This window comes from Oreochromis aureus, linkage group 3 (assembly GCF_013358895.1).
Source record: "Oreochromis aureus strain Israel breed Guangdong linkage group 3, ZZ_aureus, whole genome shotgun sequence".
Classification (NCBI taxonomy): Eukaryota; Metazoa; Chordata; class Actinopteri; order Cichliformes; family Cichlidae; genus Oreochromis; species Oreochromis aureus.
In genome coordinates, this window is record NC_052944.1 from 114,135,349 (window position 1) to 114,207,437 (window position 72,089).

At 42.4% G+C, this 72,089-nt stretch overlaps 3 protein-coding genes and 1 long non-coding RNA gene across 5 annotated transcripts; 1 reads left to right on the forward strand and 3 right to left on the reverse strand.

Moving 5' to 3' along the window:
* Nucleotides 1-24,172: 24,172 nt before the first annotated feature.
* Nucleotides 24,173-25,399, reverse strand: LOC120439250. Its single transcript, XR_005612496.1, has 3 exons — nucleotides 25,275-25,399; nucleotides 24,366-24,495; nucleotides 24,173-24,195 (listed from the first exon to the last, which is right to left on the reverse strand). It is a non-coding gene; the product is annotated as an uncharacterized LOC120439250 (long non-coding RNA).
* A 7,820-nt stretch (nucleotides 25,400-33,219) lies between these two features.
* LOC120435071 lies at nucleotides 33,220-35,856 on the forward strand. The gene is made up of 3 exons (XM_039603937.1): nucleotides 33,220-34,390; nucleotides 35,533-35,548; nucleotides 35,676-35,856. The coding sequence occupies exons 1-3, from the start codon at nucleotides 33,220-33,222 to the stop codon at nucleotides 35,854-35,856; spliced, it is 1,368 nt and encodes a 455-aa protein (XP_039459871.1).
* A 5,083-nt stretch (nucleotides 35,857-40,939) lies between these two features.
* On the reverse strand, nucleotides 40,940-45,010 carry LOC120437906 (chymotrypsin-like protease CTRL-1). Its single transcript, XM_039608444.1, has 6 exons — nucleotides 44,836-45,010; nucleotides 44,235-44,255; nucleotides 43,748-43,955; nucleotides 42,502-42,758; nucleotides 42,305-42,417; nucleotides 40,940-41,852 (listed from the first exon to the last, which is right to left on the reverse strand). The coding sequence occupies exons 1-6, from the start codon at nucleotides 44,891-44,893 to the stop codon at nucleotides 41,250-41,252; spliced, it is 1,260 nt and encodes a 419-aa protein (XP_039464378.1). The 5' UTR covers nucleotides 44,894-45,010; the 3' UTR covers nucleotides 40,940-41,249.
* A 12,736-nt stretch (nucleotides 45,011-57,746) lies between these two features.
* Nucleotides 57,747-59,503, reverse strand: LOC120437907 (Fc receptor-like B). Of its 2 annotated transcripts, XM_039608447.1 has the most exons (3): nucleotides 58,761-59,503; nucleotides 58,426-58,619; nucleotides 57,747-57,775 (listed from the first exon to the last, which is right to left on the reverse strand). In XM_039608447.1, exons 1-3 carry the CDS (start codon nucleotides 58,825-58,827, stop codon nucleotides 57,761-57,763), a joined length of 276 nt encoding a protein of 91 aa, XP_039464381.1. In that variant the 5' UTR covers nucleotides 58,828-59,503; the 3' UTR covers nucleotides 57,747-57,760. The 2 variants fall into 2 exon arrangements, with proteins under 2 accessions (XP_039464381.1, XP_039464379.1); XM_039608445.1 differs by lacking the exon at nucleotides 57,747-57,775 and having other exon boundaries at nucleotides 58,263-58,619.
* Between the last annotated feature and the right edge of the window lie 12,586 nt (nucleotides 59,504-72,089).

Sequence of the window (72,089 nt, forward strand, 5' to 3'; positions counted from 1 at the left end):
TGACACACCCTCACCCCAAGCCCCTGCATGTGTGGGTTATTGTGGTGGAGCGGGAAGAGGGAGGCAGCTGGAGATGGGGAGGGAAGGAAGGGAGGGCAGTGACCCCTCCTGGGGTCAGCTCCCCGCTGACCCCAGTAGGCACCCCATACTCTGCAACCCGCCAGGAAAGGGGCCCAGGCCCATCCAGACCGGGGCCCAGTGCAGCAGCGCCGCCTGGCCCCACAGAGCCCGGGACAGTCCACCTGACCCCACCACAGAGAAAACTGCACCCACCCCATCATCCACTCATCTTCCAGACTACACAAGACAATAGACGCCCAGGCTGAGATCTTCCTCCACCTCTCCTGTATCTCCCCCTCCTGCAGAGAGAGTTCCTGAAGAGAGGAAGGCTCCTGCAGGATGTGACAACCTCCCCACCAGTTGAAGAGCCCCCAGGTGGTTCGATGCACAGGTGGCACCCTGCACCAGGACTGGGCCCCCATACACCCACCCGCCCACAACCCCGGCAACACACCAACCAGGACCCAAGCCCCTGAGGCTTGGCCAGGGCCCCAGCCCAGAGACGGAGTGCCCCCAGGACCTCACGCCCATCCCGGACCCACCCAGGGGCAGCCAGGCTACCAGGTCAGTAACCCACGTCCGTCAGCACAGACCCTCCCCTAGCCCTGCTGCACGCAGCCACGAGGAAACCGTCACCTAAGAGCCAACAGAGCCCCTAATTGGCCATGACCGCTACCCCGGGTTGAGCCCCCCAAGGAAGATGCTCCCGGGGAACCCCCCGATGCCCTAAGCCTGTCCCTACCCCCACACCTATCACAACAGTGAAGGCGGGACCAAACTATGACCCCCCACCCCCACTAGGTGATGGAGCTGATCAAAGGAGCCCAGAGCAATTGATCTGATGTGGTGGCAGAGGCTGTATCAAGACTAATGTGATCTAATAGATAATTTCTATATTGGTTAGAATTAAGATTATTTTTCTTTTTCCAGTTCATGAGGACTGTTTTCTTGGCTATGCATAGGGCAGTGAAAACCATATGGGCTATATTCTTTTCCGGAGTGACATTATCTAAGCTGCCCAACAAACATACTAAAGGGAAGTTGGAATGTTACATTTCAGACACTTTGATAAGTCTTCACATATCTCGCGCCAAAACTTCTGAACTGGTGGACAGAACCAAAGAGCGTGGATATAATTGTCCGGTGAGTTGGTTTGGCAGTGTGAGCAGTTGTTGGTAGACGTAAAGCCCATCTTGAACATGCGATGACCTGTATAGTGCACTCTATGTAGTATTTTGTATTGAATTAATTGAAGACTGGGATTTCTAATTAGATGAAAAGTTTTTAAGCAAATCTGAGACCAGAAGTTTTGGTCTAAGTTAACTGATAGATCCGCTTCCCATTTTGCAATAGGAAGTGATATTGATTCATCTGTTTTAGAAAGCATTCTGTATATTTTGGATAGTAATTTGGGGGTTTTAAGAGTAAGAAATTGAACCACACTTGGTGGTGTTTGTAGTTCAACTTGACCCGGTTTAAATCTCTTTTTTGCTATGGATTTAATTTGTTGATATTCTAAAAATCTTTTCTTGTTGATCCCATATTGTGTAACTAGTCTGTCAAATGAAATAAATTCTGTTCCTTCTAGTATATGTTCTAAATATTTGATTCCTTTACTACTCCAATCTGAAAAGTTTATCATATTATTGTTTTGTAATATGTCAGGGTTGTTCCAGATACGTGTACGTTTGCATGGGATTAATGAAGACTCTGTCAACTTCAGAAACTCCCACCATGCTGTCAGAGAGGAGCTGATGTTGATGCTTTTGAAGCATTCATGTCGTTGGATGTTTGAGCTGATAAATGGTAGATCTGAAATCTCTAGATTATTGCAAAGTGCTTGTTCTACATCTAGCCAAGGTTCATCTAACAGGGTATGTTTTGCCATCCTGAGATAAACTGAAGCCTGTTGGCTAAGAAGTAGTGCTGAAAGTTAGGTAGTTCGAATCCTCCTTTATCCTTGGTCTTTTGTAGTGTTTTTAAGCTTATACGTGGGGCTTATTTTTCCAAAGGAATTTGGACATATATGAATCTAGAGATCTGAACCAATCTTGCGGCGGTTTAGTTGGGATCATTGAGAATAAATAATTTATTTTGGTAAGACCATCATTTTTATAGCGGCAACCCTTCCCATGAGTGATATGGGTAGACATTTCCACCTAGCCAGATCACCTTCTACTTTCTTTAAAAGTGGGATATGGTTTAATTTAGTTAGATCTGCAAGCTTGGGAGAAACATTAATACCTAAATATTTTATATTTCCCGATTGCAGTGGAGTAGAAGAGGAATTATGGAAGGAGCAATTAATCGGAACGACTGTAGATTTTGACCAGTTAATTGAGTAATCTGATATTCTTGCAAAAGAGTTTATCAGTTCAATCACCCCAGAGATATTGGTTTGTGAATTTTGGAGAAAGAGTAACACATCATCCGCATCTGAATCATTTCCAACACTTCAGCAGATCTTTAGTTTGGGCAGCACAGTACAAAATAACACATATTGTACTATACTGCCCACTTCCTGATCTTATTGGATCTGTGTGTGAGGTTGGTGAAGGAAACACATGTTTACTGAGTGAATCGCTGCCATTAGGAACTAGTTTTTATATCACAACCTAGAAATCACACGACCATTTCTGCAAGTGAAAAGTCGTCATTGGAGGAAAATAATTGTGTAGTTTGTGCGACTGTTGTTTGTAAATGAAGAATCGTCCCAACTACATGTGCTGCTGACCTTTGACCTTTTCTTTAGGTGCACAGAGGAGTCTGTGGAAACATCCAGAACTGAGGCAGTGCTACAGATGTTGATAGGTTTGTAGCTTAAACCTATTCGCTGGAACGTTAAAGGCAATGTGATTACACAGCAAGCAAGACACGAAGTAGGCCAAGTTCCTTGTGTTACTCATGCATGAGGGAGGCCTGCCTGGAGCCAAGTGTCGTTCCACCTACTTGACCTCCATCAGAGACTCTCAGCCAGGTTCCCCATAGCACTCCTTTTATTGAGGTTACTTGAATATGCATAGGGTCATTAACATATGATGTATACATACACACAAAGGGTACCTTGCCTGTGGTTTTGCAAGTGTGTGTGTGTGTGTGTGTGTGTGTGTGTGTGTGTGTGTGTGTGTGTGTGTGTGTGTGTGTGTGTGTGTGTGTGTGTGTGTGTGTGTGTGTGTGTGTGTGTGTGTGTGTCCTGCTGACCAAAGGGTCGTAAGCGCAGGAAGCTTACATCAAAGGAAGTAGATCTTCCAGATAGGATGTATCTGCTATAAAACCTCCCCAACACAAAGTGGTTAGAGGTGCTCAGGATCAAAGGAATAGCTTTGATAATACTGCTTGAACTAAGACTGTACAAATTTAAGAAACACAATGGCAACATTCAACAATTAGACCTAACATTTCCCCCTTTTTGTCATTGTATATACTTAAATTTCAACTTATGCACCCTTTGTTTGGACAGTGACAGTGTAGATTTCATTCATACACAACTCCTCTTCATTCACCTTCTATCGATGCAAAAGTTCACAGTTAATACATGTAAGCAGTTAACCTGCTTCTCATTGATCTCATACACAGTAAACTACATCCTATACGTAAGCAAATCAGTATCAACAGTCCAAAAACAGGAATTAATATTTTCAAAAGAAGATGCCACCAAGGACCAGACATTATCCAAGTTATCCAGCCTTGTGGTGCATCTACTCCTGTCGTGCAATTCATTATGTATTCCTGCAAATAAACAACTGAATGTAACAGTCAAACAAGAAGAATCAACATTCTCAAAAATCATATGTCACTACAATACAACTGTATACAGACATAGACATTCAAACACATCAGTTGACTTTGCTCAGATTTCATGGTAAATCTCCAACTTGGACTAATCCATTGCCCTTCATACACATAGGCAACTGGCCTATTTCCAGTTCATTTAGCTGTTCAATGTCCTGCAGCAAGTCTTGGAGTCGGACTAGCAGGTCTGTCGTACCAGAGCAGTTCACCTTCCAGCTACTGGTGAACCAACCCCGTCCATTCAGGTTCAGAAGCTGAAAAGTTGGCAGTGTTCCAAGTACGTTTACTCCTGGATGTGTTGCCAAGGCAACCAAACAACTGTCTCGCTCTCAGTGATGCTATATGGCCACAGTCCAGAAGAATGTGTAGACAGTGGCATCACAAGCATAACCATTGGTCTTGTTCTTGATGTGAGCAGTTGTGTTCCCAAACTGCCACCAGTAGTTGTTGAAACCCCATGCGGGTACTGGGTGTGGTTTGCTCTGTCCCAATGTGCTCCTGTCATCCCACTCTGGGTCCACAGGCACAAGAAGGCGCACAGCACATTCCCAGCCATTCTGATGAGTACCTGTGGCTCAGTTGGTTTCTTCACGGATTGAGACGAGGGGCCCTGGAGGCTTTCCCCCCTTTGTACCCGGTCTTCCTGCCACTTACTCCGAGCTGGCCTGGATGTGTGTCACCTTTTTGCAGTGGCTTTGGTGTATCCAGGTGGGTCGTTCTGCGATTTTCACAGCTGTTGGTGTTGTCAGCAGAGCCTGGTACGGTCCGTCCCACCGTGGCTTCGACTAGCACTTCCTCTTTATGACCTTTATCAGCACCCAGTCTCCTGGCTTCAGACGTTCTTCTTTTGGAGCTTGGCACGCTCTCTTCATCCCTCGATGTCTGTTCCAACGCAGCTGTAGATTTAAGGCAGAGCACGTCGTACACCTTAGTTGTCTTCCTCAACGTCAACGTCGAAACTTTTCATTTCATTTTTAAGATTTTGCTGTTCAAAATCTCCTCATGACAATCTTTTGGAAGCCCAGTGGTGCAGCCCACTGTCGTTTGTCTGCTGTCCTGCAGATGGTTCCTGCTTCTCACTGGTCCTCTTGAAGCCTTCTCTCCCGGTCGTGGTCTGGATCTGCACTTCAGTCTCTTCTTCCATATCCCTCACGTGACGGTCTCTGCAATTTAAAATTGAAAGCTTCCCCGGAAAACTCTCTTTTGCCCTATGTCCGCTTAGCACAATTAGACATGCACAATGAAGTTGTACATTGTCTCTTAAAAATTCACAGGGATTCTCCCCTGGAGTAGTTCCACTCCAGGCCCTGTCTTAAGAAAAGGTAAAACATTAGCCAGTGGTGTGTCCTGCTGTAACTCATGTGATTAGATCATATGATTAACCCTTTGCTATGGAAAAATAGATGTTAGCGCAGCGCATCTGTATGCACACTTTCTCACAGTGACCTCTGCACTGTAAACAATACAAGGTCAAGAATAACACACCGCTGGTAAATTCACAAAGACACAGAAAGTGGCAATTAAAAGGTTAAGTCAGCATGGCCCAAAAGCCCATGCAACCTGTTGCTGTCACCTTTCTGCTCCTGTAAAAGAAACATACATACATCCACCCTTTTGTCAGGTCAAGGTGGAGGTGCAATCTTGCATACTGGTGTCAAGTCAGTCAAGCTTTTGTCAGTCCAGTCAGTTCCCATTTTTTATTTGCTGACAGTAGAACCTCGTGACGCAATAAGTTTCTACTGCCAGCAATGACGTCATTTCAAAAAAGAAAAAAGAATTTAGACTGGATTACATCGCTGAATCCTTTTCGACAGGGACTTGTTTTCTGATTATCCCAAATAAGTGGCTTTCTCCCGAGCCCATTTTAATCTTTTGGAGAAACTCACTTTTGCAACAGTTTTCTCGACGACGAGTCGTATAACGCTTCTGTTCTAATCGTGCATATCTGCTCAAACAGAGATCATCAAAGCGAAACCTTCAGTGCACCATGAAAGTAACAAAATAAAAGAAAGGAAATAAAATAAAGGAAAGCAAAGGAAAGAAAGGCCTTGTTTAAGTCATGACACGTGTTCTTCATGCCAGGGGGATAAATCGTAACAACCCATTTGGCAGGCTCAACTTAGTAACAAAAGACAAATCAACAGCTAGATCAATCTCAAACATTCATCCAATCAGCTACACACAACATACAGCATAACCCTGTTGTCTCATCACATAATAAGTTTCTTCTCATGTATCCACATGTGTGCCATGGTAAAACTTCTTCACACACCAGAAACTCACAATCAGCTCACTCAGCTCACTCATTTAAGACCCTCATCAGCATTCCGTTTTCCTCTATGATGCAGTCATCTGTCCTACTAATAATATTCAGTCCACTAGTCTATGTATCACTTTCATCTTACTAGTGACTTGGACAAGATGACAAACAGAATCTCATGCTTAAGATGCTGTCTGGTCTTCATGAGTATCATTTATTGTGTATATGCATGTAGGGTTAGTATGGTTGATGCATTATCTGTATGTTTTTGTGTTCCTCCCTCATCACATTTTCATTATTCTCATCACTGCTTAAAACAACACACACATCTCTCTCTCTCTCTCTCTCTCTCTCTTTTTTAAACTATCCTTCTCTCATAAACAGAAAGTAGCATTACAGCTGTTTCAGGCTGAGAAACACCAAACACTCTTCGTGTTATCATTCACCACACAACTTATGTTATTTCTTTGTCCGCTGGGCAGGTGACCTGCAGAATCACGTCTGCCCCAGCTGGATACCTTTTCACACACACCGTGACGTCAGACACACTCACACTCACTTCTGCTTAGAGCACAATTTCACTTCATTCATCAACAAACCACACACCACGTGCTGCCCAATAAAAACTTTGCAGTGTATTTCATCCTATTTCAAGGCAGACTTACTCAGTTTAGTCTCCATTACAAGACAACAATCAGCCACACTCACGCAGACCACGTCTGGCCCGCACACACACAACATAGGTCTATCGCTTGCGTCCGCAGTCATTAACACAAACACAGCAACACTCTTCTGGGACCCTAACCCAGTCGCGCGACTCAAAACCCAGTGAAAGGACGCTCGGGACACAAACCCAGGGCGATTTCAAAACCGGACACTCACCGGACGCTTGGGCCCTTGGGCGATTTTACCAAAACCTCTCTCTCGGGACCCTAACCCAGTTCTAGGACACTAACCCAGTCAACTCTTCCAACTTACTCGGCGTTGCTTAGCGTGTAATATCAGCCTCGAATCCCGCCGATCGTCATTCGTCGAGGAAGAAAGACAGACAGCTAATCCACAGGAACTTCCTGGCTGACGTCGGTCTTTCAGCGTGTCTCCTCTCCCCTCGGCGAATGTCGACTCCAGGGATCCGGCTCAAGAAGGACCAATTAATGATAGGTTTGTAGCTTAAACCTATTCGCTGGAACGTTAAAGGCAATGTGATTACACAGCAAGCAAGACACGAAGTAGGCCAAGTTCCTTGTGTTACTCATGCATGAGGGAGGCCTGCCTGGAGCCAAGTGTCGTTCCACCTACTTGACCTCCATCAGAGACTCTCAGCCAGGTTCCCCATAGCACTCCTTTTATTGAGGTTACTTGAATATGCATAGGGTCATTAACATATGATGTATACATACACACAAAGGGTACCTTGCCTGTGGTTTTGCAAGTGCGTGTGTGTGTGTGTGTGTGTGTGTGTGTGTGTGTGTGTGTGTGTGTGTGTGTGTGTGTGTGTCCTCCTGCTGACCAAAGGGTCGTAAGCGCAGGAAGCTTACATCAAAGGAAGTAGATCTTCCAGATAGGATGTATCTGCTATAAAACCTCCCCCAACACAAAGTGGTTAGAGGTGCTCAGGATCAAAGGAATAGCTTTGATAATACTGCTTGAACTAAGACTGTACAAATTTAAGAAACACAATGGCAACATTCAACAATTAGACCTAACAGATGTCTTCAAATAAAGTGGTGTATTATCCATGTTTTCTATGGATCACATCAATATCCTGATCTAACAAGCCCCCTTTTTGTGGATTTTAGAGCCTCTGACTTTTGCTGCGTCTGCGTCTCATTTCAAGCACAAGAGCAAGAAGTGGATGAAGAAATGGGGCGAGTGGGGTCAGTGTGGTGCATGTCAGCTGTGCTCATGCTTTCACAAAGAACATGTGTATTCATTGGCAGCATTAAGCTGCACTTTAGTCTTCATAATAATAAAGTATTGTGACTTTATTATTGTGAATCCTCACAGTCATGTTGCAGCTCTGCTTTGCTTTAAGAAAATGTTCTACCAGGATGTTACTTTCCTAAACGTGTTCTCCAAATGTTCCCAAAGACTTTGTTCTAAGTAGTTCTACATGATGAAACATTCACACTAAGTTTAAGAAGGACACACAAACACCATCTGTCCTTTCATCATGTGTACAAACGTGTTCAGACCTGATGTCAAATGTACCGTGAATGGATGCAAATGTGGATCGTTCCAATAAAATGAGACAGTTTTGTAAGTGGATCACAGTTTGAAGTTCATTGAAACCTATAAGAACATGTTATTCAATCCAACTTTATCCAACAGGAAGAAGCATCAGGGGAACAGGAAACATTCAAACATGTTTACTGTAAGAACTGCACAAAGGAAGGAAACACAATCCTACACACGACCACTTTAAAATGGACATTTAGCTTTTCAAACATCAGGGAGTGCTGCAATAACAACACTGTGCCCATTCTGATCAGACTGAAAGATTTATAGAGATTTATCCATGTGCTGGAAAAGGATTTGATATCAACATATGTGCAGATTAGTAGGAGCATTTTCTTCATATTGATTTAGAGTTCAGTACTAGGAATATGTAGAATTAACATCTGTGTACATGACGAGTGATGAAAATTCAAAGTCAGGCTTTCAAAGGACGTCAGAATTGGTGTCTCTATCTGTGACTGTCCCAGAGGAACCTACCTGAGGGATTATTAAAGATCTGTCTATCTAGAAAGACTTGCATTGATTCACAGTGTACAATTCTTTCTAATCTATTAACATCTTCCTCCAAATCCTGTTTCTGCTGCATCAGAAGGGCTCAAACCTCCTGCTGTTGTCTGCTGGACCATCAATTCTACTTTATGATGATCTTCAAAGATAAAAACGTGAGTTTATTTGTGAACTCTGTGAAATGATGTTTAGTTTGAACCAATCCTGTGTCAGCTGCAGCCACATCATTGCCACGCATACAAATGGCTGCGTTCCTGTTTAGACCTGCTGGCTGTCAATGGGCTTCATTCCATTTCAGACTGCCGGTGGTCGCTGTGATCTAAACTCAACATGGCTCCTGTGTTAGAAGAGCCTCTGATTTTAAATTTGCACATTTAATAGTTTCTTTGCAACACTGTGGAGCTACCAGCCCAGTATATGTAGCCACAGTAGATGGAGTTATCAAGCTGCACTGACAAACATCAGGACTCATGTGATCCCTACATGTGGACCTTTCACACATGGATCCAAGTGCAGATTCAACTCTGCATTACATTTGACTTCAGCTGTTACACACTTTCATTTTCTAGCTGTGTCACTTCCTGCTTTTTGGATCAGAGAGTTTATCCATGTCCACAAATGTGTGGCTGCATATTTGTATCATCTATATTTTCCAGTCTTCATACAGCCTATATTTCATGTGAACTGCAATCTGCCACCTGCCATCACGTTTTCAGGGTTCATTCAGTGTTGAAATGTAGGACAAACAGCAGCACATGTTCTCTAAATGTTTGCAGTCATGTTAAATGAAGCTGATTCTACATGAGACATTTTCCACATTTATTGTCTTTGAACAGAGAATAATAAAGCCATCAAACATATACAGGCTGTGCAAATACAAACTTCTGTGGTGCATTTGATGACCTGCAGAGGAGAACAAGTCGGGCTTTTCAGCCCTAACACAACCTCTTTGTTCTCAATACTACAAAACCTTCAAAGGCTGATATGCAAGTTTGCATGAATCACCAACACAGTTGTGTTTGTTTCTAGTATAGTTATAAATAAGCTGATCAAATATCTGCTGACTGATTAGATCCAGTATCTATTACAGATGAACTGGATATCACAGCATGTTGTTAATCCGTCATATCAAACTAAACAGTGTTGCTGGTGTAAATATCCTCCAATAAAGTCAGATGAGGGCTGCTGTTGCCAGGTAACGATGATGTCACACTGGATCTTCTGATCTTTAGCATCGTAGCGCTCGGAGTCTGATGTTGGCTCATGTGTTGTCAGACACCAACATGACGTTCTGCTAGTCAAGGCCTCAGCTTAACCCACTGATGCTGATCACACAGACCCACTAATAGAACTGTTTGATCAGGTTTATGCAGCGTCACCATTAATGTCACATTTAATCAGACACATTTACATTACAAGCCCACTACAACCATTATCAACATGTTAAATTACATTAAACATCTGCACTGATTTAAAGTATTTTAACCTGGTTCATTGTTTCAGGAGGAGATTTCCATCAAACACTGGATTCTGATTCAGATCAAACTAACAATCCAAAGCAGCAACTTTCAAATCACTGGATTCTTCTTGGTGGCTTTCAGATGAGCTCATGTTACAATCAGCTGCTGTGTGTGTTGTTGTTGTGTAGCTGAAGCTGTGACTCACATTTCATATGTGACCAAAGGAAACTTGATGCTGTGTGACACACTTTAGATTCTCTGCTGCTGCTTTGAACTCTTCAAACTAAAGAGCCAAACTGATGATTGACTGTGCAGCTCTGACATGGCACCAAATGTCCCTGTTATCAGCTGCTGGATGGACGTTATCAGAGCTTTTTAGTCCCACACGGATCACCAGGAGCTCCTCCTCTGTCTGCAAACAGGCTCAGCAGCTCTGATCGTTCATTGGAGTCAGCACAGAGTGTGGAGACATCTAGTGGTCGTGGAGAGTAGCGCCATCAAAGCTCTGCTGGTGAATGTAGTTACTGTAAGGTCTCTGATGGAGCTCTGTGATTGGTGGATTGTCCAAACTAAATCAAGTTATCAAGTTTCTTATCAAGTTTCCTCTGATAAACCATGAAAGGACCGATCAGCTGATCAGCAGTCAGGACGTCAGTGACACGAGTACTGGATCAAATGTGACCCTGAGCCTTGTTTTGACCTACAAAGTTCACATCCTGCTTCTTCTTTCAGTTCAAACATTACAAAAGTTCACTGGTTTCCACAGCAGAGCCTGACACAGCGCTCCACGCCTTCTCCTCATCACATTTGTGCTTCCTGACGTGCAGCTGCTTCCTAAACTTCCAGACTTCTAACTTCATTCATAGGGAGGAGATCACTCCACTGCACTGCAGACAGACTTCACACTTTCATGAATTCCTTCTAAGGCCTGATGTGGCTTTGCTTCCTGCTACATGACACATTTATTCACACCTTATGAACCAATCAGGAGCCTCCTACCTGTTCCCACAGCCGCCTCATTAATAACAGGAAGTCAGTGTTTCTGTGAGCCGACGAGCTGAACTCAGACTTTTCACTTATACCACGTCTTATTTCTTTATTGTATTTATTTATTTGACCTGCACAGTGATTTTATTTCTATATGTAGATATTTGATATTGTGTAACTGAAGCTGTGTCCACGTTTGATCTCAAAGTGACACATGGACTCTGTCTGTGTCCTCAGTTTCCCAGCATGCCTCGGCTGTGGAGCTGTATGAGGGAGAGCTGTTTGTCCTGCTGCCCTGTGAGTTTCCCACTTTTGAACTGGACGGCCCCACAGTGGTGTGGAGTCGCTCCGACCTCAGTCCTCCAACCCTCCACCAGCTTCAAGGAGACGAACTGAAAGATCCAAACCAGCGTTACAGCGGCCGAACATCCATGAAGACTGACGCTCTGGAAACTGGAGACCTCAGCCTGAACCTGACCAACCTCCACCTGTCTGACAGCGCCACCTACACCTGCTCCGTCAGATCATTTAGACTGAGAGATGTCCCACTGCAGGTCAAAGGTCAACATCAAACCAAAACCCTGCTGCAGACGATCACAATCACTCAAACTGAACTTTTAATATTGTCACAATAAGCATGCTTGCTTCACCATTTTAAATCTAAGCATATTCTTTAATTCATTACATTCAGTCAAAGGTCACCTGACAATTTGTGTTTCTCTACAGAACCATTTCCAAACTGGGCCACAGCTCTGCTGGTTCTCCTGGTTCTCCTGGTTCTGCTGGTTCTCCTGGTTCTGCTGGTTCTCCTGGTTCTCCTGGCTCTCCTGGTTCTCCTGGTTCTGCTGGTTCTCCTGGTTCTGCTGGTTCTCCTGCTTCTCCTGGCGCTCCTGGTTCTCCTGGTTCTGCTGGTTCTCCTGCTTCTCCTGGTTCTCCTGGCTCTCCTGGTTCTTCTGGTTTATCCTGGTTCTCCTGGTTCTCCTGGTTCTCCTGGTTCTGCTGGTTCTCCTGCTTCTCCTGGCGCTCCTGGTTCTCCTGGTTCTCCTGGCTCTCCTGCTTCTCCTGGTTCTCCTGGCTCTCCTGCTTCTCCTGGTTCTCCTGGGTCTCCTAGTTCTCCTGGTTCTCCTGGCTCTGCTGGTTCTCCTGGTTCTCCTGGTTCTCCTGCTTCTCCTGGTTTTCCTGGTTCTCTTGGTTCTCCTGACTCTCCTGGTTCTGCTGGTCCTCCTGGTTCTCCTGGTTCTCCTGGTTCTCCTGGTTTTCCTGGTTCTCTTGGTTCTCCTGGCTCTCCTGGTTCTTGTTCTCGTCGTCTCTGGAGGTCTTTTATTTCATTTCCGGCACTATTTTAAGTCAGGTGAGTGTCTCCTACTACACTACCCATAATGCCGATGGTTAGCAGGTAGGGGTGGGTTTTGATTAGTGATTAAATCGATTCTAGCTTGGATAACGTCATATTGATCCATTAAAATCCTGAATCGATGTTTAAATATAAATGTATTTTAGCTGAAACGCCTGAATCTCAGGTTAAAGCTCGCACAGTTTCAACAACCATCAAACAGCTAAAACAGTAACTGAGAGCAGGAACACGGATTCTGCACAAAGACGCATCAGAATCAGTTTCATCTAAAAATCTCTGTTTCCTGCATTATTGGCTTGTTGTTACCCACCAGTCTACCGTTGTTGACAGCGCTGTCGGCCGCTGGGTTTGTTGTTGTTTTTGACTTAGTCTCATTTCTGCTGTTCAAAACTGAACAAACTTTGTAAAATGATGCAAAATTGCAAAACTCTCAGCTGTGTCTGTAATCAAACCTCTGTAACTTTGCTTCACTTCATCGGGTCATGTTCACATGTGTTTTTGTTCTACTGCAGAATATTTTTAAGGTCGTCTGCTATAAAAAGCCAGGCCAGGAAAATCTGCTTCATGTTTTCTGTTTTATCCTCAGTGACTTTGACACAAAGGCCTCTGCTGTGATGCTCACACCTCTGATGACGTCTCACAGTGTCAGCTTTCTTTTATAGATATAAAAATATGGAAATGAATGATAATATTTCTGACTGTCTGAGGCAAACTTCAGCGATTAAAAGTGAATGGATTGTAGAAATGAGTGAGGATACCCAGCCCTGTTAGCAGGTGTCCTCTGGTGGCTCCTTGACTGTCACACAATCATGTGCTGACAGGAAATGTTGCAGCAGCTTCAGTAAATGTTCCTCCCTGAGTTGTGCTCAGTCATGTGGTGGAGAGCTTCAGATGTTCAGAGCAGGAGAGCTCCAACAAGACCAGGACTGTGTATTTCCCACCATCTGCTGACATCACAATATAACTGCTTACTGTTAGTAGTGCAGTGTCAGTGGATGCATTTGACCAAAACCAGAGTGGAAACGGTCACAGATGTGGTGTTTCTTCAAGCAGGCTGTGAGGTGGGCAGCAAGCGGCTTCTCAACAAGCTTTGACCTGAAAGAGAAACTGACCTATAATGTTGATGTAATGTTGGATCTAAGCTGGCTTTGCTGAGCTTTGCTTCCACAACGGCATGTTTGAAAAAGCTGGAACACTCCAGTCTGAAGAAAAGCGTTAAAAAGGTTTACAAGGCAAAAAGCTTTGTGGGAGAATATCTGAGGGAGCTGAAGACGGCTGATTCTCATCAAATGTCACAGGTGTAAAGTAGAGCAGCAGTGAGCTGCACAACAAGAACGCTCTGGGGGTTTGTCATTGATTTCTTTGATCTACAGAAAATCAGACTTTTGTTGCTGTCTGCTTTAGAGCCACATTTATAGGTGAGGCAGCTCGAGACGCAACAGCTGATTGTGTCAAACAAAACTTTGAATTTCTCCCATTTTCTGATCTGAGTTTTGTTTCTGAAGTTTCAAATAGACTCATTTATCCAACGGCACGTCCTCAAGTGAAGGTCAACAAAGACGCAGTTGTGGTCACTCAAAGCTACATCCTCCGAGACACGTTGCTGATGCTGAGGCCCAAAGAAAGAAGCGTGTGAGACATGGCCGACTGTGGAGGCTCAGTCTGTCTGTTCTTCTTCATCCAACATGTCTGCAGCACTTTACAGGACGCTGCAGACTAGTTACCAAAGAACGAGTCAGGAACACATCAGGAACAAACTGAGACACACAAGTTTTACAGAGACCCAATGAAGATGAAGAGAAAGCTGCTGTAACCTGGAGACCTCAGTCTGACCCTGAAATACCCCACAGATGGAGACACAAACACCTCCACCTGCACCGCCTGCAGCAGGGAGGAAACATCCTGCTGAAGAAACAAGTGCTGCTCACTGTCAGGGCTCAGTGCTGTAGATGCAGGTCAGAGGTCAGAGGTCATGGTGGGACCAGTATCAGTTTACTCCATTTAATCCATTCAGCCTGTGGCTGATAATGTTTCTAATAATGACAAACTGGAAACACAACTTTACGATTGTTTCTTTAACATCATATTTCCTGAAGTATTCAGACACTTATTTGAAGCCCCTTCAGCAGGAATCACAGCAGCAGCTGTTTTTGATGCAACGAGCCTCGTCCACACCTGGAGTTTCTGTCCTTCTACTTTCTAAATACTCACAGGCTCAGGCAGTGGGCTCACAAAGAGGAGGCTCTGAGCCCTTTATCGTTTGCAGTGCTGATGAACACTCTGATGTTTGCAGACAAAGTTATGATCTGTAGTGAGAGTGAGGAGGAGAGTCTGAGAGAAGAGAAAGTACAAACAAGCAGAGATGAGGAGGAGGTCAGGGCTGATTGATTTATGACAGGAGGAGAGCAGTAAGAGTGAAGAGGAGGAGATGGCAGTGAGACCTGCTGTGATGGAGACGGTGGCACACAGACAGGAGGAGCTGCAGGTGGCAGAGCTGAAGATGCTGAGAGTTTGGTTGGAGGTGAGCAGGATGGACAGGATTAGAAAGAAGAAGATCAGAGGGATCGCTCAGGTCCAGCAGAGCTGCAGTCAGACTGTGTGCTGGATGCTCCAGAAACTGACTCAGTGTGTGTGTCAAGTTCACACAGTGCAGAAACAAACAGCCTTCACTTTACAACATGATCACAGGTTTATTGATCCATCAGAGCAGCTGGAAGGAAGAGACGAGCTCCTGAACATTTCCTGCTGCACAAACAAAGTGATTCATTATTAGTTTGATTAGATCTTTAATGTCACAGCTGTCTGAAACATGCTGATGTCACACAGTTTGATCAGACTGTGCATTGGTGCATAGTGTTGGTTTTACCTGCATGATTTTATTGTCATATTTATATGTTTGTTTATTTAAATATCAGGTTTTATCCTGATATTGTGTGTTTTAGTGTTGTTGCACAATATTCTTTTAATCCACTGTGGACTAAGCGCACAATAGTAGCACCTGTGGAGGTGGGGGCGTTCCCCGAGGCGGCCTATCAGCCGCCAGGCTGACCTGTTAAAGGGGATAGTGAGCGCAGAGACGGGAAGGCGATGCACGAAAGGCGAGCAGGAGGAAAAGAAACGCGCGCAGCCAGCATAGTGGGAGGCGATGCAATCCACAGCAGGGCAGGGGTGTCCCTCTGCCTGCATCTGGCGGTGCTACGACGGAGGCCGTGTTCAGGTGTGGAGTGGGGCGGGGCTGTGACGCGCTGTCAGAAGGAGTCAGGTCTGCGACAGGAGCCCCGCCCCCTCGTTCTTTTGGCCGGCGTGGTTTCCATCCCGGAAGAGAAATTCCTCTCCTGTTTCAGATAAGGAACATCTGCCCGCGTGTGGCTGGACTGTGGGATTATGGGAATTTTAGCATATGGAAACATTTGTTTAGCCTTTGTGTTGACAGTGTAGAGTTATTTCTGCCGGCAGGGTTTTTAGCGTGTTGAGACTCTTTTTATTGTATAGGGGATTTAACCTGTAACTCTGGTTGTGTCTGTTTCCATGGAAATAAATGGTGTGTTTAAGGCCACCTTAGTGTCTGTGCCCTGAGCGCTGACCCACTCACTCCCCTTCTACTTGTATGTGAACGCACTTTGAGGTGCAGATTTAGATCCAGCACTTTTAGCGGCTCCACTAACACTGAAGCCTCACACAGAAAGTCATTTCCATGTGCCGTTTATTTACTTTCAGCTCTTTGAAGCTTTGCTGCCAAATGTGGAGGAAAAGTTTTATCTGGAGCTCTGCAGCAGGTAGAAACTGATATTAATCTTTAATCTGTCAAAACTGAGAGCAAACAAAAGAACTGCTGTATGATGCCGTCCACCCACTTAGTTTCATTGGTCACATGACTGCATCATATGACTAAAATGCATCGTTGTTTTCAAAAAGCTCAGTTGTCCTTGACCAAAAACGCCGTCTCAGTGTGGAGGCCAAAACGGAGAGAAAAAGAAGCTTTTAGAAGGAAAATGTATCAGTGTGGACATGGCCTCCCTCCTCTGCTCTGATCGGCTTCAGCTTTCTCTACACCTCTGAAACCTGCTGCTGTCTGTACACCTCATGCTGTGTTTGCTGTTCTCTCACAGTGTCAGGTGGAGGAGGGGGCGGAGTCTGTCCGGCTGCCTGAGGACACTCAGGTGGAGTGGTGGCACCGTCCTGAGAAGCCTGACAAACAGGAGCAGCATCACAGAGTGAAAGAAAGACGAGCGTGTGAAAAGCGGACAGTTCAGCCTGACCCTTAAACGCCCCACAGACAGATACAGCTGTGTGGCCTGGAGCCAGGGAAACATCATGGATGGAGAATCGTGCTGCTCACAGTTACAGCTGTTTGTTCACTTTCACTTGGTTCTCTCTGCTTTCACTTATTATTTTATTGTGTTTCTGTGTGAAGCTGTCGTGTCTCCTCTGCAGGGACGGTTCAGGTCCAGGATCAAACATCAGGAACAGAAGCAGCTCCATTGATCCTCTGATGGCTGATCAATCAGTTTGATCTGTTTGATTATTGATCAGTGATGTCAGAGTGGAGTCAGTGTGATGTTGTTGTTGTGTGTTTGAGACTTTTAGTGTCCATGAAGGTCTCTGCTGCCGTAGATCCTCTGAACTGTGACAGAGGTCTCACTCTGGAGGAAACTCTCAGCACTTTCCAGCAGCTCCTCCATCATGGAGGACGTTCCCTCACTGTAACAGGTGGAGGAGAGGAAGCACAGGTGGATCCTCTGAGGAAGAGGAGCGTTCCTACAAACCACATGATCACATGACCAGAGGGGCGTGGCCTTCAGTGGTAGTAATAAGTCCACATGTGACACTTTGAAGGCTCCAACAAAGCAGACCTGTGATCACTTTAACTCAGTATGATGGATTGTTTGGATTTGTCTTTGTTTCTCTGGCTTTTCTTGTGTGTCTGTGTGTCTTTGTGTGTTGGATAGAGTCATGTGACCTGCCCAGGGACGACACATGAGCAGCTCAAATCTGGCAGGTTTCCATCTTCTGTTTTTATCCTGATGTCCATGAACATGAACTCTGTCCCTGTCAGATAAATCCAGATAAAAACAGCCGGTTACATTAAATCTGATCCAGTGTTGTTCTTCTTCTGTGGTGTTTGTGATGGAGCAGCTGCTCCTGATGTGTGTGAAGATGAAACCTGGGCTCCTGCAGCTTTCTTTGCTACAGAAAGTTACATTTAAGATGTTTAATGTCACATACAATGAAGTTTAGGACTCATTTAAACCAGCATGAACTAACAGCTGTATCAGGAAAGGGAAATAAATGAGCTGTGAACACCAAGAAATAAGTGAAATGATGATGAAGAATGCAGAACTATAATTTAACCAAAACTAGATCCCCCAGAAACATCCTCAGAAATCCAAACCTTGTCTCTGAGACCAGAAGTAACACAGTCCACACTAGACTGTGGATCCACCACAGCCCTGCGGGACTGTTTGGACAATATGGTCTGGAGTGTATTCACAGAAGGATCAGACTTGGAGGGCCACACATCTGCTGTACTCTCATACATCTGCACTGAGAGTGTAACAACAACAAAGACAAAGTGTTCCCAAAGCAGAAGCCACGGCTCAACAGTGAGGTGCAAGCTCTACTGAGAGCAGCGCCTTCAGATCAGGAGACCAACAAACCTACAAAGAGGCGTCTGATCTAAAGGCATCAAAGAATCCAAACGCAGATTCAAACAGCGCATCGAGGAACACTTTAACACAAACCACTCCAGAAACATGTGGCAGGGATCAAGACACTCACTGGCTACAAGGACAATCGCACACAAACACATCACCTCACCTGACACCATGAAGCAGTTCTTCACCCGCTTTGACCAACAAAACAGTGCCACCAACACCTATCCTGCGTTACAGAGAGGGACGACGCCCCCATCGAGCTGGAGCAGCATCAGGTCAGAGCCACACTGACAGAGTCTATGCGAGGAAAGCAGCTGGTGCTGACGGTGCAGCCGGTGGAGTGCTTAAAGCATGTGCAGACCAACTAGCAGAGGTTTCACCACCATCTTCAACCTCTCACTGCTACAGCCTGTAGAAGGCAAACAGGTGGACAGAGGACGCCATAATTACAGCTCTTCACACAACCCTCACACATCTGGACAGTAGGAAACACGTACGTGAGAATGCTGTTTGTGGACTTTACCTTCAACACAGTTCAAGCCCACAAACTGGTTCATAAACTCAGCAACTTAGGACCCAGCAGCTCACTGTGCAGCTGGATACTGGACTTCCTGAGCAACACACCCCAGAACGTCAGGATGGGAGCCACACCTCCTCCACCCTCACTCTGAACGTGTGTCCTCAGTCCCTCTTATACTCACTTTTCACCCATGACTGTTCTCCAGTCCACACCAGTAACACCATTATAAATGTGCTGATGACACCACCATCATAGGACTGATGGACAACAACGATGATTCAGCTACAGAGAGGAGGTTCAGCATCTGAAGCAATGTTGTGACGACAACAACCTGCATCTGAACACAGCCAAGACCAAGGACATGATAATCGACTTCAGCAGAACAAAGCCATCTGAGCACTCCACCCTCTACATCGATGGAGGAGGTAGAAAGGGTGGAGAGCTTCAAGTTCCTCGGAGTCCACATCTCGGCCGACCTCACCTGGTCCACAAACATCTCCCACCAGGTAGGGAAAGCACAACAAAGGCTGCACTTCCTCAGGAACCAATGTCAAGCCCCAAAGCCTGCTAATTAATTTCTACTGCTCCACCATCGAGAGCCTTCTGACCTCCTGCTGCACCCTCTGCTTCAACTGCTGCTCTGTGGAGGACAAGAGGAAACTGCAGCGTGGTGAGGGCAGCAGAGCGCCAATCGGCACATCACTAACCCCCTCAGAGACATCTATACTGGCAGCCTTCAGCAGGAAGCATCATCATCAAGGACCCCTCCACCCTGGACACTCACTTTCCCACCTTCCTCTGGTAAACTCTACAGGTCCAACAAAGACAAACAGACTCAGTAGAAGTTTCTACCTCCACCCTGATTGAAGGTTAACTGTGCTGTTAACACTCATGGACACTTGCACTAGATTTATTTCTAACCAGTATTCATTACAGTAGAATTCCTGCCTCTATTTATAGAACTGTATTCTTTTACAGCAGCAACCAGCATTCCTACCGCTTACTCAATGTGCAATCCCACCAATCACAGAGCACCTTATACTGACCTGATCCTCCTCTTTACACTGTACCTGCAGATATATCTATAGATTTGTTTCTGTATAGAACTTGTGCAGATCCTTTTGTTTACTTCATTTATTGTGCATTACACACATTCCCTGTGCAGGTACCTCTGAAACTTGTTCTTATCTTTATTTATCTTCTTCTATTATCCTGAGAATCTGAATGTAAACAGATACAAGCTGCCGATGAAGTGATTTTGAGGCTAAAAGTCAGACACAGAGAGGATGAACGTTTATGGTTAGTTGCTCGAGTTCTTGCGATGAGCAGAGACGTCATCTGAAGACTCGTCCCGTGAGTCCACAGTTTGACAGAAATTCATAGAAATTCTATCAGGATAAAATAGAAGATCTTTATTGTCACTGTTACCAGAACAATGAGGAGTTTGGCATCTCTCTATTTCATTTTCTTCTTTTCTTCTTAACATAGAAAATTCCATTATGAACATTTGGCTGCATCTGAATATACTTCACTTTATGAAGCATCAACACATGCAGTTCATCTTCACTTAGATTCACCATCAGCTCATTTTCACATCAACATCCACATAATGTCTTTTTGATTCAAACACACAGGAAAACTTTCTTCCCAGAAACAAATATATTCAGTATAATTGATTTGATTTCCATGTTAATGTTAGATTAGTGGCTCCTCCATCCTTTCCACACAGACTCTCAGTGTGGGGCCTACAGAGTTATTATCAGATTTTCTTATTCGTTGCTTTGGTTAAACTTCTACCTGATTGTATTCTAAACAGTTTCAGTCAGTTAAGCAGGATTAACTATCAGCACAATCACATATGAATTATGACTCTATTGTTAACTCTTAATGTCTTTTATCAGGATGGAGTTCTGGCACATTTCTTATCTTCCAACATTCCTGCAGCCACACACACACTAATCTCTCAAAGCTGAGTCTACACACACACAACATCTACACATTTAAATCATGTCAATCATTCAACATATTCATTAAACTTCTGATTCAGAATGAAGATGATTTACTAACAGCACTTCATATCATTGTAAACACAACAGCCTGAATGTTAAAACCTTTTATTTCTCTCAGAGCCAATAAGAGGTGAGGGGGACTTCTGTCTCTCTGTCCCACCTCTCTCAACAAGGCTCATTAAATTCATCCCACTTTCATCATTCATTAAAAAACATATTTATGCTGACTATGTGATGTAATGCAAGAAAAGTACAGGTGAATGGATGGATAATACAATACAATAATAAAATGTCATATAATAACTGCAGCTGTCAGCAGGCGCAGAGCAGCTGAACTAGAACAGCAGTCGTACATTTATTTACAAACCCCACGTGTACAGGGCAGGATGTGCAATGGTCCAGGGGAAAAGGGACAAAGTCCAACACTCGCTCCGCTCACTCGCTCCTCTCGTATTTGTTTTCAGCACACTCACTCCACTCCACTCCACGCCACCAGGGAAACAGATCGGGGTCACGGACGAGTGCAAGAACCTGAGCACAAGAGAAACGCGGTGAGCATAAACAGAGTAATCACACGACAAACAGGGTTTATCGGGACTGTGCTGACGAGAGTAAGTCCACAACCCAGTGAAAAAGCCTTCTGAGCCTCAGCTTAAATAGCCCAGGAGTCCAGGTCATCAGGTAGATTCACGGCAGGTGCGTGGGCCAAGGGCGGAGCCCAGCTGAGCTCCGCCCAGGCAGACAGGTGACAGAGACAGGAGAGAGAGACATATAACCATAGTATGCTAATAGCAGATTCTTTTGTCAGGTTTAAAGTGAGATCCTGCTTTAAGGGCAGCTTCATCTGCTGGTAATGACAGATGTTTCTAGTATATCAGGCTTGGCCAACATTACAGGGACTTACTTGCAGAGACCCACGAGCTCCAAACTTGCTGCTTTATGATTGGTGCAGATGCTCTAAGCTGCTATTAACCAATAAGAACCACGGGGTCAGGGGTCACTACAAGAACTTATCAGCCACCAACTTGTATATATAACTTTACTCACACTTGTAAAACTCTGTAAGTAGAATTCAATGGGGCAGAGTGACCTGAGCACAGGCCCACTCTGTGACACTCAGAGCTTTGTGGATATCATCTGCAGGTGCACGTACTGGGAGTACTGGACACAGTGCATGTACAGCCAGCTTGCAGCCACTTTGCCACCACTTTAGGACAATGTTTACAGTAGACTGAGCCACACTGACTGTGAGCAGTCATTGTGCTGCTGCATGGCTGATGGCACTGTCCCTGCAGCTGTCAGGGACAACAAGAACCACTCAGCTACCTCAGCCAAGCCAAGACTGTGCTGATGTTGTGACCTGAGACCAAGACACTAACCCAGGATGGTGATATGATGGTGTGAGAGTGGGTGGATGAGCCCATCCACCTTAAATATGGATCATATAAATATCTGTAATGCAACACATGTTTTATGCAACATGAACATATTTCCAGCTGTTTCATGTTGTGTTTCCAAGATTTCAGTTTCCTGTAACTTTCATTTGTGTTTCCTTCAGTCTGTTAATCTTGGAGCTGTGAGCAGCTTCTTATTACCAGGTGAGAATATGTAACAGTCTGTAGATGTGATGACACTATGGAGCAGATCTCCTGTCTAGTTCTGCACAGAAAGCTGATGTCACTGCAGCTGCTAATATGTGCTGCAGCCAAGCCTACATGAGAGGGCTGTGCTGTGGAACAGGGTGGTGCAGGTGGTGTTATCTACATTTGAACATTAGACAACAGTCACATGAAGACACTTGATGTTGTTAGCTAAAGACCTACAATAAGAGAAAGAGAGCAGCAGCACTAGTGCAGCAACAGCAGCTCCTGTTATAAAAACACTGATCAATGATTTGACTGTAACTGCTCCAACTGTCTGTGTCAGTGATGCTGTTGGAGATGTTTCAGTAACACTGACTGAGACTGAAATGGTTTAACACTGGTTTCATGTTCAGAGAGATTTGACCTGCTGTTAAATGTCACATATTTCTGATATATGTATAACACATAATCATGCTCTGTTACACACATTCATATTTGACTGTTACTGTATCATATTCAGTCCTCGTCTTACACTCAGGTGTTCATCGCAGTCACAGACGTGTCTGTAGTTGTTGTTGTCAGTGTGTGTGTGTGTGTGTGTGTGTGTGTTTGTGTGTGTGTGTGACTTTTACTGCTACCTTTCATTACATAATTACCAACAAGAATAAACTGTTAATTACCACCAAAGAACAGCTCACTTCCAGATGTTAGCTGCCAAAAGATTTTGTCAAATGTTTATTATCAACTTATTTTATATTTTCCAACCTAAATATCAGCTGCTTTAAAGCAGCCTGGTTGTCTAGCAGTACTAGTTTCTGTCACTAGATGGCAGTGTAGGCTTTGGTGTGTGTTTGATCACTTTGTGTTTGTCTGTTTGTGGTGTGATCACAGCTGAGACGTGTTTGGTTCTGTGGGCCTTTCAGTTTCATCTAAAACCTCCTGAAAGTCTGAATAATCGTCGCCTTCGTTGAGATCAGACAAAAGCACTAACTAACAATAACGACTAGTAAGTGCCTCAGTTAGCAGAAATTACAGTCAGAGATAAGTATTTATGAAACCTCAGAGAAATCAAACTTCATAACATTTATAGAAGCAGAATTATCCTGTATGTTCATCATCTGAAACATTATTATTATCTAAATACTTCATTAATCATTTTCTAAGTAATAAACCTATAATTTACAACCATAACAGCTCCTAAATAACTGCTCTGTCTGTGATGTCATACTTTAGACATATAAACTGCTGTCACTGATGATGTTCTGAACTTATTGATCCAGATCTTTGAAATCTGTCTTAATGCAACCGGAGTGTTCCTACGTTGTGTCTGACAATGAAAAGTCAAAGAAACAAAGAGCTCCAAGTCATTAACTTGCTCGCTCCAGCTGCTACAACCAAATGCAAACAGCAGGGAGGAGGGTTAGCTCCACCCACCACAACTTCCAAGCTAGCAAGAATGATCTATTCATGCTAGCATAGACTGTAACACATCTGTGGCACACACGTACTACACATTTACAGCATCTAGCAAAGACACAATGATGACAATGATTGAACTAAAAACACAACCAGAAACATCAGGGTGGCTAAATATACATTATATGTGTGTTGTACAGTGTTAGGAAAGAAATGACACCGACCTCTCCCACAGGGGAGAAAAGGGGAGGGGCCAAAGGGGTACCCCAAAATTTACAGGGTTGCACCAAAGAAGAAGAAGAAGAATGAGGAGGGGCTCCAACTGATAATAAACATAAGTGCAGACTTGGAGGTCCTGAAAGTATAAAAGGACCAGTTTGGGTCTGGTTCCATTAATAAACTACATACTAATGCTCACTATTGTGTCGTTATTATAAAGTGCGACTAAATCCTCCCTCTGGATGGGAAGAGTCCATGTGTCAGTATTCAGACACCTGGCTTGGGTTTCTGCAGCCGATGTGTCACCTGTGAGGACTCTGAGACAAACCCACAGCATGCAGGTCATTTCTACATCTGTTGGTGTGTCCTCAGTTTCCCAGCATGCCTTGGCTGTGCTCATGGAAGTGAATGAGGGGGAAAGATCTGTCCTGCTGCCCTGTGAAGCGAGATCGATCAACTGCAGACCAGACAACAAACGACGGAGGCTTCCAGAAAAGTGCAATCAAACGATGAGTTTATTAGCAGCGGAGAAAACATAACAGGATATGTCCTCTGACAAAAATACATGTGAAGAACATTTTAAAGCAGTGGGGTATCCGCCCCCCCATGGCACACTGGGGTATCCGCCCCCCCATGGCGTCAACACAAGTCAAGAGTTCATCACGTACAGGCAATATCTTGTACATCTTTAATAGTTATAAACAGACATATAACACACATATAACTTCCCGTTTCTGCAACACCTTTAATGCACAATCATAGTCTTAAGCCTTCAGAGTGTCTGAGGGCTGGTCATTGCCTCCCGTCATCTGCTACTAAATAGGTAAAAGGGCAGCCAGTTACAAAAAGGTCAAAGACACTTGGGCCTGCGCTCAGGCCTGTTGCTAGATTTATGTATTGTAAGCATGCATGTAATCAACCTGCTATGTTCTCATCTTCCCTCAACATGTATCACCTGGACACTCTCACCAGTGAAGCTTAAAAACCTCTTGGATGGAACATCAACTCTAAACAAGCACAGTTATGCATTGTGTATAAAATGATCATAAATAAACCTGTGAATAGAAAGGTTAATGTGATGACAAACATATTCAATGCAATAAGAACCCTGTAAACAATATTACTGTTAAAATATTACTGTAAAACACGTTATCAATGCATTCATCATAAGGCAGATTATATAATAGCAATAAAAGAATCTCTGAATCCCAACACCTGTCAGTACTCGGATTTCATACCTGGTGATCTCAGAGGACAAAAGCAGCGTTACAGCGGCGCACATCGATGAGAGCTGATGCTCTCAACACTTCAGACCTCCGCCTGTCTCTGAGAAAACCAACAACTACACCTGCTCCACCAGTGCTGGGAGAGAAGAGCTGAGACTGACAGCTCTTTGTACAGGTCAGTACTGCAGAGGTCAGAGGTCAGTTTGCTGACAAACCATTTAAAAAACCTTTTGAGCTAAAATCCATGGAAGTCACAGAGGAAAGAAGAGACACTGCAGAGAGGATCCAGAATATTTGATGTTTTCTGATGACAGTTAAAGTTTCCAGCTATCAAAAAGTGTAACAGCGCAGCCTTCATGTCCTTTCAGTTCTCCATCATTAATGATGACTGTCCGTTATAAATCATGTTGGCTAGTTTTCTAACTCAGTCCATGTCTCCAAAGCAAACTCTGTCCCACACTTTTCCTCCCACTGACATGACCACTGTGGGCAGACCTCCACCCACCCCACTCCGGAGTGGAAACACAAAACATTATTTTATTTCATGTGCTTGAATATGCAGGTAATAGGTTTAAATGTTAAACACCTTTCATCAAGTCAAAAACAGTTATAATATAATTAAACTTTTTCTTGATGCATAAAATAAAAAGTTTAAAAATAATAAAACAATCAAAAGAAAGGCTTTTTAATTTGATTCGCTTCAATATGATGGATTATGCAGAAAAAAGTCTCAGGTTGAAACGTCTACTTTCTACTTTATTACGTATCCAAGTGATGTTTTTTTTAAGGAGTAAAGTAACCAGTTACTTTTGAAAATAAGTAATCAGTAAACACATGGGATTACTTCCTTGGAGAAGTTATTAGTAATTAGTAAGTGAGTACTTATTTCCAGTAACTTGACCAACACAGTTGTTTTATCAGGCTTATATTATATTATTTTGGTGAGTGTATGTGATGTGTTGGTTGTCTGTTTGTACGGACATACTGCAAATCAATTTCCCATTAGGGACAATAAAGTTACCATTGACCATTGATTGACCATTGACCATTGACCATTGACAGTTTGTAATGAAGTAAATGTTGTGTATGATGTCAATGAAAGAGAGCCTGGTGAGGTGAGTCAGTCTTTCCACAGCTCTGTTTAACAACATGTTGTTGCTGCTCCACAAAGATCAGGAATGCTGCAAACTGAAACTCTGCTGCAGGCAGTGACTAGTTTTTCTAGTTTGAACTTCCCTGGAAGATTGTTTAACTGGAAAACAGCTAACATCATTATAAACACCTCTCACTGTAAACTCAAAGGCAAAGGTCAGAGTGTGACCCCATAAATGACTTTCCTAAACCTGCTGGTCTGGAGGTCCAGCAGTTCATCTAAACAAAAGGCACTTAGACTAAAACAGATATAGATACGTTTATCCTACCATAAAACAATAAAAGAAGGTACGACCTCTCCCATACTCCCAAAATGTGAGTGTGAAAGCCAGAATACTCTGGAATGCACACAACGTTCTGCAGACTACTAAAGATCACACATCCTATCACTACACAATCGATTATACACCTCTAAGCATATATGGTTAAATATTCCTTAATACAAATGACAATAATAAAATATAAACCCAACATTATTATTATTATCATTATTATTATTTATCCGCGACACCTTAAAGGCCGGTGTGAGAAGGAGGATGTTTTTTCTGTTTTTCAGGTTTTATTCATAACCAGTATTATCACCATTATCATCATTTATCATTATCATTTCATCAAAGCATTTATTGAATCTGTTGATGTTATATTATAGTTTGTATTTTAGGGGGAGCCTAATCACATATTAATGGCATAATAATCTTTCATTGCAGGTTTAACTGTATTCATGTTATTCATGGTGTTCATTAGAAAGTTGTTAATTGGGGGGTTGAAGTTATGGGGAAGTGAGAAAGTTAAGCTAAAGTTAAGATGACTCCATATCTGTTTACAATAGAACACATCACTTATAATAAAGTTTACAGCATGGAGGCCTGTGAGCCCAGCACAGCTTGCTGCAGGGGAATCTGGAGGAGAAGACACACGTAGTGGGGGGCCTGTGCATACACTCACAGTTTCTCAACTTGTTTTGCTCAAAACTGCTACGTGACTTGTCCGGTGTACTTGGCTGTTTAGCAATAACAGTTTAGATAACGGGAAACATCTGGAGAAAAGGAGTGAAAGGCCGTTAGGGTCCGGTGGAAGAGAGTGTTCTTAGATTCCGAGAATTGATACTTAGATTTCCAGTAAATCCAACTGTTTGACGCATATTATTCGTCATTAACTGTTATATATACCACTCCTTGTTTTTGTTCTGGGGAGACTGCCTTGAAAAGTGTAACGATACGCTTCTTCCCCACATATATATATGTGTTTAATAAAATCACTATTTTGACACTTACTGGGACTCTGCAGTCGTTTGTCTTTTCCTCAAATTACGAATCTGGACACCGGTCCGTGAAAATATCTTCGGGCATAAACCGGTCCGTGACGCAAAAAAGGTTGGGGGCCGCTGCTCTATGCTGATGATGCTCTGGTCCTGGTATCGCAGCCAGAACGCTCTCTACCTGCTCTCTTAAGAATTATTATTAGCGCTCCCTCTGACAACCTTCTGCCCCAAAACCCTGTTCCAGCTGGGGGACTTCAGCTGGCCTCAGACTGGTATTAAATACTTGGGCATTACATTCCCCCCGCCCCTTTGTTATCTAACATAGTTCAGGCTAATTTTGAACCTCTATTGGATAAGTTCAGAACCAACATAATTATATGGTCCCCTTTGTTTCTCATCCTTTGGGGCAAGGTTAATATCATCAAAATGAATTGTGCTCCAAAATTTAATTACTTACTACAAACACTCCCGCTAAAAATCCCATCTAAATATGTTCATCAATTTGATAGATTACGCAATCAATTTATATGGAATAACAGACGTCCTAGAATAAAGCTTAAAAAGTTACAGTAACCAGTGGACTCAGGTGGCCTGGGGGTCCCAAATTTATGCTTTCAGTTTGAGACATATGGTTCATTGGGTTCTCCCTCCATAACAAGCCCCCCGCCATGGTTTAGCCTTGAGAGTGCTTTGTGCTCAGCACTCCCCCCGATGCACATTTTAACCACCAAGCTTTCACCAGATATACAAACCCATCTGTTGGAGCTATTTGGAAAAGGTGGAAACAGGTACAGTACATGGCAGAGTTGTTCTGGAAGAGATGGCTTTCTGAGTACCTACCTCTGATGCAAGAAAGACAAAAATGGATGAGGACTAAAAGATGTCTTATACCTGGAGATGTTGTTTTAATTGCAGACGCTACAGCTCCAAGAGGATCATGGATGATGGCGAAAGTCTTAAATGTAAACCAGGATGCAAAAGGCTTGGTGCGTTCTGTGAGACTACAAACAAGAACCAGTGTTTTGGAAAGGCCAGTGACAAAACTTATTTTGCTACTGGAAGCCGCATCGTGAAGAAAATCCTCAATGAAGATTAAGGACCTGCTTAAGGAAATAGCTCCTCCTTTTGGGACTTTAAAGTAATTGTGATTGTATGCACAATTAGGGGCCGGAGTGTTGGAGCTATTTGTTCTTTATTTTTTATTATTTTGAAATTAATTAAAGTTTGTTGTTAGTTTACTTATATTTTGGGGTTTATTTTACAAGTTTATTTGTCGGTTAATATTTTGTTTCAATGTTTTGTTTGTTTGTTGTTACTTTGTTAAATTAGTCAGTAAGAGCTGTAGGGCCATTTTGTTTCTATAAATAAAGAGACTGGTATAGGACCAGCATGCACTGGGGTGGGCCTATGGTTTTTTACCAGAGCAGGAGAAGCAGCAGGAAGGATTCTTGTTATTGCTTGCCAAACTGGATAAATAAACCGTAAAAACGCAACTTTCAAGTTTGGACAGTGGACTTCTTTTGCCTGCGTACGAAATATTACCTCAGTGCAGCAGTGGCTTGTGGACTTTAAATTGTGGGACGTTAGTTTTGTCAAAGGTAAAGGAATTGCCACTACATAAAGTAAAAAACCAGCCCTGTGGACAAAGGAATAATCCTTCATTAATGGATATGTTGGATATAAGGATTTCAAGAATCACCGTCAAACTCGAATAAAAGTTATTGGATCGTCTGGTGAGTAATCCAGACGGATTTGGTGTTGAGGCCTGGATCAACATGTCACTCGTTCATCAAAGCTGGTGAGTGATAATATTGTTTAAGCCGTAAAGGAAAACGGTGAAGCTATTGGAGTTTAAAGACATAATTTCACTACAAAGACTGATGAACTGAGTTTTGATGTACTAAATTGGTGCATAATTGGATCGCTAATTGAAACATGCCAACGCCCTCTGTGGAAATGTTTGTTCACTGCAATCAGCAGGTAAATGGATGTCATGTTTGTGCTCTATGCTCTGGATTCTCAGTGTGCTGTGCATCTTTATAATGTTTGAAATAATCCAAGAGAACATTAAAAATGTCGGATATTAAGAGTAAACAAGAGGATGACACTAAGATGCAAGCAGAGAAAAGAAGCATCAAATTTACGCCAAAAGGTTTGGATTTGTACATAAAGACGTGCCAAGAAAAGCGGAGTTCAATGTGTAAGCAAGCATCTAAGTACATGGGGAAAATTTCTGCTTTATTGACCTCACATGAGAACGTTAAGGAAGTGTCTTCTGAATTTGGGAAGTTTATTAAATGCTATCAAGATGCAAACGCTTTGCAAGAATCCTTTTTAAGTTTGCCACTGCCAGAAGATGAAGTGACAAGGCAAACCGCACATTTTCAGTCTAAGGTGACAGCATTCTCTGTTTTTATGGACAAAGTAAAGGTTTGGTTGCAGGAAGCAGGCGAGCCGTATACTGAACAAAGCAATACTGCTTTTAATGATCAAGCTGTTGAAAGTTTGGATGAAATAAATCCTGAAGACAGTGTCTCTAATATCTCAAGTGTAAAGCCACCTTCAAAAACATTGTCACAGCAAAGTCGAATTTCATCAACATCTTCCGCACGCATTAAAGCTGCGGCTGACAAGGCGGCGCTCATGGAGCGACTCGCTGCATTAAAGAAAAAACATTCTATCGAAGCGCAAGAGGAAAAACTGAGAAAAGAAAAGGAGACATTATCCTTGGAAACAGAGCTGGCAGTAACCAATGCAAAGCTTCGTGTCTTAAAAATAAACTCAGTTTGTAGCTCTGAGCATTCTGATGGAATGAACTCTTATTTTGAAAGAGGGCACGTACAAGAAGCGCCTAGTTTAAATCCTTGTGCCGATACATTTGTTCCAGCATCAAGAGATTGCTCTGGTATAAATTCTGCATCTGGATCACAAGTAATCATACCTAGACAAAGTCAAAACCAACATCAGGTGGATGATTCAGCTCAAGTGACGCAGCAAACACAGCCTCAGTCTCCTACTTTGACTGAGAATTGCACGAAGGAGATTGTAAATATTATGCAAAAACAAAATGACATCACTACTTTGCTTGTAAAACAAAACTTATCCTCTGTCCTCCCCGCCAGAAACATACCTGTGTTTGATGGAGACCCTTTACAGTACAGATCATTTATGAATGCCTTTGAAAATGGAGTGGAAGCTAAAACTGATAACTGGAGCGACTGTTTGCATTTTTTAGAGCAGTTCACCAGGGGGCAGCCTAGAGACTTGGTGCATAGTTGTCAGCATTTACCTCCTGAGCAGGGCTATTCCACAGCCAAAGATCTTCTTGAAGAACATTTTGGGAACGAAAATAAAATTGCCTCTGCATATATGGAGAGGATTGTGAGTTGGGCACCTATTAAAAGTGAGGATGTGAAAGGTCTACAGTCATTCTCTCTTTTTCTTCAAGGATGTTCGAATCTAACACAGCAAGTTGTTTATATGAAGGAGTTGGATTTGCCCTCAAACATGAGAATGGTTGTTATGAAACTTCCATACAAATTGAGGGAAAAATGGAGAGTTGTTGCCTATGAACTGCAGGAACAAAATGGTTACAGAGCAGTGTTCACTGATCTGGTTGCCTTTATAATAAAACAGGTGAAAGTAGCATCAGATCCAGCGTTTGGCAACATTCAAGACTCACCATCTGGAAGCAGCTTTAAAGTTTCAAGTTCCACCAAGCAAAGAAAAAAGGGAAGTAGTTTTGCCACTAATGTCAGTACAGTGCCAGGAATCAAAACTCAATCAACTGGAAGCAGAACAAATTCCACTGTTCTGCATAGTTGTTTGTTTTGTTCACACAGCAATCATTTACTAGAGAATTGTAAGCAGTTTAAAGCTAAAACGCATCGGGATAAGTTGACTTTTATCAAGGAAAGGGGGATTTGTTTTGGTTGTTTAAAAGTTGGTCACACAAGCAAAGACTGTAGGAGTCGTTTGGATTGCAACGTGTGTCACCAAAAGCACCCAGGGGTTCTTCATATAGAGCGAAAAGATCCAGGTGCATCCTCAGAACAAACTCAACAGATGACAAGCTCTAATGTCAACTTTTCAACTGCAACCACTCAGACATGTGGGCATATTGGGGCCGGTCATGAAGTTGATGCAGTTTTTTCTATAGTTCCAGTGCAAGTTAAGAGCCAAAAGAGCAATAAAATTGTGCAAACTTATGCGTTTTTGGATCCTGGAAGCTCAGGTACATTCTGTACAGAAACTCTGGCAAAAAGACTGAATCTAAAAGGTAAAAAGACCAATATCCTTTTGAGAACAATGAGTCAAGATAGGATTGTCAGTGCACAAGTTCTCTCTGGTTTGGAAGTGTCTGGGTTGGAAGCAAATGATTTCATGCCGTTGCCAGATGTTTTGACTCAAAAGACCATGCCAGTTTCTACAGTCAATATTCCCCAGCAAGGTGACATCGATCAGTAGCCTCATCTTAAACCTGTTAAACTTCACAACATTAATTCAGAGGTGGAGCTACTGATAGGCACTGATGCTTCCAATGTTTTAGAGCCATGGAAGGTGATAAATAGCGTGGATGGTGGACCTTATGCTGTAAAAACAAAGGTTGGCTGGGTCATAAATGGTCCCCTGCGCACTGGAAGTAACAGTGGAAATAAAACCAATTGCACTGCTGTAACAGCCAATAGGATTTCTGTTGAGCATCTTGAAGAAATGTTGATTAAACAGTACAATCATGATTTTAATGAAAGATCATCAGAGGAGCAGACTGAAATGTCCAGAGAGGATCTGTGTTTCATGGATATTGTTAGTAGTTCAATAAAACTTATTGGAAATCATTATTACATTGATTTGCCTTTCAGGAGAGAAGGTCCCAGCTTGCCAAATAATCTCTGTGTCGTGGAGCAGCGTCTCCAGAGTCTCAGACGGAGATTTGAAAAGGATGCTCATTATAAGGATGAATACACCGAATGTGTAAACAACATGCTTGAACAAGGATATGCCGAGTTTGTGCCTGCAGATGAGTTGCACAAAGATGATGGAAGGGTGTGGTACATCCCTCATCATGGAGTGTATCATCCCACAAAGGGCAAGTTAAGAGTTGTATTTGACTGTGGAACAACTTATAAAGGAGCATCATTGAACAGTCAGCTTCTACAGGGACCTGATCTCACAAACTCGCTGGTTGGAGTTCTGATCAGATTTAGACAAGATCCTGTTGCATTAATGGCGGACATTGATTCCATGTTTCATCAAGTGCACGTCTCAGAAAAACACGTCAACTTTCTCCGTGTCCTGTGGTGGCAGCATGGCGACACTACAAGGCCTGCACAGGAATACAGGATGAAAGTGCATTTGTTTGGAGCAGTATCTTCGCCAAGCTGGTGCAAATTATGCTCTACAGAGAACTGCATATGATAATGCACAACAGTTTCCAGCGGAAGTGGTTGATACAGTCAAAAGAAACTTTTATGTGGATGATTGTTTGAAATCTGTTGCTTCAGAAGAGGAGGCAGTGCACATGGTGAAGAGGCTGACAGATATCTGCGCTAAAGGAGGATTTAAGCTTTCAAAATGGATCAGCAACAGTCGCACAGTGCTCATGTCAATCCCAGAGGAAAGAAGAGCAAAGGAAATTAAGGATCTGGATTTGGACACTAATCAACTTCCAGTTGAGAGAGCACTGGGGTTACAGTGGTGCATAGAAACAGACAAGTTCCAGTTCAAAACCTTCTTGCAGGACCGTCCAACAACCAGAAGGGGCATTTTGTCTGTGGTCAGCTCACTGTATGATCCTTTGGGAATCTTGTCTCCCTTCAGTATGCCAGCTAAACTGTTGCTACAAGAGCTTTGCCGACAAAATTTGAAGTGGGATGAAGTTATTCCCCACTCTCTTTCCCAGCGGTGGCGTGATTGGCTGGAGGATCTCCAGCTGATTTCAAAGTTCAAAGTGGAACGTTGCATCAAACCAAGTTGCTTTGGAAGACCAGATAAGGCACAACTTCATCATTTTTCTGATGCAAGTCAAGATGGGTATGGAACGGTGTCATATTTAAGGTTGGAGAAGAATAACATCACGCATGTTGCTTTTATCCTGGGAAAGGCAAGAGTTGCTCCTCTCAAGCAAACTACAATTCCCAGGTTGGAATTGACGGCTGCAGTTCTTGCAGTTCGAGTGAATATGCTTCTGCAAAAAGAGCTGCAGGTAAGGTTGGAAAAATCAGTTTTTTGGACTGATAGTACAACAGTACTGAAATACATCTCCAATGAAACCAGAAGATTTAATACTTTTGTTGCAAACAGAATTGCCGTCATTCGAGAAGCAACAGATGTGAATCAGTGGAGATACGTTTCTTCCAAGGAGAACCCTGCAGATGATGCATCCAGAGGCATGAGAGCTGGAGATTTCCTCAAATGTAGAAGATGGATAAAGGGGCCAGAATTTCTCTATAGGTCAGAAAAGGAATGGCCTAAACTGGATATGGAGTACCGTGTAATTTCTGCAGATGATCCAGAGGTCAAAAAGGACCTGACAATGAATGTCATTGTGAAGGAATTACAAAATCCTACCAGCCATCTTATCCACTACTTCTCGTCTTGGGCAAAACTTAAAATCTCTGTAGCCTGGCTTTTAAAGATGAAAGAGGCCTTGGCGTTGCTGGCGCAGAAGAGGAAAGAGTTGCTTGCTGCAGGTTTGAATAGGAAAGATCTGGAAAGTCAGAAAGAAGTGGAGATAAGTATGGAAAGATTTAAGACCACTTTGAAAAAAAGGAAATCTGACTCCAGAAGACTTAGTAAAGGCAGAACAAGCTATTATTCAATATGCACAACAACAGAAATTTACAACTGAAATGGCTTTAATCAGCAATGGCCTCAAAGGAGTCTCTAAGGGAAGTTGTCTCTACAAACTTGATCCAGTGTTGGATGCAGGAATCCTCAGAGTGGGTGGCCGATTGAATAAAGCAGCCATGCCTGTGGAAGTAAAGCATCCTGCAATTTTGACAAAAGATATGCATGTGTCAACACTGATTTTACGCCATATCCATCAAAGGTTGGGACATGCAGGAAGAGCACACATGTTGTCAAAACTAAGACAAAAATACTGGATACTAAATGCAAATTCTGCTGCCAGGAAAATCATCTCTCGTTGTATCACGTGTAGACGCAACAGAGGAAAGTTTGTTGAACAAAAGATGGCGGATCTCCCTGAAGAGAGAGTCCTGCCAGACACAGCTCCATTCACAAATGTTGGAGTGGACTATTTTGGACCTATAAGTGTTAAAAGAGGACGAAGTCTCCTTAAAAGGTATGGAGTTCTTTTTACTTGTTTGACCAGTCGTGCAGTACATCTGGAGATTGCCTGTACACTTGATACAGACTCTTGCATAAATGCTGTGCGGAGGTTCATCTGTAGACGAGGCCCAGTGTCGACCATCAGATCTGATAATGCTACAAATGTTGTTGGGGCGAATCGAGAGTTGAAAGAAAGTTTGACTGGGCTGGACCATGCTAAAATTCAAAAGGCTTTTGTTCAGGATGGCATGAAATGGAACTTTAACATCCCAGCAGCTTCTCACCAAGGCGGTGTGTGGGAGCGCCTCATTCGTTCAACAAAGAGTATTTTAGCCTCAGTTCTCAAAGAGCAAGTTCTGGATGATGAAGGACTCCAAACAGTCTTCTGTGAGGTTGAGGCTATATTGAATGACAGACCCATTACTAAAATTTCGGATGACTCAAATGATCTTGAAGCACTAACACCCAATCATTTGTTGTTGCTGAAAAATAAACCAGTTTTACCACCAGGACTGTTTCATCCAAGTGATCTGCATGTCAGGAAAAGGTGGAAACAGGTACAGTACATGGCAGAGTTGTTCTGGAAGAGATGGCTTTCTGAGTACCTACCTCTGATGCAAGAAAGACAAAAATGGATGAAGACTAAAAGATGCCTTATACCTGGAGATGTTGTTTTAATTGCAGACGCTACAGCTCCAAGAGGATCGTGGATGATGGCGAAAGTCTTAAATGTAAACCAGGATGCAAAAGGCTTGGTGCGTTCTGTGAGACTACAAACAAGAACCAGTGTTTTGGAAAGGCCAGTGACAAAACTTATTTTGCTACTGGAAGCCGCATCGTGAAGAAAATCCTCAATGAAGATTAAGGACCTGCTTAAGGAAATAGCTCCTCCTTTTGGGACTTTAAAGTAATTGTGATTGTATGCACAATTAGGGGCCGGAGTGTTGGAGCTATTTGTTCTTTATTTTTTATTATTTTGAAATTAATTAGAGTTTGTTGTTAGTTTACTTATATTTTGGGGTTTATTTTACAAGTTTATTTGTCGGTTAATATTTTGTTTCAATGTTTTGTTTGTTTGTTGTTACTTTGTTAAATTAGTCAGTAAGAGCTGTAGGGCCATTTTGTTTCTATAAATAAAGAGACTGGTATAGGACCAGCATGCACTGGGGTGGGCCTATGGTTTTTTACCAGAGCAGGAGAAGCAGCAGGAAGGATTCTTGTTATTGCTTGCCAAACTGGATAAATAAACCGTAAAAACGCAACTTTCAAGTTTGGACAATGGACTTCTTTTGCCTGCGTACGAAATATTACCTCAGTGCAGCAGTGGCTTGTGGACTTTAAATTGTGGGACGTTAGTTTTGTCAAAGGTAAAGGAACTGCCACTACACCATCCCATTCTTTCATTCCTGCAGACGACATGGAAGAAGGTGGCCGTGCTATTAAATTTTAACTCCCACCTCCATACTGAGACCTCCATATGGCTCAATCCGAAACTCTGCATTTATAAATGACCTTAAAGCGCAGTTTCAGTTGCCACAGAGTCAGTTTTGGAGGTACCTGCAGCTCTGGCACTTACTGCTCAAAACTTTTGGTTCTTTCTCCACATCACCTCCAATCGTCGAATATCTCAGCTACATCAAAAAACTCTCTGGGGGAGGTCGTGAAGCCTCTAATTATTACTCAATGCTCGTTAAGGGCACAAGTAAAGGGCTACCTGCCCTCCGATTAGCTTGGGAAGCTGACCTTGGTGTGGTTTTTACAGATCAGGAATGGACTACAATTTTGCAGAATAGTAAAAAGGTGTCCAGGGAACTTAGAACGAGACTAATCCAATTCAAATTATTACACTGAATTTACTGGTCGCCACACAGACTGTACAGGGAAAACCTCATACAGTCCCCTGAATGCTGGAGATGTCAGACTGGGGTGGGCACATTGACCCATATGGTTTGGAGCCTGTACAAGCCATGAGACCAGTTTTCCTGTGCTTCACTCGTGTAGGTCAGTTTGAAGAGGAAAAGAACTCCACGGGACTCCGATGTGAAAAGATGTAACAAAAAAATGTATTCCACAGTTTGCATCTTACAAGAGTGGTCAGTTTTAACTTAGCCTCAACAAATATAACCTACTACGGTAGGAAAACCGTGTGGCTCTGTTCTAACCTACTGCAGCGTATCACCATATCCCAGAATTCATAGCGCGGCCCAGCCAAACTCTAGTTTCTGGTAATGGCGGCCGGTACTACGTTTTAAAATTACTCTTACTAATTTTTCTGGGTCACAAAATAAACTTTTAACATATTTTCAGGCGAGAAAGTAGCTGTGTAAACATCAAATATCTGCTCGGTTTATCAAGATATCGCATATTTGCAAACGTGCTTCGACGTTTTCGGAGACGTCTGTTACCCACCAGCTCGATAGCTAGCCGGGAGCTCGAGGGTCACTGAAGCCGCCGAAAACGGCACAACTCCCGGCACATCATTTTCAGATCACCGCGGACTTTCGCTACTCGGGTTAAACGTAGTATACAAGTACCTGAGACAACCTAAAAATGTTATTGTTGGGCTTTTTCAGTGTTTTATTTGTTCGTGAGTAAATCGGTTTGGCTGAGATTAAAGTTATTAGAATAGATAAAATAAAACTTTATTAATCCCCCGAGTGGGTTCCTCCTTGGTTTTTATACAGCTGACTAAACATCAAACAGAAAACTGATTAAACAGAAGTGTGAGACGGTCGAGAATTTACGCCAGTGTCCTGTTATATTTTACATAGCAAGGAGCAGACGGCCAAGTTTATTAAACTCCACCGAGACAGTGGTGACGTTAATCAGAAGGCTAGACCGTCCTATTTCACTGCCGTTTACTTCCGGCCTACCCGACCTTCCGAGGACCCTGACCACGTAGACCGCGAAGGCCGGGTCCTCAGGAGGATGCAGCCCATGAATTTGGACACGACCATAGTCAGCCTGTAGATAAGGTAATATTCTCATTCTTCTCATTGAACTATGCACTCTTAGCAAAGGCGCATAAAGCAAAGAAGAATCACTGCAGTTGTGCCAAAGAGACGCTGGTAGACTTTGACTGTGTGTTAGTGTAAGCTCCACAGGGTGTGGCTGCCCGCGTGCTTTTCATGCTTTTACTGTGGAGTGAAGCTCTCAGGCGTTGTTACATTCCTCAGATGGAGAAATGTACAAATACTATTGGAACATGTTCATATGCTGCACCTGCAAACAAGAACCGTAACTTCAACCCTGTGTGTCCACAAGAGTTAGCAAGAAAAACATTCCTGATCTCTGCCTTTAACAAAGCAGCGCAGCCGAGGTGGTGGAGGTTAGATAATAGTACTAGTTGAGATGGTTAAACTTAGGGTAAGATATATAACAACAGCCTAACTTTGTGCTGAACATTGAGAGGGTCAAGACCTCTGTCTAAATAAATAAATACATTTGTTTTAAATACCAAAGGACCAACACCATTTTTACTGTCAGCTCTACACTGCTGTACTGCCAGACTGTGTTGCACATATTAACAACATTATTGACATTGTTAAATAAACATGGATGAATAAATAGTTGCATTCTCACCTGCTCATCTGTCTGACTGTTGTGAACCAAACACAGATCAGTTCAGTGTTGTGACAGTGTGTGTTTGCACGCACAATTATTGTGTTGTTTTTAATGTTATACCTGCTCATCCATGTGCAGCCTTTCTCTCTGTGCTCATCTGACCCACTGTCACCTCCTCCTTTCTCCTGCCCAAGCTCTGCACCTCCTCTGTCACCACCTTCACTGTCCTCTGCACCTCCTCTTTTGCCTCCTCTCTCCTCCTCTCTGCTTCCTTGTGTCCCTCTTCGATCACCGGCTCTGCAAACCTCTTGTACCTGATATAAAAGCTCAGTTAATGTTTAAATGGTTTGACAGAGGTGGGATATTCACGTGGTTTTGGAGAATGCATGTTCCCTTACCAAGAAGCTGGAAAGCATTTGAAACACCTTTTGCCTTTCTTGGGTTTCCTTGTTCTAACACCTTGAAATGTTTCTACTTCTGAGGAATTCAATTCAATTCAGTTTTATTTATATAGCGCCAGATCACAAGAGCAGTTGCCTCAAGACCCTTTATATTGTACAGCCACTGTCGCCAAAGTGCTTGCTCATAGGGGGTCCTATGATTGTTGGGTTTTTCTCTGTATTTATTATTGTACAATTTGCATGCCGTGGAAGAGAGACAGAGGTTAACAGATATGATTCAGTGCAGAGAGGTCTATTAACACATACTGAGTGAGAAAGGTGACTGGGAAGGAAAAACTCAATGCATCATGGTGTAGAGATTCAGAATTTCTTTTATTGCTGCCATATAATCTGCATTATTATAATTGCATTAATAACATATTTTACAGCATTATTCTATTAATAATGTTTCTTACAGGGTTCATATTGTATTGAAGATGTTTGTCCGTTTAAAACGATTATCAACATTAACTGACTGCACTGGACTTAATAACAGGAGTGCATAATTTTAGTGAATTATTCTGGTGAGTATCAGCTGAGCTGGGTATGTAAATCGGGCCATCCAGCTGCGGTGCTGATCCGACGCCACTTGTGGCAAAATGTCACTTGACCAAGGAGCAGATCTGCATCAGATGAGATCAGCTCACTTTGCGTGTGCGTGCGCTGTGCACAGCGGTGTGTACTCTGTGTGTCAACAAGAAAAATGCATATAAGAAAGTGGTGCACAAAAGCGGAGTAGTGACAGAATCGATGTGCATTATTGATATTTGAAGCACGTGTAACTGCACATTAACACACGGGTACTGTGGAAGATATTTTTTACTCACCTAAAGAGCTCGTGCTCTCGTCCACTTAGCAGCTGTGCGTGTCTGTGGCATCGATGCTCTCATCGCATGCGATGGAGTAAAAATCCAAAGCACAGCTTTATCAAACAGTTGTAGTTTAATGTTGGCTGACGAGTCTTCAAGGCTTTGCACAACTGTATTTCTGGACATGCTGACGTTGTTGAAGTCCTGCACTTTTTCCGGGCACATTATTTCAGTAACGAGGCAGTGTTTTATGAGGTCTCCATCTGAAAAAGGCTTGCCATGTCTCGCAATGAGTTGGGCGACCTCATAGCTGCTATTGGAGCCTTTTCCTGGACAATTTGAGCACGAAAAAAATACTGTTGCTGACCCCGCAGGAGAGCTACCCTTTGCTTTAATTTCTGCTCTCGCTCAGCACCAGTGTAGGATGCATAGGCCTGATGTTTGGTTTCATAATGACGTCGTACATTATACTCTTTCATAACTGCCAGAGTTTCAGTGCAGATCAAACAGACACACTTCCACTTTAATTCTTTGAAGAAATATTCACTCTCCCACCGTGTCTGAAATCTTCTGCACTCACTTTCTACCTTTGGCTTCTTTGGTTCTGCCATGTTTGGTAACTTGGGGTAAATTTCTTCTGTGATTGTCCTTTTTGGTGGAGCAACTGCTTTGATCAACAGCAGCTCCCCCTGGTGTTAAAACTAAGAAGTGCAATACACTCAAGCAAAAGTTGAAGTGAGGCCATATTCTATTCTATTTATAAAATTACTTGCAGGCCAATTAAAAATGGACCGCGGGCCGCAGTTGGCCTGCGGGCCAGAGTTTGGACACCCCTGGTTTAAAGGATTAAATTCAGCGTCTCTCTGCCGTTCTCTTTACCACCACACTCTCTGTCTTGGCAGTGTCTTAGTCTAAGTGGGCCAGGAACGAGATATGTTCACTTATCTTGTTGCCTATTCTGTGTGTGAGAGAACTCCCTCAGTGTCGATGTAGCACTGGTGTAACACAAGTAGTGGGCTTGTTAAACCTGTTAGTGCTACTTCGTGCCTTCTTTGCATGTGGTATAGGCAGTGTGGTTACATTTAACCACAGTCTGAGGACAGATGGGAAATATACAAAAAATTCCACCACAAAAGAAGATTTCAAAGGATTTTAATAGATTAGTTTAAGATTTTGAGCAAACAACAGAAATAAGTGTGTGATGACGACTCCTCAGAATTATGTAAGAAGGCTTCATTTCGTAATGACAGTCGGTTTTTAGACAGTAAAGCAAATACAGACAGATGTGTAGAGAAAATAATCACATAAAAATAATAACTTTTCTAATAAGGAAAACCCTCCTGATGTCCATAAATACGGTGAAATAAAAGGTTCTTAAAGTTGTAAAGTAACATGTCAGGTAAAGTTCTTCATGTTTGTACTTGAACTTGAGTAAATATTTTCATCTAGTTTCCAACAGTTCCAGCAAACACATGGAGCAACACAACAAGAACACACAGTGTGGTGAAGTGAGTGAAGTGGATCAGGTTTTTACCACTGCAAAACACACCCACACATGTCGGGGAAGTGTGAGGAGTGGTGGAAGGGGTGGGAGGGGCAGGAGGAGTGGTGGGAGGGGCAGGAGGAGTGGTGGAAGTGGTGGGAGGAGCAGGAGGAGTGGTGGGAGGGGCAGGAGAAGTGGTGGGAGGGGCAGGAGAAGTGGTGGGAGGGGCAGGAGGAGTGGTGGAAGTGGTGGGAGGGGCAGGAGAAGTGGTGGGAGGGGCAATAGGAGTGGTGGGAGGAGCAGGAGGAGGGGTGGGAGGGGTGGGAGGGGCAGGAGGAGCAGTTGGAGGAGCTGTGGGAGGAGCAGTGGTTTGTAATGAACTGTGTGGGGAGGGGAAGGTAACAAAGCCTGGTGGTGTCCCTGTAACTGTGTCGCTGATCCATTTCTGGTACTGGGACACAGGAGTGTAGACTGAAGGAAGGAAAAAGCATCCAGCAGCAATGAAAACTCCACTCTGCAGCCAGATGGATCCACTCTGAGTCATCAGTGGTGCCCCAAGACTAGTCTGTGGAAAGACATTGATGAAAGTTATTTGGACAGATGTGTAACTCTTAGAGGTCGACTTTTGTCACCTGAGAAAGTTTGAACTTTGTCTGTATTTTTGTTACAAACTGCTCAAATAAATTAAGTGAGCAGTTGATCATCCCAGTATAACACAGTCAGTAAAACTTCATAGATATCAGTCTGTCCAGGAAACATGAACCACTGTGAATCCACTTCAGCTGCTTTGGTGCAAATGAAAGTGACGATTCCACAGCCAGAAAGTGTCAGACAGCTCGTTTAAAGGAATCAGTTCCATCAAATAAATTAGAGGCTTTAAAACAACAACCTCTGATAAACATGAATATTAATATTTATAGACAACTACAGCAAAACAAGTAAACCAAAGTGTGACAAAAGGTGAGATTATCTCAGAGACTGTCAACAACAGATTATAAGAAATAAAGTTGTGCTCACCAAACATGAATCCGTCTCTCCAGTACAGATGATGCTGTCTGGGACCTGTGGATAGCTGGCTTTGCACTCATTGTTTCCCACTATTGATACTTTTGCCTCCAGCAGGTTATTTCCTAGTTGGAGAGAATTTAAACATCAGGCTGTTCTAAAGACTCCAACACAATGCTGTAAAATCAAATAAATATTTTATGATTTACCAAAGATACTAAAGCCGATGGCCCAGCTGCTGGTCTCATTGTTGAAAGTGCTGTTTTGTGAGGCTAAGCAGATCGGCCAGATGTTGTCTGTGAAATTCACAGGAGCCGACAGCTTCAGAAGACAAATGTCGTTCTCACGAGTTGATGAGTTGAATCCAGGATGGCAGGTGATGTTTACCACTGTGCGATTCACTTCATTTGGGTTTGGACCTGACTGACTGTTCCGGCCCAGATAGACCACCACGCTACTGAAATCCCTTCACACACAACAGATATTTTTATTGTGCCTCGTGCTGATCATCAGCACAGGGCAAAGCAGTCGATGTCACCAGTTTCCTTTTTCCTTTCACTTCTTTGTTGTGTGCGTGTGTGTTTCTGTGTGTGTGTGTGCACAGGTGGTTGAAGTGGTTGAACATGCTGGCTCGTTACATTAATGAGTAATTAACACTGATGGTCAGATTCATCCATAACACTGAGTGAGTTCATGTTTCAGGTGCTGCATGGAGATCTAGTGTTTGACAAGAGGAGCTCAACAAACATCAGCAGACACACAAACTGTGTGTGTGCAGTTTGTGTGTCTGTGGGTCAGTGTACAGCTGGAGTATTCACCAGGAAGAGACAAAATATTATCAGACATTAAGTCAACTTCTGCTGATCCTGAAGGTCTCTTTTAAATGGCAGCATTACAGAGTGCAGGGTGTGGATATCAGCCACAGAGCTCATGTAACATCTGTTTACATGTTGTTGAACTGAGCAGTGACTGTGATGTGATGTCAGCTGATCACAGCTGCACACAAACAAAAAAAATGACTGTGACTTTTCCTCACTGAGTCTTTTCTCCACTTGATCTGCTGCACCTGATCTTAGTTTCCCAACATGTGTTCATTAATGAGCCTTACAGAGGTGTGTAGTTGTTTTTAATAGCAGCAGTTTCCCTATTTAAAGTCTGTATGCTAAGCTAACCATCTTCTGTCATCAATGGACAGAAAAGTCAATGCTTCTCAAATACAATGAAATCTATGAAATGACTTTATAGTTTAAATTAAATTAATGTGGCGTCTGGTTTGATTGTTGTGCAGACAACTCTGTACTTTGCAGTTCAGCACTTTGGGAAACAGCTGTTGTTTTTAAATGTTAGAAGAAGTGAGGAAATATTGAAAATATCTCTAGTGCACATGAATATTACACTTCACCTTCATCATCATATTAATATTCAACAAAGTGTAAACTTGCAGCACTGACTCACAGTGACATGGTGGATGCAGCTGTCAGCACCCACTGGTCGTTGATCAGAGACCCTCCAAAACCAAAACTGGTAGACAGAGCTATAAAACCAGTATTAATGGATGGAGGCCCTCCAACAACTCTTATATCAGCGAACCAGGGCCAACTTCCTGCTGCAGCATCATGACCTCCTGTGATGCTGCTGCTGTTCACAGACCTGCTGCCACATGCTGACAAAGAAGAGAGAGCACAGCTAAACAGATCAGCCAGCACATTAAAACCACCCACAGAGAAAACACTGATCAACGCTCTGCTGGGAGATCCTGAGCTCTGACATTCATGTGGATGTTACTTTAACATTAGACTGTGGTTTACATGTGATCCACAGATGTTCCTCCTCTGTGTCAGAAAAGATTTTACTGAACAAAATCATTTCACAGTTTTATATGTGCTCATTACTGTACAGCTGACAGAAGGAAGACAAGGTTCAGATGTCTTTGGATGCTTACCGGGCTGCTGTGAGTGACAACCTGAAAATGAGAAAACACAGACAAACCTGTGAAACCTGTGAAAGTAAGCAGTGATTGTTTTCTTCCAACTTGAAGAACTGATCACACTAAACACAACACTTTAATGCTGACTGCAGTTACAACCTTTAAACATTGACTTCTAATTGAAAGATGAGCTGGTAGGTCAGAGTCACCTGTGTCGTTACTCTGGCATCAAACCTTTACCTCGGTGTTCCTCATCAAATAAATGTTCTCAGTTTACTCAAACATCAGTAACTGTAATATATAAAGTTACTCTCTGCTGAATATCAGCTCATCAACTGTTAGAAAACCAACACAACAAAGTAAACTAACGAACACGACAACACGTCTGCACTTTGTAAAAGAAACTGTTGATATCAAATAAAGAAGAGTGAAGACGTCCACTGACTGTGACTTTATCACATTATCATTTTAAATACGATGCTGAGTGACATTAATGCTAAATGGACTCTTTCCCTGTATCCAGGAGCAACATTCGTACCTGTAATTAACCTCGTTCTTCTTCCAGCCCTGATAAAACCTCAGCAATGAGAGGAAGGAAATTCAAACAGTTTCTCACCTTTGCAGAAGAAAATGATCAGCACAGTGAAGCAGCACACAAACTGTTGCAGAGCCATGGTTAACTGCACCTGTTTCAGCTCATCTTAGACTTTAAATATGTCAAATTTATGTCCAGCTCCACCTGTTCCTGACAGTCATCAGGGCCCCACCAAAGAATCAGGTCAGACTTGTTGGTCTTTGTGCTTTTTGACTGCAGTTAAGCACGAGGCACTGAAAGTTGGAGCAGGTTCAATTTTCAATCACAACAGCAGTCAGCTGAAGCTGCTTTATACTGTAAGGTAGACCCTACAGTAGCAGGTGAAAGTCCCCACACAGCAGACTGTAATCAGACCTGATCAGTTTGTTACTGTCACTGACGCTGTCATGTTTTTGGGATATGTTACGCACACTTTAGAGCAAACATGACACTTTGTAGGTTACAAATAATCCTGTTAAATTAACACCACAGGAGAGAGGGGGGTCAGTGTGTATACATGGGTCTTTATGTCTTTGTGTGGGTCACTAGTGGGTGGGTGGGGCGGATCAGGGGCTGGCTGGCCCTTGGCCCCAGTGGGACATGGTCACCTCTCCCCTCTGGACACTTCAGCCCCTCCCTGAGATGCGGGGGCTGGATTTTCCCCGGGGTCTCCCTCCATCTCCTGCTGGGATGGACACCCAGATGTCACAGAGATGTGTCGGGTCTCTGGTACTCTCGGGGGCTGTGGATGGTCCGGTTGTCCTGGTTCTAGGGCTGCACGATTAATCGTTAGAAAATCGCGATCTCGATTCATACTTACGTGTGATCTCATTTCCAAATGACGATTCAAAAAAAAAAAAAAAAAAAAAAAAGACGACGATTGTACCGCATTTTGATCCGGGACATAACCTGCATGAAAACAAGCGCTCACTCTTCCTGCTCAACAAATGACAAGGGCGGAGCCTTATACCATGTGATACAGAAGCTGTGCCGTGTGATGCTCAAATTGGCAGGAAAGAAACAACGGAGAACACGTCAGGGATGACGAGAAAGTGACAGGAGAAAATCTGTCCCGGTCAACCACCCAAACATCAATAACGGGAACCTTATACAGCGCTTCCCTATACACGTCGAACTCCCGCAGGCACAAAGAAATTACGGAGGCTATTACTTATCACCTGACCAAAGATATGGCTCCCATCAACACTGTGCAAAAGCGAGGGATTTAGGAAAATGATCAACACCCTAGACCAGGGGTCGGCAACCTGCGACTCCGGAGCCGCATGCGGATCTTTAGTCCTTCTACGGCTCCGCGTGGTTTGGGAAATAAATAATTTTTGTAAGTAATTAGCTAAAGTCTATTTTATTTATGTTAGTTCTTTTTTTAACTCGTAGTTCTAAATTGGAAGATTATTGTGATATTGAAATATAAATATAAAATTATATTCTATTAGTTTTTGATCGATCAAAATAAGCGTCACACTTGCGGAAGCCGATATACCGGCCGAAACGCCCGCCAACCCCAGGTAGGCCAATTATGGATCTTCGGATCCACATTATGTCAGCAGCTGTTCTCCAAAAACAAACACGTTCACGCCTCACAGACGACAGTTTACAGTCGTGCGTAAAGATGAAGTGACTTCGTACAGCCCCGATCGTACAGCAGACGCTGTGCACAGAGGTTCAGGAGCGGGAGTCCCATTGTAAACATATCACGGCAGACCCGACTATGTTTCCATGAACACGCTTTTCAGCATCTCTTTATTGACCACTTTTCACACACGGTTGCTTTACGCATACAGCGGTGTTAAAGCTCGCAGCCCGACACACACCAACACAACAGCATAGGTGGCACAGGCGTTAAGGCGGCGGCGAGGCGTTGCGGGTACCGCTAAGGTGCATCCGCCTCCCCTGCAGCGGCGCTGCAGTCCACGCCCCGCTACACATATTAACCAGGTAAAATACATACTTAGGCGGAATTTTGCAAAGTTCAAAATGTGTTAATTACATAAATAAAATGTAATTTTCTCTGTAGCACTTCATGCATTTAAGCAACACACCTTAGTTGTTCACACAAAGCATAAAGGTAAAAAAAAACAATATATACAGTGTTATGTTCATTTTAGATGTCAAAAAGTATTTGCGGCTCCCAGAGTTTTCTTTCGTGTGGAAATCGCGTCCAAATGGCTCTTTGGGTGTTAAAGGTTGCTGACCCCTGCCCTAGACAAACGCTGCACAGTGCCGTCCCGCAACTATTTTTCTATTGTTGCACTACCTGCTCTGTACACGCAGTGTCGAGCAACGGTGGAGACGGAATTTCAAGCAGTACAACATTTTGCGGCAACGACAAAATGTGAGGCATTTATTGTTTTTATGTTTATTTATTGTTTTTATGTTCAGTTTCAACTGTTACGAAGTTGATGTGCAGTTAATAAGTGCTATAAATATTTATATTGGAAAAGAAAATCGTGAGAGAATCGTGATCTCAATTCTAAGCAAAAAAATCGTGATTCTCATTTTTTGCAAAATCGTGCAGCCATACGTGGTTCCATCTCTGTCTGCCTCCAGGCTCCTGGGGGGCGTCGCTGCAGCTTCCCACCCTCATTATCACGTACATTTGGGACACTCTCACACACACAATAAGAAGATTGTTGGTTTATGTATGTTCTCATTTTTGTGTCCCAGGTGTCGTATCTTTGTTTTGGTCTTCGGTCTCTTACAGGTGCAGCAGCTGACGATACATTTTGTTTCTATCAGAAAGACCTCAGACACGTTTCCTTCTTGTTTTTCCTCTGCAATGTCTGTACTCTCTGTTCATATTAAATCATTTAAAGAACATATTTTAACATCGCACTCAACAACAAACAAAAAGTCTCTTCAGCAGCTTTATATTTCTTCACATCAATATACGAGCCACAAGTAGGAGTGACGGGGGCTGCGAGTTTGAGACCTCTGCTCTAGAAAGTCCTACTCAAAGCAGAAAGGTGCTCAAAAAGCCATGGCTCATATTTACTTTGCTGTAATGTCATCAAATGTCATTTTTGTCACATGTACCAAGACAGAGTAGCAGGCACTGACCACTGCACTCTTTCATGGAAGTTCAACACTGTGACCCAAACCCACTGCCAGCACCCAGCATCACACACCAAAGGACAGACTGAGCAGGTCCAACAGAGCTTCCACAGCTTTGCTCTCATGGGGTTTGAGCTGGATTTGAAGCAAAACACAAACTGTGACGAGGAGAGGTCCAGGTCACTCAACAACAGCCACTTCTAAAGGGAGGTAGGCAGAGTTAGCTGACACACACACAGTTCTTTTTAAAGGAAAACAGCTATGATTAAGCTATAGATCAATCATATTTTTCAAAGTGGACTGTGGACTGTCAGGGTAACATAACAGATGGATGAGCTTACAGATGACTGTGTTGCTTTGGTATTTAGTTTGTTATCAAGCTAATATGCAAATGAACGACTCTTCACATGTGCTGCCAAACACACCTGTGACAATTATCTGGAGTATCTGGTTCTGCACGTATAGTAAGATGTTCTGGCATCCTTTTAATGAATTCTCTGAAGTCTTAAACAGATGACGCATGCTTCTCATCTTGGAGGTTTAGAGAGGCTTTGGAGCCCTGAGTTTTGTTCAGGTTTTGAAGAGAGGGTGGTGGGGGGAGGACAGTGGGGAGGGACACATCATCTCGGGAAAATCACCAACCACAGGCTTATGCTGTTCAGGATTAACTTTATTTACACGCACAGTTGTTCTAACACACAGCTGCAGCTGTCCTGCTACCAGCTCCACATACCAACAACACGACAGGACCGTGTAACACAATTGATCTAAAATCAGACAAAAACATAAAATCCGACTAGAAAAAGTGATATTTTTACAAATATAAATTGCGAATTTTAAAATCCTATGCACACGTTTTGCAAACAACAAGTTATTTGCAGTCATTTACCTTTTAGTCTTTTTAAAATAACCATTTCAAACTATTTACAGAACAATCAGCTGTTCTTCAATAAGATGTCACACAAATTATTTGTGCCGCTCCAAAAAAATAATTTCTGTCCACTATAAAGGAGAACATCACAGCCTGATACCTGCAGGTCTGACAGCAGCAGGTGTATCACTGCTGTTTCTACCTGGAGACAGCAGTCGCCTCATTGTTCTGACACACAACACAAAACTATACACAACACTACACACTAACTACACAAGACAACACATTAACTACACACTCCAAACACGCTAAACGTCGCAAATCTCTCACATCTCAAAACTCGCTCTCTCTCTCCCTCTCTCTCTCTCACTCCTAAAACTTTTTTTTGTTTTGTTTTTTGCTCATAAGCAGAGAGTGCTTGCTAGCGCTAACGTGGCGAAACTATTGAGGAACAAACGCCGCATATATATTGTTTATCCTGACTCTGGTTTTACGTGGCCTATCGACATAATTTAAAAACTGGCACCTTGTTGCTTTGTCTTTAAGTGGTCATGTGATTGGCTTACCACGACTACTTTATTTTTCCTCAGTCAAACAGCAGCTCTCATGTGATTGTTTTGCCCCCTGAGCTCCAGGTGTTGTGCTAGACCAGGGGTAGGCAACCTTTCTGATGGCGAGTGCCATTTAAAATTTCCTCAGAAGTCAGTGTGCCATATGATTGCATTAGCAATAAATTTAATAACGCTCTATATTAACAGTTACACACTATATAGAACCACTTTATAGAATTATATTTGTTCGCAGATGTTGGCAGCTATCAGCGAATAGTTATCAGCTATTTTGAAACAAAAACAAAAAAAAGTTCCATAACAAGAACTCCATTACAGCAAATACAAATGCTATTTATGGTCTCCTCACAACAATGATAAGAAAAATAAACTGGGCCAATATGGTATGTTTGTTAATACAGAGACACACATGTTAATGTGATCTCTGGTCTCCCACTCAGAGACACAGGTCTCCGAGTGTCCAACATTCAGACGGCTACCTGAGGACACTCATGTGCGAGAAAATCTGCTCACACAGATATTAGAGCCAAATACTGTCAATAAGGCCTCTGCAATGTTCTGAAGACAGTTAAACTTGTCAGGTAGTGATGTCCAGCAGGTGAAAATGCAGCTCCATGAACACGCACAGCTGTGGATTCCAGCTACTTCAACGGTATATGTATGATTTCTATACATTTTACGTCAGATAAAAACTTTGGTTGTAAGCTTCAGATAATTATTTAATAACAGCCAGACATTTTAAATGAGAATAAGAAAGTTATTTCTTTGTCCCCCCCTTTCCCTGTTAATGCCCTACCTGGCCCCCTGGCAAAGCTTTGCTAGACCCGCCCCTGCACAGTTACCAGCTGTCAGCTACTTAGAAAAGGATCCTGGTGTTATTTGTCTCTCAGAAACAGTTCATAACTTCCCTTCAATTCATTCATGTCACCTAAAAGGTAAACCTGTTTCTCCATCACCTGTTCAGCTCTGATGATTCAGTAAGGACATCTCCTGGTTTCATCTGCATGTTTTCTCTCACCAGATAACCAAACCGACATCATGACCAGCAGCTTTCACAGCTGTGGCTCCAGCAAACATCAGCTGATACTAGAAATTAATATTAAATAAATTCTAACAACAGCTGATCAAGCTTAAACGTGCTGCTGTTGTTTAGCGCGACATCCGCTGGTTTCCTCTTTCTGGCGCAAATAAACAAACAAGAGAGAAAAGCGATCAGCTGATCATTGATCGTTTCATGATTGAAGTAGCAACAGGAGAGAGAGGGGAGAGAATGAGAGAAGAGGCAGCTGACAGCGTAAAGACAGAATAAATCCAGCTTTGTGTCTTTTTTTTCATTTTAGCTAAAGTACGGGACAAACTGTGTTCCTTTTCACCTTAATATGAAACGCGTAATATTTTCTCTGAATGAGGGACGATTCCGTTTTTTTACAGGCAACTCTACTAACTAACCTTATGAATAAAATACAGTTCACTATGGTATCAGTAACATCATAGCACCCGCCCAGCTGTATAGAAACTCCGTCATGCTAGCTAGTAGCAGTACGAGTTATTGTAACTGACTGTAAAAAGTCAGCACAACGAAAATAAACTCCACCTAAACTTGGTTTATATCTGACCAGACAGACTGCAGGTCATAACTTCTTACCTGAAGTTCAGTTCACCTGATACTCTGCCACCTCGGGTCTCTCCTCCTCCTGCCTCCCTTTTCTCTCATCCACCTGCTGGCCTCCACCACTTGCTAATTTTACTGAATCTGGGGAAGCGCCGCCATAGCCACCACCAAACAACTGAGTTATTTTTACACACCGACCAGCATCTGGACAAACCACCACCTTTCATTGTTTATACCGTTACAAAGGGAAAAAAAGTCACCTGGCCACCGAGCAAATGCCCGATGGCCAGTCCAGCATTGGTCGTGCCATCAGTTAACCCTTCGCGTGCCAACTGTGGCACGCGTGCCGAGGGTTGCCGACCCCTGTGCTAGACAGTGATCGTGATTACCGTCCGCGGGAGCGCGCAGCTGCTTAAAGCTGTAGCGTCCAGATTACTTACAGCTACTTCCGTGCAACTGATATAAGATGCGGTAAGCTGAACACAGCGTCAACCGTCTGTTTGTTGAAAAATAGTAACGGATCGTGTTTCCTTGTTAGTAACTGCAACGGCGTTGTAACGATAGGAATAGTAATTAGTTAGATTACTCGTTACTGAAAAAAGTAATGCCGTTAGTAACGCCGTTATTCCCATCACTGTTCATGACACGCACGCACACACACATAAAGCGCTTTGCCTCACCATTAGCATGCAACTTTACTAAAACCTTTAAAGTGTCTGATATAGGATAGAAAAATGAAGCAACCAGAGATTTAATGGTGAAGACTCTGGGTTCTGTAGTTCACGTTTTACAGTCCTGAATGACTCTTTGCATATGATTTATTGAAGAGGAGTTTAGAATGCACTTTACATTGAGACTGTTGCTGTTTAATTTTTTACATTGTTACCATGTCATGAATAAGGTTCACCTGCTGGGGGTTTGATGGATCAGCTGGACAATACAGTCAAAGACAGACTTCATCCATCATGTGCAAAAATCCCAGTTGGATTTTTGTTTTCACTCATATTTTAGAACCAAACACTGAAAACAACTGTGACAGACTAGATACCTGGTCAGGGTGTACATTACCTTTCACTCAAGCATCCCAGGACAGAGCCCTGCCCCACCATGAGCATGGGTGGATACGTGGTTATAATATAAAATGACTGATACTGAATATGAATATTTCATGAATTATAATACAAATTCCTAGGCATTTGTTCCAGCAAGAGTAATATGTCAGACATATGTCTGAATTGCTAACCCTAACCCTAGCTCAACAGACCACAATGCCCTGGACTGTCAGTATTATTACATGCTGTGAACATAAGTAGCTTTGATCACAGTTTATGTTGTAAAAGGAATATTAAAAAAAGATCAACATTGTGATATTATTTCTTCCAAACTGACCAGAAACATGCTTGTCAGACTCTCACAGCACAGGATCAGACTCACTGTGCATGACGGCTCAGGCCAATAATGTTTGTTAGATTGTCAGTTGTTTAGTGCTTCTGTACAGTTAGGGTCACCGTCTCTGTGTCAGTATAATTAATATGCAGAAAACAATAAAAGCTGATTGTCTTCCAATATTCTAGCATAATTAAAAATAACTTTGACTTTGTAAGTACATATTGTTACAGTCCTAATGCCAATATGATCCTTCATAACTCCTGCTTTGAAATACTGAGCTTTAAAATTGACCTGATGAAAGATAATTTACAGTGGCAGTCTGTCAGGATAATTCTGACTATAAGATCACTGTATTAATCTGAATCCTTCTGAAATGTGCTGTGAATGAATGCTGATGCAACTGACTGTGGGAAAGCTGTTAATAAATGAATCTGTGACACATGCAACACATTCACAGAGGAGGAGGACACAAAGGGAGGACACGCAGAGACTGTGTTAAAGTCAGAAATCCAAATCTTTAGTCAAAAACAGGCGGCGGTTACAAACAGGATGGAAAAGCAGTCCATCAAACAGTCTACAGGGTCAAACATACAGAGAATTCAAACAGCAGTAAACAAATAACTGAACACTGAAAAACGTAAAGCAATGTGAGACGAAACAAAAGGAAGCAGCGCAGTATATTCACTGAATTATCATCAATTACAAAAGAGAAAAACGAAAATTTCTAAGGTTTGTTTTTTAAATGCAGGTAGAGTGTGGCTGGTAAAGATGGAAACATACAGAATGTAAACTGTGTGAGTTTGGTGAACTTTGTTAGTAACAAATGAGGTAAAAAAAACCAAACCAGACAAAACACAGAAAGAGACTCTCAGTATTCATTAATAATTAGAAAGCATCTAAACATTCTGGTCGTGGATTTTAGTTTGTATACACATACATATATATATATATACACATATATATATATATATATATATATATATATATATATATATATATATATATATATATACATACATACATACATACATACATGTATATATACATATATATACACATGTATAAAAATATGTAAAAATATATATATAGTTGTTTTTTTTTCATTTAACAATTGCATCTGAATGAATTAAATATTGAACCAAAATATATTGTCACATTCTGCATTCTCAAATACAAATTTCACAAAGTAAATTTTTAATTAACAGAAAAAATATGAATTACAAAAAATAATTGTATATTATTAAAATATTATGCAACCATGACCAAAGTCAGAATTATCATTACAGTACTGTGGACTTACTGCTTGGCACACAGTGACAAACTTCAGGGGAGATCATGATGACAGAAAACTGTAAACAACACTCTGAAGCTGCTTTTCTTGTTTCTGTGACCTCAGCACGCTGACAGACCTGAAGTTGCTACAGATTTTAAAAAGTGATAATTATAGGGAATAAACTTTTTCATCCGTTTAATCAAACATTTGATGCCTCAGCTGTCTCAGTCCTATAGCATTCTGCAACTACAACTAACCTGAGGAGCCTTGGATTTGGCTGCAGGTGCCCCTGTACATCCTTCTCAGCAGCACACATGTGGGTACCATTTAATCACACTTCTTCCTGAGCTTTGCTTCATCACAAGACTAAAGGTGGCATCCCATGTCACAGTCTTATCATCATCCAATTGGAGAAGAAACATTTACGGTCATCCTGGTTTTGTTTTCTGATCCCGCAAAAAGACTGAGGACAACAAAGCCCAGAGAACACGAGATACACAACATCCAACATTCAGACTCAACAGCCTCCATAAATGAAGAGCACCGGGTTGGTCCAGTTATACTAGATGTGAGCATGCTTCACATTACTGTGTATGAATAATAATCAAGAGACAAACTTTGAAGATGCAGAGCATGATGTCCCATCATCAGACTGCAAACAAACATCCACCAGGCTTCTTTGTTGGCAGAGGTGATGATTCTCCCATCAGGGATCAGTAGTGTGTATTAAACTGTGGTATAAGCAGCAGTCACTGAAGTGTTACTGTTTCAGATAAGAAATCTGCCACATAAAAGCCAGGGTGGGAGGGATCTCTGCAAACTGACTTACCTCTGTGAGTGTGAGGCTGTTCCTCCAGCCTCAACAAAAATCTGACTCTCCAGTCACAAAAAAAGAAACTCCAGCTGGGAGATAGAAAACGCTGTCTGGGTCTTGCTGGATGTTGCTGATCAGAGTCTCACATTAGCAGAGTGCTGCTTGGTCCCACTGACCCATGTGGACAGCGACTGTGGAGAACTGTTCTGGAAAATGGAAAAGAGAATTAAAATGACAAAAAGCCAAACAGGATTTCCACAAAGACTCTCTTAGAATCAGCAATCAGAAAATCATTGGTTCATATTACAATTACATATGAACAAGTTCTTTAACTGTAAGCAGTTAAGATCTGATTTGATTTACATCCTTCACACAGCGCATGTGTCCAGGCTGTAAGGTAAACATAGAATTAATCTCAGGTAACATGACTCACAGTAGAGATTCAGTAAGAAAGATTGCTAGCTCTAATATTATTACCACACCAACAGCTCAGATTTCTAGAAGTATTTAAACAAATGTCAGTCTATCCATTCATTTTCTTCTGAATATTCAATTCAGGTTCACAGTGGGAGGGTGGGAGGGTGGGGGGGGAGGGTGGGGGGGGTATCGTGGAAGTTTGTAAATAAAGTCTGCAACACAGAAAGAGCTGTGATCAAGCTATTTATTACTGCGCGCAGGAGAGCCAACACACATCAAACATCTAAGTTCACAGTCATGTCAGCTCTGCCATAGAAGTCGTGCTCCTACTCCTTTATGCATTCCAAGGAAGAGGAAGTTACAAACTGATCGTACCACACTTCACGCGCCTCGCTATGAAACCTAACGGATCAGAATCAGAATCAGAATACTTTATTGATCCCTGGGGGAAATTATTTTTTTGTTACAGTGCTCCATTATACACCAACATTAACAAAACAGACAACACGCTAACTAAGAATAGTACAATATATATATATATATATATATATCTATATATATATATATATACATAAGTCACAATAATAAATAGCAGGAAAGAAACATAAGTCACACAATAATAAATAGCGGGAAAGAACCGTGTAGTTGTGGCAGTAAACAGTGTGTTAAGTGGATGAGTTGTACAGGGAGATGGCCACAGGCAGGAATGATTTCCTGTGACGTTCAGTGGTGCTTTTCGGTAATCTCAGTCTCTCACTGAACGTGCTCCTGTGACTGACCAGCATGTCATGGAGTGGGTGGGAGGTGTTATCCAACATTGTCTTTATCTTGGACAGCATCCGCCTCTCCGACACCACCTTGAGGGAGTCCAGCTCCATCCCAACAACATTGCTGGCCTTACGGATCAGTTTATTGAGTCTGTTGGCATCTGCGACCCTCAACCTGCTCCCCCAGCATGCCACAGCATAGAGGATCGCACTGGCCACAACAGACTCGTAGAAAATCCTCAGCATTTTGTGGCAGATGTTGAAGGACCTCAGTCGCCTCAAAAAATAGAGACGACTCTGGCCCTTCCTGTAGAGTGCTTTGGTGTTTTTAGCCCAGTCCAGTTTATTGTCAATGTGGACTCCAAGGTATTTATAATCCTCCACAATGTCAACACTGACCCCCTGGATTGAAACAGGGGTCAAGTGTTTCCTTGTCTTCCTGAAGTCCACGATCAGTTCTTTGGTCTTTGCCACGTTGAGCTGCAGATGATTCTGCTCACACCACGTGACAAAGGAGTCGACCACAGCCCGGTACTCCGTCTCATCATCCCTGCTGATGCATCCAACCACCGCAGAGTCATCAGGAAACTTCTGAAGATGGCAGGTCTCTGTGCAGTGGCTGAAGTCTGTGGTGTAGAGGGTGGAGAGGAAGGGGGAGAGGACAGTCCCCTGTGGTGCCCCTGTGTTGCTGATCACCTTGTCAGACACACACTGTGGGAGGCGTACATATTGCGGTCTTCCTGACAGGTAATCAACAATCCAGGACACCAGAGAAGCATCCACCTGCATCGCTGCTAACTTATCACCCAGCAGGGTCGGCCTGATGGTGTTGAAAGCACTGGAAAAGTCAAAAAACATGACCTCACAGTGCTCGCTGGCTGGTCCAGGTGGGTGTAGACACGATCAAGCAGGTAGATGATGGCGTCCTCTGTTCCGAGACGAGGCTGATAGGCAAATTGAAGGGGATCCAGATGTGGTCTGACGATGGGTCACAGCTGGTCCAGGATGAGCCTTTCCAGGGTCTTCATGATGTGGGAGGTCAGTGCCACGGGCCTGTAATCCTGGGGGCCACTGGGACGTGGCGGCTTTGGTACAGGGACGAGGCATGATGTCTTCCACAACTGTTTTGTGCCCTTGGCCTTATCAGCACCTGTAAAGGGAGTTGTTTTCTCAAACTGCTGATGCTGAAGTAAGTTCATCTAGTTTTCACTGAACAGTCTATAAGAGTGTCACAGCTAAGCATATGCATAAGCACTTAAATACTTTAAATGAGAATAATAGAACATTTCTATTACAGGAGCCAGAGCCTGTCCCAGTAGCCACAGGTAGAGCACACCTGGACAGGTACCAGTCTGTCAGAGGACTAACAGAGAGACAGACATCAGAGTAACAAATCTATTTAAAATTAATGTAAGCTTCCTGCAGCTGTATGTATGAACATGTGTTTCTGACTCAATCCTAAATGTTCAGCACACACAGAGACACAGAGGGACTGTTTAAAGTTTAGTGTTAACCTGAGTCACTGATCATTTACAGTATTACAGAGTCTGGCAGTCTTTGCATGATGTCCACGTCACTGTAAGTTTCTAGCTGACTCTCAGGTGTGACAGGTGTGCCAGCAGGAAAGAGTCATAATAACCTGCATCCTGAGGTTTGTCATGCAGGATTAAAGGAGCCAGGCTTTGTTCACACAGCTAGGGTTGTATTTTACACTGACCCTGGGTCAGTATAAGTATCATACAGTTTAAACGAAGCACTGAAACTTGCACATATTTATTACAGATGCATTGAAGCTAATCGGCATATTTACTGTTAATCTGTGGCTGCGATTAATCACTTTACTGCAAACTTTATTAACTAGTAACTTCATCAGTCATGACAGAAGCTAATATTTCTGTGCTAACATCGTTTAAACAGTAACAGCTTTACTACAATATAAGCTAATGTTTACACCGTAACTTTAAGCTAGCACCATAAAGACGGTAAAACACGTAATAATATCTACAAATGCATCTTAAAGCTGTTATATTAGCACTCGCTGTATTACTAACATAAGCACATTAACATTATTGACACTCGCTGACTTTTAATAAATGCTGTCCGTTTAAATGGTCTTACCTGTAACACTGCTGTATCCACCGGATTCCAGCCAGAGTGGATTCTGGAGTCTTCCCACGCTCCTGTTAGTGATCCTCCATCTGGATGGATGATAACAACCTTCTGAAAAATCTAGCAGGTGGAGATGGCCCACATCTATGGGACTGATTTCTGCTAATAACGCTCATTGTATGGACTGATAACAGCCGAATATCATGAATAAAGTTACCCAGTCGCTAGCTGTGCCATTACCCACCATACACCTCTCCCTCCATAAATGCAAAAGTAATAGCCTATAATTAATTTATCTGCTGTATCTGCTGGTTCTCAGGTAGTTGGTTATATTATTTGATGTATTGTGTTCAGTATACGTCACTACAATGTGATTTCGGAAATATTTAAATATACGAACAACAGGCTCTTGCGCGAAAATCTCTTTTCGTGGATAAACAACGATTAGGGAGCAGCATAGTATTCAATAGGAGGACCCTGCACGTCAATTCTCGCGCCAGGGTACCCCCTGGCGTCGATAAGTGAAGCAGAGGGAGCCTGACCATGCGTCACACATTTGACGAGTTGGGAGTGAGAACGTGTTGTTCAGTCACATTGAGGTGCTAAATACTGGAAGGTCAACACTCTACTTCAGCACGAGCTGTCACTCAATCAGAAACAGGTGCAGCTGTTAGCTTTAAATACCTGCAACAGTCAGCCTGCTATAACCTGATACCATCACCATATTAGTGTAGATTACACTGCAGCTGTAGACGCCTTCATCTGACTTTTGCACAGTGTAGATGGTGTGGACTTCAGAGAAGCTCTCCCTGTGAGACTCACTCTCCCTGTCGATGGAGCGGACTCTGTAACTGTCATAACGAGGTCTGCAGCTCAAAGTGACATTACTTCCTGCCATCACTGGCAGAGCAGGCATTTCTAGGATCACGTGATCTAAACAAGTACAGACAGACCAAGAAACACAAACTCATGAAGCTAGTGGATGATTGTACAGCAACTCTGTAACAGACTTATAAACAACATGAGCACAAAAACAAGAGAAAAAGACACCAAATCATCACGAAGATTCTGTACCTGATACATAGATGTTGAGCTCGTCACTCTTCTGTCCTGATCTGTCCTCACACCAGTAAGGTGACATCGCTTTCAGATCTGAGATGATGCATGAGGAACCATCAAACTGGCAAAAGTCTTCACCACAGCTCGTTATTTCTTTGTAATTTCTTCTCTTCAGGGTCCAACCATCAGGGCTGTGAACCCCCTCACAGGTCAGAGTCACAGACTCTCCTGAGAAGAACTGAGGCCGGTTTGGACTGACATTCAGAAACACTGGAGGACACACACACACCACTCAGTATCAGGGTTGCATGTAGATAAACCATTAATTGTTTTAATTATAACCTAATTATCAGTAGACTGCCTGTGGCGGGTCGTGGTCTGTGATGCTGCTGCAGGCGAGATGGACGCATCTGCGCAGCACCTATAATCACGCCTCGCCGGCATAAAAAGCTGTTCTTTCCAGTGTTTCTTTTGTTTTTGTTTTTTTGTTTTTTTCTGTCATTTTTGGTGATGCGTACAGCTGGCAGTGGGAGACTGTTGAGTGTTCTGTTTCAGCAACCTTGTGTTAATAAAGATGCTGGAAAGCTTTCAAATGAGATCGGGTCTGCCATGGTCATTTACACTGCCCTGTCCAGGTAGTGCAAAATTCCATATGGTTTGGTTTCCAAATTGTTCTGTAATTATATATTAAAAAATTAAGTTAAATAGTTAAATGTTTAACTCTGACTAAATATTTATTTATTTAAATAGGAAATATTTAAATATTTAATATTTAGTTAAATATTATTAAAAAAAATTCGTTTTGCAGTACAGTTTGCCATATTTACTCAATTCAGCATGAGAGTTCAATGAAAATTTATATAGCATATAAGATAAAATAAGATAAGAAGAACTTTATTTATCCCGAGGGAAATTCTTTTGTCATACACATGCTCAATGCAGCAAGAGAGACAGAGGAACAGAGGAATAGCCTCCCACCCAGCTTCGACCCCCACCAGTTTGCCTACAGGGCAAATAGGTCCACAGAGGATGCAATTTCCACTGCTCTCCACTCTGCTCTGCATCACCTGGAGAATCCTGGGACATCAGTAAGGATGCTCTTCGTTGATTTCAGCTCGGCCTTCAATACCATCATCCCAGACATTCTTATAGACAAGCTGGTAAACTTGGACTTCCCCCCCCTCCACATGTGCATGGATCAAAAACTTCCTCACAGACCGTTCACAATCAGTCAGGGTTTGCAACCAGCAATCATCCACCCTGTCGCTCAGCACTGGCTCACCACAGGGATGTGTGCTGAGTCCACTCTTATACACCATCTACACCAGTGACTGCACCCCTACGTACCCCTGCAACATCATCATGAAATTTGCAGACGACACCACCAATGTTCCCTCTAAGCTGCGCACGTGCGCAATTGCGCACTGCTGGCACGGTCTCTGCGCACAGAAAATCTGTGTTGCGCACAAAAAAAAAAATCTAACCTGAATTGAAATTAAAATTAAAACTTTAACAATTCTGTTTTGCAGTGTTAGTCAGTGAGTGACTGGCTGCTCCCGTATGGGATTAGACCGATGCCACCTTATCCCATAGTCCAGCCAATAATGCGATTCACATTCGTATATACGGAGCCAATCAACGTCATTGACAGGCTATGACAGCGTCCTTATGTGCCGACACGTAAAACCAGAGTTAAAACCAGAGTTATGATAAAAATATCTGCAATGTTTGGTTTTCTTCCTGAATGCTATCGTTGGTTATATTTACTGTGGGAAGAAACGGTAAAAATGGCGTTTTATAAGGAAAACGCTTGAAAGCCTGTGAGCAAAAACAACCCCCCCCTCCCCCTTTCCTATTGGTCAACAAAAGTACCATGTCGACCAATCAAAAAATGATATGGTAATGTGGCATCTAGTTGTTAAGAAACGGGAGGAAGTTCTAGGAGTGACGGCGGTGTTTTGACATGTGAGAGATTTGTGACCTTTAGCGCAAATCTTGTGTAGTTAGTGTGTAGTGTTGTCTTTAGTTTTGTTGTGTGTGTCAGAACAATGAGGCGACTGCTGAATGTTACAGGTGTTACAGGAGTGATACATCTCCTGTTGTCAGGCCTGCAGGTATCAGGCTGTTGTTCTCCTTTATCTCATAGTGGACAGAAATTATGTTTTAGAGTGGCACAAATAATTTGTGTGGCATCAGAACAGCTCATTGTTCTATAAATAGTTTTGTTTATTTAAAAAACGCCTCAGCTGCATTAAAAAAAAATAGCTGCAAAAAACTTTGTTGTTTGCCAAACTGAGTTACTTTTTTGAAGAAGTAACTATATAATTAATTGCCCAACATTGGTCATTATATACTGTATTTTGCAGACAGAGAGTTACAGGACTCTCTCCCAGACTCATACTCATAATACAAGTCAGAGCTTATAAAAATAAAAAATAAAAAATTGTGTTTTCCAAATTGGAGTTCAAGTAATTTTTCCTTCCAATAGTGTTAACATACTACACAGGTCATGAACAAGATTTTTTAAATTTTCATTGTAAGTGGGCTAAAGCAGTTAATTAAAAGTAGTCTAACATAAATGTAAATGCTGTAATTTGATTATTTTAATAAACCATGTAACTTGGATGGATTCGATGCTGGCGTGTCCACAGTGCACACGTCTGATGTCGCTCACAGTGGTCCAAGGGTTCACCCAGGGAGTTTGTGTGTTCGCTCAGACACGTGAAAAATTAGAGGGAACATTGGACACCACTCTGATGGGGCTCATCACCAACGATGATGACACCGCCTACAGGGATGAGGTCCAGCGGCTCTCAGAATGGTGTAACTACAATAACCTCACCCTAAACACCAAGAAAACCAAGGAAGTGGTCATGGACTTCCGCAAAACAAGGACTGATCCTCCCCCCATCTCCATAAAAGGTGACTATGTGGAGAGGGTGTCCTCCTTTAAGTTCCTCGGCACCCACATATCCGAGGACCTATCCTGGTCCACAAACACATCAGCCCTAGTAAAGAAAGCCCAGCAGTGCCTCCATTTCTTGAGGGTTCTGAGATGGAACAGGCTGCAGACTGAACTCCTAGTGTCCTTCTACCGTGCATATCATTCAGCTTCTGCAGTATTTCTATTCATCTTATGAATTCCAGTCTAATGTCAATTCACTGAGTTCAGTTTTGGTCTTAAACTCCAGAGAATACCACCTGGTTCAACAATCTTTTTATCTGATTATTGGCAAAATGTTTTCTTCTTTCAGAAGAAGAAAACTTCAATTTCAGCCTCAGGCAAAATTGAGCCCAAAGAAACAACAACAAAGTTTAGTTCCTCTTGATTTTCCATGGAAAATAGTTTTATCACTCATCCAGGTGACTTCTCCAGTGTCACGGATGAGTGATGAATGTATCTCCCAATGGAAACCATTGTGTCCAGTTAAAGTCAATTGACTTTTTTTAAGGAGAGTTGTTAGATGCTGTGCTCATGAGGACAATGGGTTTTAACTTGCAGCACAACACAAAGCTGCCATATTGGATCAACGAACAAAACACTTAATTGAGCAGAATTAAGGCAAAATGTAATATCCTCATATGACACATCACACATGACCCAGCATTGTTCTAAGAATGCAAACTTTCTTATTGGAAGTCTTCACAGCTGCCAGAAAGGGACAGATTTCTGTCTGGTCTTAATGAGTGGTCGTTGCTCTCTCGTTTTCTCTGGAATTGCTGCACAGAGGATGTAACACCCATGATAAGCGCTGAGGTGTGTGTCCTTGTCAGGAATCAGCCATCCTCAGCTTCCCGGTAAGGAAAAGTGGAACCAGAAGATATTCAAATGCATCTCTCCACAGCTGCTGATGAATTCTACAAAAAACAAAGTTTGTTAAAAACATTTGCAGGTGAATCACCACTGATTTATCAGTGACATCCATTTACTCAAAAATTACTGACAAGTGGATAACTAGGATATATATATATATATATATATATATATATATATATATATATATATATATATATATATATATATATATATATATATACACATATATATACATATATATATATATATATATATATATATATATATATATATATATATATATATATATATATATATATATATATATATATATATATATATATATATATATATATATATATATATATAATTTCAAAAATGTCCTGTACAAAATGGAACTGTATATGACAAATGTGGTGTGGTGCTTGTGGAATTTTTAACAAGGACCCTACAAAACTTTACAGTACTCATGCTGCCAAACTTTTGACAGCTAGGTGTGCAGTAGGGCTGGGTATCGTCACTGATTTCTAGAATCGATTCATTTCCGATTCACAAGGTCCCGAATCGATTCGATCCACGATTCGATTCAATTCGATTCGATTAACATCAATTTGAATCTGGGAAATTTTGACAGTCATAAATATTATAATTCAGATCAGTACATTGACATATTTTTGTATTTATAAAAAGGAAGCTGACACACGCAAGACTTTATCAAAGGTGTGAGCGTCACAGCAGATGCCTTTGTGTCAAAGTACCTGAAGATAAAACAGAAAAACATGAAGGTGGTTTTCCTGTCCTGGGATTTTATAAAAATATTCTGCAGTACATCAAAAACGAAAGAAAACCATTAATCAACATATGAACGTTACCTCTGACGTTACAGCGGTTTTATTAGAGACACGGCTGAGCGTTTTGCATTTTGCATAAAAAGTTTAAATTTGTTCAGTATTGAACGGCAGAAATTAGGTTTTCTTTTCGGAAGTATGTAAAACGAAAAAAAACAAAACAAAAAAACAAAACAGCGGCCGACAGCGCTGTAAACAACAGTAGAGTTGCGCGTAACAAGCAAGCAAATAATGCAGAAAACAGTACAGAGAGAGAGAGAGAGCTGTGCATGAAGTGTGATTTTATCCTGGTGGAAGCAAAACAGTAAAAGTCAGAGTGAATTCATGACGATGTTTACGTGAAGCGTAGTTTGGATCTTCTTTTGCTGCTGGTTCAGTCAATATTGTTTGGAGAGAGATAAAACTAACAGCTTTAGAATCAGCACAAAAAGGGGCATAAACACAAAGCGCGGACCCGCCGAAATATCAGAATCAGCGAGCTGTCGGCTTTCAGCACCGACCGTGTCCGTGCAGTTGTTGTGCCAGAAAGTGATTGCCGTCCGCGGGAACGCGCGCAGACGCTTAAAGCTGCAGCGCCCGTCGGGTGAGAAAGGCAACGTCTCACTGATTCTGATCCGTGAGTCCGCGCTGTGTGTTTACATCCTTGTGCAGAATCCGTGTTCCTGCTCTCATTTACTGTCTTAGCTGTTTGGTGGTTGTTGAAATTTTGTGAGGTTTCACATGAGATTCTGGCGTTTCGGGCAAAATAAATTTATGTTAAAAAATCGATTCAGGATTTTAATGAATCGATTTCACGTTATCCAAGCCAGAATCGATTTTAATCGATGAATCGATTATTAAAACCCACCCCTAGTGTGCAGTTCCTGCTTTAAATGCATCCAAAATCTAAGTGATAAGAGGCCAGAAATGTTTGAACTCGCTTATGAACCTACATCACTGAGGCGTCTCTCCTGCATGAAGTCCAGGTGCTGGTTTTCCAGTGTGTGCGTCTGATGGCCCAAAGCTGACTCAGAGCTGTAACACCATCCATGGCTGCAGTATGGAACAGATGTGGGTGTGTCCTCATCTCCCAGAGGAGTCCAAATCGTCATCAAACAGCCCTACAGACACAAAAACATGAAAATATAAACAACCAGACTATCAGCAGTGATTTAAGTACTTTAAGACCTCTGTGAAAATCATTTACAGTATATATCACAGAGCATACAGAGACAAGTACTAAACTGAATCAATTTCAGCTTTCATTTTTCATGATGTATATTGTATTAATAATTAAACTTCATTATCTGTGTCTTTACCACACATTTGCCACACAGGTGTAGATACTATAGGTTCAGTGAATGCTCACTGATTAGAATATACTGGACATTCAAAGCTAAGATTCAGCGCACTGTGTTAGAGGCTGGGATTTGATGACTTCATCATATATACAACCATTGATCATCATTTATGTCCAGTTGAGAATGAATCTGTGCACTCACATATTAAATGAACTGAAATCAGTAGTGTGATCTCCAGTCTTGATATAAGGAATGAGAGAACTGACAGCTGTTATTTTAATCAGCCTATCTCAGTTGTTTTAACTCTAAGTACCATAATGTGGTAACATCTGGACTGACGAGTTTACTGTCAGCATTGTAATCGCTAGTTTAAAGGCTGTAGGTTGCAGCCATTGCTCTAACACTGTATAAATGTAACAGGCCTCAGTGCTGGTTCTAACAGTCTGAGCTGCTTCCAGCTTTATTTGTGAAGAGCACAGCAGCTTACAAAACACGTAGCGAGCTCGTACAGCTGCGACGTAAAACTTTCATTAGCTAAGATGACCTTAAAATAACGGGGCTACGTGAGGTGATGCTAGCGTTAGCCATGTTAGCACGTTACCTTAAACAGGTGGTCAGACTGAGTAAACGGGCACTCAGTCAGAGGTTGGCTCTCCGTTTCGCTGCAGGGTCCCTTCATTCTTCACATATCCGTGTCAAGCCGAGTGTAAATCCCGAGGCTGAACGGCCTTTGTACAAGCACACACGCTTCGTAACAGGGCGAAGCTATGAGCTAGAAAAATCCAGGCTGGCAGACAGCCTGTGTCTGACCAACCAATCAGAGAGCTCCTTACATCTTACATCTGGCTAATTTGAATAGCCTCCAGCAAAAGTAGTTAATCGAAGAGCTAATCCAGGAGCTAATCCAGCAGCTAATCCCAGAGCAAACAGGAAAGGGAAATGGATTTTGAACTGCAGTTTATTAAACTGCAAGTGGAAAAAGGATTTTGAACTGCAGTTTATTAAATTGCAGGTGGAAAAAGGATTTTGAACTGCAGTTTATTAAATTGCAATTGGAAAAAGGATTTTGAAATGCAGTTTATTAAATTGGAATTCAAAAATGAATTTACAATTGCAAAATTTATTCTACAATTCATTATTAAAGCACGGAAATTTTTATTTCGATGCGCGTGGGTCTTGTGGTCCTCCATAGTGCTGTGCGTATGTGTCGAAATAAAGGATGTTGTTTGTGGATGAGTGTGGAAGCAGGTGATCGAAGCAGAGAAAGAAAGAAAAAAGAAAGAAGGAAACCAAGGACAAGGGTGAGCAGCATAAAAACAAGAGGGGGAAAAGAGAGAAGAAAAAACGAGAAGGGAAAAAACCCCCGGAAACATTCCAATTAAACCACTGACGGAGAGTGACGGAGTTAATTCTGCTATGAAATCACACTTAAGATGTGATTTGATACTAGTAAGTTAAACAGATGTTAATGCAAATTAGTGTGAGTGGATGGGGAAAGGGTGTAGCGGATTCTTATCTGGTGTGAAGTTAATACAGACACGGAGCTGTCCGTCCACGTACAGCCGGTCCACAGCGATGACAGCGCGGGAGCCCTTCTGGATGAAGCTGCGTCGGATTGGGAAGAGGACCCTGCATCGTTCGAAGATCTCTTTGGGGAACTGATCATTCACGCTGAAGTCCGTTCCTTTTAATTCCCTGCCGCAGCTTTTCACATGTTCCTTTTGTTTGTAGTGGCTGAATTTGGCCACGATAGGACGTGGTCTCCCGGCCGCAGCTCGAATGGGGCCGAGGCGATGTACCCTATCGAAGACGATGTTCTTCACCGTGTCCTCCGGCAGCTTCAGGTGGGTTTTGATGAAGCTTTTTACCGTGGTCTCCGCGTCCTCTCCAGCGGCTTCTGGAATACCAGAAAATACCAGATTATCACGTATGCTACGGGCTTGTAGATCTAGAACTGTTTCTTTTATATTTTTTTTCTCTATTTAGCTGGGTAACATTGTCTGTGAGACATTTCACCGACTCTCATAGCGTGGCATTTTCAGCAGCGAACGTTTCCACCTGCTGCTGGCTGAACTCCAGGGACTCTCGCAAGGATTTAAATTCCCAGTGAAGAATCTCCACCAAGGCCAGCCTTGTAGTGATGGGATTTCCGGCTCTTTCGGTTCGGCTCACTAAAAGGAGCCGGCTCTTTCGGATCCAAACCAACTCTTCAGGTTGTTTTGTTGCTTTAATTAATTTATTATTAACAATAATATAAAATTATGCACAAAAGAAATTACTAATGTAAAAAAAAAGTGGTTTTATTTATATATAAATATATGCGGTGGCCCCTAGAGAGAAAACACGTACAAACTCCAAAGCACATGTCTAGCATGAACTGAACTTCCAAAATAGAGCTACTTAGATCACTTAAATTACACAATTGAAAGCATATGTGTGTTGTTTGTGTATTTATACACAAGCACTCATATATAATCAAATAATTTTAAAAAAATGTTCATTTACCTCTTACTACCACACACCAAATCTGGTCGTTGGTACTTGCTGGCTTGTGTAGCCACTAGGTAACAAAAGCTCAACACTGCGCCTAGTAGCATCCTGGAGCACTTCTGTTGTCTTTTGTATGTGTTTTGGAGTTTTTACGTGCTACTGAGTTTTTACGTGTTTTAGAGTTTGTACGTGCTTCGGGGTTTGTACTTGATTCGGAGTTTGTACGTGTTTTGGAGTTTTTACGTGCTTTGTCTCTGGGAGTCACTGTAAATATACTTTTATTTATTCACTCCACATAAAATGTAATAAATAAATCATATAATACAAAAACCAACTAGTCACAGTTCAACTATCTAAATTTTCAGCTTTTTCCTTTTACAAATTTAAACACTGCAAACCACAACACAATTAAATATAAATTAAGATATGAAAAAGAAGATGCATATTCTCTGTCATATGGGCCTGCATGAATAAACTTTCTGACTCCTTTATCATCTGCAACTGAAAATAGTTGTGGATGATTACTATACCTTTGTAATGTGACGTTGTTGTCCCTGGCTCTCTTTCTCTCTCTCTCCCTCCCGCTCTGTTCCTCTGCTACTGAGTGTAATTACCGCCCCTCCCCCCAGCGCAAAGCACAAGGCTCGGATGCAGAGGGAAGCGGAAAAAAGGGCGAGAGAGAGGGTGAGAGAAAGAAAAGAAAAAAAAAACACGGCTCGCTATAAGGAGCCGGCTCGCGTCGTTCACTTCAAAGATCCGGCTCTAAGAGCCATTTCGTTCGCGAACGACCCATCACTACAGCCTTGCATCGAAACTGGACAATTGTTGGTCGATTGACTCCAGTATGTTGACAATATCTTTGCCTGCTGGCGATGTTGTGCCGGGGGAATCTGCCGGGCGAAGTCTTTTCGACGACGGCATGTCAGGTTTGGCCGGGGAAGCTGCACTCAGGGCCTTCTTCATCACGGTATCCTGGAAGCACTGATCAATATAATCTTGGAGAGCCTCTAAACCCTCCCCGTTGTTCTCCAGGGTGTTGGAGATGATTTAGACAAATGTTGTTAGTTATAAGACAATTGATAAGTGTATTTGGTAATACTGAATCTTAAAGGAATTTGTTCAAATCTAAACTACCATTTGCTTTAATTTTCCGCTAAAATCTCCGGCATCTGACGTCAGTTACAACATGAGTCGCTTACCTTGTCCGTCACTTCCCTTCCAGAAAATGCTCCTACTAATCTGCATATATGTTGATATCAAATCCTTTTCCAGCACATGGATAAATCTCTATAAATCTTTCAGTCTGATCAGAATGGGCACAGTGTTGTTATTGCAGCACTCCCTGATGTTTGAAAAGCTAAATGTCCATTTTAAAGTGCTCGTGTGTAGGATTGTGTTTCCTTCCTTTGTGCAGTTCTTACAGTAAACATGTTTGAATGTTTCCTGTTCCCCTGATGCTTCTTCCTGTTGGATAAAGTTGGTTTGAATAACATGTTCTTATAGGTTTCAATGAACTTCAAACTGGGATCCACTTACAAAACTGTCTCATTTTATTGGAACGATCCACATTTGCATCCATTCACGGTACATTTGACATCTGAACACGTTTGTACACATGATGAAAGGACAGATGGTGTTTGTGTGTCCTTCTTAAACTTAGTGTGAATGTTTCATCATGTAGAACTACTTAGAACAAAGTCTTTGGGAACATTTGGAGAACACGTTTAGGAAAGTAACATCCTGGTAGAACATTTTCTTAAAGCAAAGCAGAGCTGCAACATGACTGTGAGGATTCACAATAAGAAAGTCACAATACTTTATTATTATGAAGACTAAAGTGCACCTTAATGCTGCCAATGAATACACATGTTCTTTGTGAAAGCATGAGCACAGCTGACATGCACCACACTGACCCCACTCGCCCCATTTCTTCATCCACTTCTTGCTCTTGTGCTTGAAATGAGACGCAGACGCAGCAAAAGTCAGAGGCTCTAAAATCCACAAAAAGGGGCTTGTTAGATCAGGATATTGATGTGATCCATAGAAAACATGGATAATACACCACTTTATTTGAAGACATCTGTAGCACTGCCTCAGGATGTTTCCACAGACTCCTCTGTGCACCTAAAGAAAAGGTCAAGGTCAGCAGCACATGTAGTTGGGACAATTCTTCATTTACAAACAACAGTCGCACAAACTACACAATGATTTTCCTCCAATTAGGACTTTTCACTTGCAGAAATGGTCCTGTGTGATTTCTAGGCTGTGATATAAAAACTAGTTCCTAATGGCAGCGATTCACTCAGTAAACATGTGTTTCCTTCACCAACCTCACACACAGATCCAATAAGATCAGGAAGTGGGCAGTATAGTACAATATGTGTTATTTTGTACTGTGCTGCCCAAACTAAAGATCTGCTGAAGTGTTGGAAATGATTCAGATGTTTATTTTGGACGATACAGCAGAAGATCAGACATGAAAGTGGAGATAACACAGAAGACCTGCAGCAAAGGGTCAGAGGTCAGACTGGGCCACGTGATTCAACAATGAGCCAATGATCATCAAGTAGTGACTAAAGCAGAGCCCTGACGTTCTGACATTTATCACACAGTTAGAACAAATGTCTGCTGATGACTTCATCTCATGAAATGACTGATAGATGTCAATTCATTGATCAGCTGAGCTGCTGATCTTCATCGTGCACAGAAACATTCAGCTTGTTTCAATCAGTAAATAACTCCCACTACTCCCAGTTTGAACTGTTCCCACTCAAAATGCTGTCAGAACAATGATCATTGTAGAACTTCATAAACATCACGTGTTGTTTTCCACATGTAAGATCAGCAAACATACAGAAACTTCCTGTTGCCACACACGGCCTCTAAAATCTCTTCCACGCTTTCTGTCTGAAGTCCACTCTCTGTGTCGGATCCACAGGAAACAACAAGATCTTGTTAACATGGTTTTCAATGTGTCTCCTTCCAAAAAGTCCAACCAATGAACAAATGTGTATATTTGTGGAGGCCGAACAAAAGCATGACACATTTGTCTGTTTCTATAAACTGGTGTCAAACACAAATATGAAGAGTTTCATTGACAGACTCCAAAATGCCCCCGCAGTGAATCACAGGAAATCCTACAGTGTGCAGAGAATCTTAATGGCTCCAACATCAACACATCCACAATGTTGGATCCAGTTCTACCTCACAGAGTTACTAAGACACACCCTCTGCCAGCATTACAACAGCTCCACCTGCTTCACCTGCCTCCTCAGCCTCTGTACACCTGAAGAGAAAAGAAAGGCTCCAAAAGCTCAAATCTACAAAGGATTCATGAAGTTTCATCCAACAAGAACATGTTTGCCTTCCACAGTGTGCTGTTAGACACCACTGTACCTCTGCCATTTCAAAAGAGCAGCTTGGGAACATTTTGGCTCCAAACACTTTGTGTTTAAGTTCCTAATCTTTGTTTTCTTTGTGAACAACATCTGGAGCTTTTGACTCATAGAAACATCATTTTGTTCTTTAGATGACAGCAGATTGGGACTGAATAATCAATCACTATCAAACCAATAAAGATGCTGATTTTACAGGAACTTTGTTGGAGAAGCTGAAAGACATGAAACTGGTGGAGATCCCAAACCAGTTGATAGTGCTGATTATTCCAAATAAAGCTGTTTTCCATTTGAGATGAGATGACTTTCTGTCCTGATATATAATAAAGATGTTGGTTGTTTTGAGCCCTGTATTAAAAGTAGATCCAGTTTAAAGTCAGCTTGAGTTTGATGTCTTTATGTCAAAGCTGCTCATGATGTTGAGCTGCTGATGGAATAAAAACAGGTAAAAATCTGCCTCAATATAAAAGCATGTAGTCCAGACTTAAATGTAGCCTATTGTTAGCTGAGGTCCACACACAGTGTTTGACAGTGTAAACTGTGTGAAAGGGCTGCTGGTGGAGCTCACTAGGATGAGCAGGTGACCATGTGCCACGAGGTGGAGAGCAGCTGGCCTGGCTTTGATTCTGACCACGCCCCTTTCTCTCTCCCTCTGCTTTGCTGTCACTTATCTTCACTGCTCTGTCCAATAAAGCTGAAAAAGGCCCCAAATCAAAGAAATCTGCTGCAGCCTCTGAAATGTCTTCTGTTTCCTTCCCGACGGCTTTTTCACCGTCAGCCCATCAGACAGTCCAGCAGCATTTATGATGATGTCATGATGTTGAAGAGACTGCTATGGTGGCCTCCCATGACCCCCAGCCTCATCTACACTGAGATGCAGACATTTGAAAACAACTGAATAATAGTCCAACACAACAGTCTGTGTACAGACACACACTGAGCTTTCATAGAGTCAAAGAGTCAATCAAACACAGCTAGTTGAGTCATTTCTTGTGTGAGTCTAAAGTGAATCTAGTATTTGAAAGTCCACTTCCTGTATTTGTTGTTGAAGACTTCTTCAGCTTCTTCTCAAGGACATCAGCTGCTTGTTTGGCAGCAGAGGCAGTTAAGAAGCTTCCTGAAAACACTGAACAGTGAGTTCACTGTGGCATATGACAAATTCAGCTTTCTATGTGCAAATGTGTCTGTGTCAACCTTTCAAATGCTGTTGAATCCAAAACATCAGCGGCTCCTTGGCTGCTCACTTCATGCACTTCTGTCTTTGTGACAGTCCAATGACATCACAGCTGTTTCCACCCCCAGTGTCTCAGGACTGGACACCTTTAAACATGTGGAGGATCAAACAGCCGTCCAGCTAAACATACATGAAACTATCAAAGCTGACAATCATTCCAATAACATCTAATGCTACATATATATAGACACAGGACTACAAGGAAATGGCTCTCAGCATCTGGCTGTGGGAACAAATGATCCCTGTTTGTCTTCAAATTGTGTGCATGTTTTAGACGCGTGTGTCACATGTAGAAACACAA

What these genes read in the sequence shown, in the direction of transcription:
- LOC120435071 (XM_039603937.1), top strand. Translation starts at nt 33,220, where the DNA reads ATGGTGAAGAGGCTGACAGATATCTGCGCTAAAGGAGGATTTAAGCTT.
- LOC120437906 (XM_039608444.1), bottom strand. Translation starts at nt 44,893, where the DNA reads ATGGCTCTGCAACAGTTTGTGTGCTGCTTCACTGTGCTGATCATTTTC. An exon ending in GATCATTTTCTTCTGCAAAG is followed by an intron (nt 44,256 to 44,835) that starts GTGAGAAACTGT and finishes TCTCATTTTCAG; the next exon opens with GTTGTCACTCACAGCAGCCC. An exon ending in GAGAGACGGATTCATGTTTG is followed by an intron (nt 41,853 to 42,304) that starts GTGAGCACAACT and finishes GTCTTTCCACAG; the next exon opens with ACTAGTCTTGGGGCACCACT.
- LOC120437907 (XM_039608445.1), bottom strand. Translation starts at nt 58,827, where the DNA reads ATGTCACCTTACTGGTGTGAGGACAGATCAGGACAGAAGAGTGACGAG. An exon ending in GCTCAACATCTATGTATCAG is followed by an intron (nt 58,620 to 58,760) that starts GTACAGAATCTT and finishes GTACTTGTTTAG; the next exon opens with ATCACGTGATCCTAGAAATG.